The 72,089-nt window shown below is 46.9% G+C and overlaps 1 protein-coding gene across 2 annotated transcripts; it reads right to left on the minus strand.

Moving 5' to 3' along the window:
- Positions 1–243: 243 nt before the first annotated feature.
- Positions 244–50,162, minus strand: LOC124041849 (zinc finger SWIM domain-containing protein 5-like). Of its 2 annotated transcripts, none has more exons than XM_046359917.1 (13): positions 49,669–50,162; positions 16,383–16,739; positions 14,913–15,061; positions 13,270–13,420; positions 10,894–11,019; positions 10,405–10,581; positions 9,861–10,007; positions 9,540–9,677; positions 8,061–8,318; positions 7,256–7,391; positions 6,040–6,197; positions 5,707–5,870; positions 244–5,560 (listed from the first exon to the last, which is right to left on the minus strand). In XM_046359917.1, the coding sequence occupies exons 1-13, from the start codon at positions 50,156–50,158 to the stop codon at positions 4,616–4,618; spliced, it is 3,396 nt and encodes a 1,131-aa protein (XP_046215873.1). In that variant the 5' UTR covers positions 50,159–50,162; the 3' UTR covers positions 244–4,615. The 2 variants fall into 2 exon arrangements, with proteins under 2 accessions (XP_046215873.1, XP_046215872.1); XM_046359916.1 differs by having other exon boundaries at positions 10,843–11,019.
- Between the last annotated feature and the right edge of the window lie 21,927 nt (positions 50,163–72,089).

The raw sequence follows: 72,089 nt of genomic DNA on the forward strand, positions 1-72,089 counted from the left end.
CCCTAACGATTGAGAATTGCAATGAGCTGAGAAAGTGTCTTAGAGAAATCAGAGCGACACATAAACAGTGATAATTGTATCTGATCCCTTCTCAGAACAGTGTTGTTGTGAAGTCTGGTAAACTACATGCGTGGCATTACTAATTGGATAACCTACCTGAAGTGATCCCTTCTTATGCATTATTGATATACTAATTGAGCAACATCTAAGAGAAGCCAGTTCTCAACAGAGCAGGAGTCAATATACGTGTTTCACACTTTATTCATAGAAAAGCACTGAGATTCCAACACAAATGATATAAAATGGTAGTAGCGTTACATAAATAGTCATACATTTTTGTTTGAAAGACATTTGCTCAAGAGGTTGCACAAACAAAAAGTGTTGATGAACTATACTTTTGTGGCAACAAATACTGGATACCTTTTATATAAATCAGTAGCACAAAGAGGCAACAAACACTTTCCCTTAAATCAAAATCAAACAGTAGATGAACTAGCGAACAAGCTCTACCAGCGATTATTATTTCCTTCTAAATTCTAGGGACAGGTGAAAACACTGGTACAGTTAACACATATAGACAACGAGTATGGGAAAGAAAGAAATTAAGCCAGAGGAGTTTTTTCTCCATTTTTTTTCTTATTTTTTTTTGCAATGCCGTAGGACCAACTACTTCAGCGATAGGAAAATGCTTGTTGTTTGAAGTGTGTATATAAACAGGCAGCTTTACATTAACCTGCAATAGTCTGTAAAAATGCAAGCATCTCCATCACATTTGAAAAACAAATGCTTGTTTTGTCCTCTCCTGTCCTCTCAGGTTCAAGTAGTGTGGTAGCTAGTGAATGAAAAAACAGGATGCTGCAAAAGCGAGAGAAAAATATATTTTAAAAAGGAATTAAGACCAGAAATGGAAGCAAGGATGGAGCAGAATAACTCGACTGCTCAATAGGCTTAAAATCATGAAGAAATATAAGAGGATGTTGGGGGGGGGGGGGGGGCACACAGACACCCATTCATATTATCTGCCAGTTCCTTCCTTGGTGTAGGGCATGCAGGGTTTTTATTTTCATTTCTTTTGGACTGTTGTTCTCCCTAAACTCTCATTGCCGTGTCAGGCCCTGACACAGGTACTGTGAGAAGACACTAAAGGCTTAAGTCCAAAGAAAGTCATCGTACATTGATCGGTCAAAGGCAAAGTCTGTCCCAAATTGCAGCATGTGCAGGCTCGGTACAAATACAAACATGCCGTGTCGTGCCTTGTCTGTCCCCTCGAGGATAGTGGCTAGCCCCCCTCAGACATTCGTCTGGGTGACTCCGGAGAAGGGGACCAAACCATCAAGTGGTTTCTGCATAGTCAGGTTGCTTTCTGTACACAATGGTATGCCTTCTTTTCCCCCCAAATTTAGAAATGACGTGCTTCCTCTTAGAAAACACGTTGCAAAAACTAAACCAAACATACAAATAAAACATTGAAACAAAAATTCTGAAAAATGTACACAGGAGCACCTGAGAAATGTCTTGAAGTCTTTTAGTCTTACTGTCATCACATTCCCAGCCCACAACAAATTCAAGTATCCCAAAAAACTAAAACATACAGTTATCATAAATAATTATAACTTTACAATTTTCTGAATTGACACTTTTATATTTACAATATCTTAAATGCTTTATGCTACTACTTTTTTGTTTTTGTTTCTTGAAGTGATTCCCTGAGAACTGAGTTTAGCATCTCGTCTCTTTTATTTTGTTTTTCCTCATCCTTTCTTGACCATATTACTTCCAACCCCAGCTCCAGACAGACAGTGCATCTGCGGCCCCAGACCACCTGCCGAGCTTGGTAGAGGTGGCAACAATGGAATGTGGAAGCTGACATGGAACGGCTTTCATAGTCTCAAAATGTGTCTTCTGTCTAATATTCCTATTTTTGTATATTAAATATAATTATATGCTGTCTATGTCTGTATTAATAGTATTCATTCACACACAGATTATTTGAATGATCGATAAATAATTGCTCAAGCAGACAGAATGGTGTTGAGTACATGAAATGTGTCAATTGCTTGTATAACAATAGTACTACTGCTAAATGTCAAGCGGTCACTGCCATATCAAAAACACTTTCCCACAGGGTCTGAGAGGTTGACACGTATAGTTAAGGTTGTATGTGGAATACTAAACACCAACTGTCTACACCAACGCATGTTGTTGAAAGGTACGCGTTCATACACACTTTGCTATGAAAGATACAGGATGTTTTTCACCAATGGTATTTCAACATGTATGTTACAACCCCAAATCCCGACAACACCAGGCACTCCACCTCACAGTCTAAGATCCACGGTGGCAGTATCGTTCTCAGGCAACAAGGCCAGTCAATCAATCTCGCCATGATCTAATACCAATCTGAAGCAACACGGCTCTCCCTCTCGCTCTCTCTGTACGCTTCGCTCTTTTTGAAAGGTACCTTCGCTAGAAATAACACAAGATACCAGACAAATCGATCAGGCTACACCCAAGGAAGGAGGAGAATACATGTGGGGGAGGGTGAGAGGCTTGGTCAAGTCTGAGGACTCTGTATGTGCCTGATGAATCTGGTAGATTTAGACTTAGGGCACTGAGCCATGGGATACACATTCCACCTCCTCCAAACATAGTGCCTTGAAACGAGGCCTTTTAACAGGGAAAGTTTAAAGCTGGTCCTTGGAATACGATCGAGGTATGACAGTAAGTTAACACTGTGATTAAGTGTTTCTGGCAGAGATGGGACCAAGTCACAAGTCCTAAGCAAGTCTCAAGTCTTAACCTTAGAGTCAAGTCTCTTAACCTTAAGAGTCAAGTCACAAATAATAATGGGCAAGTTCCACAGCTCAGGTCCCTAATTTTGGGTTTTGAGTCTTTTAATCAATTATTAAGTGGTTTATCCCAATTTCATTGCAACTGCATCAGTGAGATTGGACCCACATGCAATGATGTTGGTGACCTATTAGGCCCTGATGCAGAGGCGCACCACAGGTCCCAGAGTGGTGGGGCAGATTATTTTCCCTGGGGCTTGGAGTTTTTCCTAATCTGGTCATCTAACCAGGTATAAATCAGGACCCTGACAGTGGCTGAAAGTGATTCATTAGTACTTGTAAAAAGGGTATTCATATGGAAGTGGGACCATTTCTGTCATTTAGCAGACCATCTTATACAGAGCAATTAGGGTTAAGTGCCTTGTTGAAGGGCACATCAACAGATTTTTCACCTAGTCAGCTCAGGGATTCAAACCAATGACCTTTCAGTTTATGGCCCAACGCTCCTTAACCACTAGGCTACCTGCCACCTAGGTATACAGATATGTTCTAAACAGGCCACAGGGTTTGAACATTTCTGGAAAAACACCTGGCCCTAGGGAGGATGAAAACCCTGTCAAACTGCAGCAACCTTGTACTTGTTAATATTAATTCGATTTGACAACGTTCCTTTACACAGACACAACCACTGCGATTGGACACTAGAACTCACAGGGCTGAGCTTGCTTTATGCAGGTTTGCATCGTATAGGCCTAAGCAACTGTAATTCAAAAGTAACTCAAGCAGTATATTTATGTCATCAGTATTGTGTTTGATTCATTTCAGGTAATCATTTTGGATTGAAAACTGTCAAGGTAGCCTAGCCAGCCAACCCAAGTTTGAATAGAGCCTAAACCAAATTTGATCACATTCACATTTTCTTTTAACATAAATAAGCAGGCTATACATAGGCTACATAACTTAACCACTTTGTTTACCCTGGCCAGAGGGCAAAGGGGTAGAGGGCACATTGGCTGTAGCCGATGCAGCTGCGCTTGTTATCAGTAGCCTAGTTGATCAGGCTCATTTTCATCCCATACAGTTTAGGTGTAGGCTGCAGCAACATTCCTGTCAAGAGTTCTTGTTTGTGTATGTCAGGAGTGATGCGTTGTCACGTTTGCTAAATAAATATCGGAGGACAGCGGAGCGGCGCGAGCTTTGCTAGAGGAAGTGCTTTGTGCCCGGCCTGCGCAACCTGTGATTTCCGTGAATCTGATTGGTCAAGACACAGAACCTGCAGCACTCCGATATAAAGGACAGAGAGCCTAACATAGTGGGTGAGATGACAAATCTAGTCTCTCGAGTCATACGGTTGAAGTCCAAGTTAAGTCACGAGTCATAGACGTTCCAGTCGAAGTCGAGTGGCAAGTATTTTTTCTTTTTGTCAAGTCTCAAGTCGCAAAATGTGTGACTAGAGTAGTACAACAGTCCCAAGTCCCGTGACTCAAGTCCACATCTCTGGTTTTTGGAATGACAAGTTCTCTCTCCTTCAAACCCCACTAGTAACTCCCCACAGCAGACAGCAGACATTCCCTGGCTCAAAACACCCCGTAAATCATTTGGTTTTTCATTATGTGCCACCTCAACGATTTTATCATCATCATCACAATCTTTTTCATACTAAAAACAAACAGTGGTTGCTGCTCACGAGAAAATCAAAAGATATAAACAAAAACAGACATAGAATTTGCCACAAGAATGACAACAAAAGAGAAAATGTATGAAAACTTAAATAAATGAGTAAGTAGTGCTAAAAGTAGATCCTATATTGCCCGTCCTGTTGGGGTTCAGCCGAAGCGTTCCCGTACCAACATCATGAGTTTCTTCTTGCCCTTGTAGATCTGTTTGAGGTTGTCTATAAACTGGGCAAACTGGATGTGTCCATCCTGGGCCAGTAGGAAGGTTTCTCTGGCCTTACTGAGGAACTCTATGAACTCTCCGTAGTGTCTGGGGCTGATGTGAGTGAGCCGGGAGTGGGTTGTGTTGATGTAGGCGCTGATAGTGGCGTCCAGCAGCTGCCGGAGCGGAGCCTTGTCCGTGGACATGAGCTTCCCAGAGTTCCGTCGCCCGGGGATACCGGCCAGGCCCGGGGCCGTCATGGTGCAGCGACGCAGGATGTCCGAGAGCACGGTGGCGCAGTGCACGCTCTTCACCACCAGGGGGATGATGGCAGCCAGCTCATTCTTGCCCAGCGAGTGGGACAGGGCGCAGGCCCAGAGCACGTCGTTAATGGCCGGGTGGGTGTCCTGGTTGTAAGCCAGGTTGAGGTGGGTCATGGCCAGTGAGGCCAGCTTGAAGGCTCGGAGTGGGTAGCCGCGGTGCTCCATGTAGCGGGCGATGGTGAACAGCTGAGAGTACGTCATGCCTGTGGAGGCGGCGTCGATGACGATCTGGTAGGCCGTCTCGAAGGCGATGTGGTCCTTCTCGCAGAGCGTGAGGGCCGAGAGGGCACAGTTCTGGGGGTCCTTCATGGAACACTGCAGGGCCAGGGTCCGGGCGCAGCTTGCCAGCTCCTCTCTCTGGGGGTAGTCCAGGCTGAGGCGCAGGATGGTGTTGTGGGACATGACGGTGGCTGCTACGATGCTGGTGGCCTCAGTGGGAGTGAACAGGGTGTACCAGCTCTGGAGGATGCTCACCAGCGCTCGCAGACCCACCTCTGTAGCACAGGTGACCAGCCAGCGCACCATCTCCCTGCGTCTCCAGTTCAGAGTGGAGAGGGTCATCCTCATCACCTGCAGAGAGAGAGAGCATGTTAGAAAAGGCAGACCGCACAGCAATTCAACACGTACCCACCAGCACATTTCATCCAAGACATCCCTGCGCACATGCACCCCCCCCACGCCCCACACCCCAGACCCTACTAGCTATCCCTCAGTACCTGCAAGCCCAGCTCCAGAGCTACATTGAGCAGGGTGATGTCTGGGGGGTTGTCAGCCGGAGTGGCGATCTTGAAGGCATCCTGGGCCAGTTTGAAGATGAGGGAGGAGGAGTGGATGTTCTTCTGGATGGCCTCCAGCACCGTCCGCAATCTCAACATATCTCCTGGAGGTACAAACAACACAACATTAGGTTCAAAAACATTTCTAATCCAACAGTTTGTATGTGGTGTTCTGTAGTGGTGGAGAAGGGCATAGGGGTGTTTCTCTGATAGTGGTGTGGTTGTGCGTTTCGGCTGATGGGGTGTGTCTGTGTTTATGTAAGTAGAGCTGACCTTTGGCTGCGGTGAGCATGGTAGAGGCCAGTTCACACTGCTGAGACTCCAGGTGGCCCAGGGTGAACCAGCGGGGATATCGGCTGGGCACGATGCTGATGCCATGGTGGGGGTGACCCAAGTCTCCCGAGGGCGCCATCGACTCTAACACAGGGAGCCTAGAGGGTACAGACAGACAACGAGAGAAGAGAGACAGTGATTAGATGAGTTATGACTAGTAAGAAAATGTTTTCTATTCAAAATGGGCAACTGGTGGCCCGCACCCCTTTCGTAGGCCCACGGATCAACCCCACCCCTTTCGTAGGCCCACGGATCAACCCCACCCCTTTCGTAGGCCCACGGATCAACCCCACCCCTTTCGTAGGCCCACGGATCAACCCCACCCCTTTCGTAGGCCCACGGATCAACCCCACCCCTTTCGTAGGCCCACGGATCAACCGTGACTGAACTCAGTCAGAGTCTCAACTTACCGCTGAGTTAGAATAGTAGAATACACAATTGGATTGTGCATCAGCAGTTTTTCTCTTGCTATCTCAGTCACTGACAGTCATTAATTAGCCCATGCCAGATTGCATTTTTTTGTTTGTTATTATTGAATAAATGAGGCTAGCCAGCTATCAACGTTTCAATTGATGCCCCCCAAAAGGCTAGAGCTGGCTCTGACTGCACGTGTGTGTATGGATGTGGGTACCCGCGAAGCACTGCATCCCCCGCCCCCATGACGACTTCAGTTTTGTTGTGGCCCCCACCCTCGTCACAGTTGCCCATCCCTGGTCTACAGCATGATTATAGGTATCATCCTCCGATTAACGCTGGCTCATCCAATCTCAAGGCTGTATAGCTGCATTAGTTCTCCGCTCACGAAGTCTACATGTGCACCGTGTGTGTGCAGCTCCGAGCCGTGTTATTGATTGTGTATTAGCCGGGACCCTGAGGAGCCTCAGTGGGATAATGACTCTGCAAGGCAAATGGGGATTATGCAGTCATAGGGATTCATCCTTCAAAACAAGGTACAAATAGAGCCTTTTCTCAGACACACACTGTTGCAGCAAGATAGGAGGATCACACCATTTTGATCATAAAATGTGATAAAAGCCTGAATGTTGTAAAATGATATTCAATTCAATATTATTTTACAACTTACAGTACGTTCAACCTTCAGGATTCATATGTTCTGTTTTTGGAATACATGCTAGAAGGTTTTATGGGATCTCACCTCATGGCCTTCAATGCTAGTTTGTAGGCCAGGTCTGCGTCGTGGGGCAGCAAGGCTGAGAACAGGTACTTGGCAAAGGTGTGCATGGGAACACTCTCCCTGTGGATGACATCACCAAGGCCACTGAAGGGACCTCCTGAACAGAGACGGGCGGACAGACACGATACATCAGAATTGTCCAGCTCCATACACACACCGGAACAGGGAATCTTCCCTTTCTGATTTGGCTCCATTCCTTGGTGAATAGTCAAAGTCTACCGGTTTCAACAAACCAAGCCTCAAAGTAACAGCAATATATACCTCTCTCAACCTGATGGGGGCGAGAGCAAACCGGAAACCACACACTCACTGCCCATTGGGCATTAACCAAATCTCTCGTCCCTAGCAGCGAGACAGATGTCTGCTCTAGGGTTACACAGCTAACGTTCCCCAAAGCCCAAGATGGGGGTGGGCTATAGCATAGCTACCATGGGGAAAGGGACGGAAGGGGATAGACATGGTAAAGGCCAGGGTTGAGATCCATTTTCAGCCGAGTGTTGCGAGGCAGGATCTGTGGAAGGGAGAGAGGTGGGAGAGAGGGATGGGAGAGCTAAAGAGATAGGGTGAGAGGAAAAGGGGAAGGGAGAAGGGGAGGCAGCAAGCAGGGCAGATAGAGAGAGGGAGACGGAAGGTGAAAGAAGAGAACAGGAGAGTGAGGGAGGATAAGTGAGACAAAGAGGGGGGGCGATTGAAGGGAACAGAAAGGGGATAGAGGATGAAATGAGATGAGCAGAGGACAATAATAAAATGAAACTAGTCTTCATACCTTCCAGTAGGAGGATAGCCTGTTTCCTCAGTGTCTGGACCAGCAGATCATCCAGCTCCATCTCCTGCAGCTTGGCCACGATCTGCTCCTCATTCCGACACACCTTGTCCTGGGCATAGAGGCCTTCAGGCATCACCCTCTGCTGTCCCATGCCCATCAGGGCCACCTCCAGGGCCAGCGCCAGGTAGGACTCCCCACCATCTGGGCAACCCCACACAGGCACGTGGTGGTATACCGGGGGCTTGTGCTCTCCAGAGTCTGATGAAGAGAGGTTTTTAGTTTACAGGGATGGTCATGGAAGTGAGATTCCATTCCATTTTATTAAACCTTATTAAACCTTTATTCAAACGGTTTGCAATGGCGGTCGAGCAGGATTATGAGATATTGCTAGATGCTAACAATAATCCAAAATGGCTGCCTAGTTTATTTTTATTGGGGGTGGGGCTGAAAGGTGCTGGTTATGGAGAGCAGCTGACACAGACAGGAGCCTCTCTCTCTAGCTCCCAGTCTCCCACACAGGCAGCTGTGGATGCCAGGCAGCACCAGAGAGAGAGAAGTGTCCCTGAGGTCCCGGAAAAACACTAACATCTGCTGATAAGGACTCAGACCCAACCCACGGGAGGCTCACACTTAAATCCCCCTAGCAAATTATTCCTCCCTCTCTACAACAATCCTGTTTATTACGGGGGGGGGGGTTCAGGATTCTCCAATCGTGCCGCTGGATCAAACAACATCTCTTCTCCAATGGAACGTCCATTGGATGTAAGCGTTGGGCCTCTAGGCTTTTTGGCATGTGTGAGATCAGCTCCAAGGTGGATTTAACCATGTGGAATCCCTTTACTGCCCGGGTTAGTTCTCATACTGTAACCATGATAGCCTCCATGTTTTCCTCTTTCCACTGTTATGACTCTGGCTCTTCTGACCAGCTGCAGCTGCTGCTGTTGGTTCTGATGTGGAAAGACCCCTGATTGGTCAGAATTCAAGTCAAACCCTGCCCCCTACCAGATGTTTCCAGCTGCTCACCAGAGTCAAACAAAGGACTGTGAGGATGACCCTATAAATTATAATCCACACACACTCTCCCTCTCTCTCTGTGTCTCTCTAACACACCCTCTCTCTCTGTCTCTCTCTCTCTCGCCCCCTCACCATACCACTCGCCAGTATTGTTTCGGCACACAATGCCTCCCTGTAGGTTTGTAAGTATAGGCGGTACCAAATTCCTGATCTGTGTTTGGCTGGGCTGTTGGACGTATGGGATGCAAATGGTGATTGATTTTAGTCATGTTAAGAGTGAAAGAGTGATATCGGTGCTAGTTGCCGTGGCCTCTACCAAATTGTATGGGACTGTTCTATATGGGTGACTTTGCCAGGGGACGGCCTTGATCAGCGGTGGTTGTTGGAATGACCTCATTTTTACCAGTTTGATTGACGAGGACTGTAAATGTTGCCTAGACAGGGCATGGCCAGATGCGTACGTACCTCCAGTGTCCATAGCGTTGTCGTCCTCCACCCGGCAGGTCTCAGTGAGGGTGGTGAAGAGACAGCCGATGGGATCCAGGGGGTGTCCCACCCAGCCCTCCAGGTTAGTTGTGCTGGTTGTCCCCCTCTGAAGCAGCTCTGACACACACAGGAACACAGCAGGGTTACAACAAGATCAAACACTGTATTAAACAATTGAACGTATTCGTTCTGTTACGTAGGGCTCAGAGTTTTTCCCTCATCAGGTCACATAACCAGGAAAAACACTGGGCCCTACTAATGAGAACAGTGAACTGCCTCCAGGCAGACAGGGGGCGCTACCTTTCTTCTGGTGCTTGTAGATGTCCAGCTGGCGGTGCTGCTGCAGCCGGAGGGTGTTGATGATGGCCACGCCCAACCGCAGCGCCTCGCGGGGGTAACCATGGGAACGCAGGGCATCGACCCGCGCACACGCTGTGGGGACGTGATCTACGACACAAGTCACATGACAGTGGCTCAGCAACACCACACCCATGCCGGCAGCCTCAACAGAAGACACCCACTCCCTCTATCCGGGATTAAGTTGTGCAGAATGAGGACAAATCTTCCCCCAGAAGATGTTTACTCCAGCTCCAGGGTTCAGTGGAAGTGGAATTAAAGGAGGCTTATGACACAAATAATGTGGTGGTGTTACAGATAGGAAAACACACCAGCATCATGGCTTTAACTCCTGCCAGGAGCTGGGCCAGCGTGTGTGCGTGCGTCCGTATATGCGTCTGTGTACGTGGTGTTAATAAATATACTGAGATGGCCTCCCGATATCATCTTGAATTAATATAATATCTAGTGCTGAGAGTGTGTACTGAGCAGGCCATTTCATTCTCACCTAGCCATAGAGGCAGGCCCTGGGGGTTGAAGAGCAGACTCTCTCCCTCTCTCTGGTAGGCTGGGGACATGTAGTAGTCACAGCTGATGATCCTCTGCAGGTGGCTGTCCTGCCAGTGGAGATCACAGGCCTCCATGGCCCGCGTGAACACTGTCCGTCTGGGCCGGGCCAGGGAGTCTGGAGGGGACACACAGGGAGGGACAGAAGGGGAAGTTAGACCTCAGCCCGTTGGACATACTGTATAGTATCACTCAGCAATGGAGATCTATCGATGAGTACTTTGAGTACAATATACTCAGGATTACTACGATAACTACAGTCAACTTTCACCACTGTATCAGAATCATGGTTTGGGAAATAACATTTTACAGGCCCAGTGTGTGTATATAACATATACATGTGTATTCTATATGTATGTGACTCCAGACTGCGACTGACCCTGGGCGAAGTTGCTCTGTGGCAGAGCGTTGGTAATGTTGGGCAACTCACTGCCGTAGTTGCCGTCCTCCAGGGGACAGATGTCCATGTCGCCCCACTTCTTCAGCTGCTTCAGCCAGCCGCTCTTCTCCTCGCTCTTACAGTGCGGGTTCAGCACGATGCACACCCACAGGGCACCTGGGGAAGGATAAAGGTCCAGGGGTAAAGGTCAATGGGTGGAATAACCAATAACGTTTGACTATTTAGGTGTGGAGGAGAGGGTCCATAGAAAGATCATGTCCTTCTATGGTAATATTGTGAACGGGTCATAAAAGTTAACCGTGTATGTTGTGGTCCGGGTTGGACTGTATCAAAGTCACATCTTTAAAACAAAGGCACTGGGACATTAGACAGATCCTTAGTAGTAAAGACTCAGGGAACTGAACTAGTTTACCCCTCACATCCCTTCCTATCATAAAGGTAACAAATGACCAGTATTCACCCCCTGCTTCTCACTACCTTTTAAACCCTCATTTCAGAGCACTTTGTTAGCTCACTGCTGACCACACGGACAGCTTCTGGTACTAACAGCCTACGGGAGTGCAGCACGGTTGCTTTAAAGCACCCCCCCCCCCCCAACAATAGCACATTTGATTGGCCGCTTTGGTGATCATCCTGTGGCAGTCCTAGCCAATCAGTGAGCCCTGTCCTGTCGCTCCCCGGTAACTAAACATTACCCCTGAGCCAGGGTTCTGCTGTTCTGTTGTGTGTCCCTGAAGAGGGAGAGAGGCACAGCAAACCTCTCGCTGCTCTGCTGTTGCTCTCCAATGAACCTCCTCAGGATCTGCAGTCATCGACCCCTTTTAAATGCTCCGATCAATACCGGGGAGGTTGAAAACCCCATTGATCCCGGGCCCATTTCATGCAATCCCAATAGAGGTGAGTGCCTGACCCTAATGTATGCACTGCTGGACTGCTGCACAATCACACCCACTGGCTCCAGCACTGACTGATCCACTGCTATGGCAGTATGCATGGGGCGAGAGAGATCCCTCACACCACGCGTATCATGGTGGCTTTCCAGTTAGATAACAGTTACATAGCTGTGCTGACTGAAGTGGTGAGGCCACATTCCATTTGGAATTGCTCTTTGAGCCGAAAGGTTTTTCAGATGTACCTTTACTACCTGCTACCTAAACGATTGACCAACTGTGAACGACATACACTGCTTTGGACAAGGACATATTTTTTTTCAACTGAACCAAATCAATAACATCCAAGCAGCAATGAGACAGTTGGTCAGAAACACTTCCTATCAATACCCTCTTCATAATGCATTATGTATGCATTTATAGCCTTCTGCAATGCATTATAATCCACAACATACAATCTAATAGCAACTCACAATCAACAGTGTTACCTCATATTACCTCGACTAACCGTTGCCCCCACACATTAACTCTGTACTGGTACCCCCTGTATATAGTCTCCACATTGACTGTACAGGTACCCCCAGTATATAGTCTCCACATTGACTGTACAGGTACCCCCTGTATATAGTCTCCACATAGACTGTACCGGTACCCCCTGTATATAGTCTCCACATTGACTGTACAGGTACCCCCTGTATATAGTCTCCACATTGACTGTACAGGTACCCCCTGTATATAGTCTCCACATTGACTGTACATGTACCCCCAGTATATAGTCTCCACATTGACTGTACAGGTACCCCCTGTATATAGTCTCCACATAGACTGTACCGGTACCCCCTGTATATAGTCTCCACATTGACTGTACCGGTACCCCCTGTATATAGTCTCCACATTGACTGTACAGGTACCCCCTGTATATAGTCTCCACATTGACTGTACAGGTACCCCCTGTATATAGTCTCCACATTGACTGTACCGGTACCCCCTGTAATATAGTCTCCACATTGACTGTACCCCCTGTATATAGTCTCCACATTGACTGTACCCCCTGTATATAGTCTCCACATTGACTGTACAGGTACCCCCTGTATATAGTCTCCACATTGACTGTACAGGTACCCCCTGTATATAGTCTCCACATTGACTGTACAGGTACCCCCTGTATATAGTCTCCACATTAACTGTACAGGTACCCCCTGTATATAGTCTCCACATTGACTGTACAGGTACCCCCTGTATATAGTCTCCACATTGACTGTACAGGTACCCCCTGTATATAGTCTCCGCTATTGTTATTTTACTGCTGCTCTTTAATTATTTAGTTTACTTTGTTTGTTACTTTTATTTCTTATTTTTACACATATTTTTCTTAAAACTGCATTGTTGGTTAAGGGCTTGTAAGTAAGCATTTTACTGTAAGGTTGTATTCGGCGCATGGGATAAATCGAATTTGATTTGTTTTGTGCAAATTGGTGCTCTACGCTGTATATTTAAGGAAGTGAGAGGGACTTACCCAGTTCGTCCCATAGCTGCCGACACTTGTCCGTCATGCCAGTCCCCTGCTGCCGCCACAGAGAGAGGCGAGGGTCGGCCATGAACTGTTCCGTGATCAGTGTCAACATCCTGGCACCGTTAGAGTCACGCATCCGCAGCATTTCTCGCACCTACAGAAAACATTCATTAACTTCTTCCCGGATAGGGGGCGCTCTTTTAATTTTTGGATAAAAAAACGTTCCCGTTTTAAACAAGATATTTGGTCACGAAAAGATGCTCGACTATGCATGGAATTGACAGCTTTGGAAAGAAAAAACTCGTGACGTTTCCAAAACTGAAAGATATTATCTGTGAGTGCCCCAGAACTAATGCTACAGGTGAAACCAATATGAAATTTCATACAGGAAATGGTCCAGATTTTTAATGCGCTGTGTTCCAATGTCGCCTTATATGGCTGTGAATGCGCCAGGAATGAGCCTGCACTTTCTGTCGTTTCCCCAAGGTGTCTGCAGCATTGTGACTTATTTGTAGGCATATCATTGGAAGATTGACCATAAGAGACTACATTTACCAGGTGTCCGCCCGGTGTCCTCCGTCAAAATTATTCCGTAATCTCCAGCTCCATGCGCGTTTCCATTTTCTTCAGAGGAGAAAGTCAACTGCCACGAATGATTTATCATCGATAGATGTGAAAAACACCTTGAGGATTGATTCTAAACAACGTTTGCCATGTTTCTGTCGATATTATGGAGTTAATTTGGAAAAAAGTAAGCGTTGTAATGACTTAATTTTCGGGGTTTTTCTTATCCAAACGTGATGAACAAAACGGAGCGATTTGTCCTGACGTCACTAGACAATTCATTGTCCAGCGCTTCCAGTCTGACGATAAGGTTCATCCTTGCGCTTATTTTCACAAATAATATTTTTGGAAAAACTGAACATTTGCTATCTAACTGAGAGTCTCCTCATTGAAAGCATCTGAAGTTCTTCAAAGGTAAATGATTTTATTTGAATGCTTTTCTTGTTTTTGTGAAAATGTTGCATGCTGAATGCTAGGCTTAATGCTATGCTAGCTATCAATACTCTTACACAAATGCTTGTTTAGCTATGGTTCAAAAGCATATTTTGAAAATCTGAGATGACAGTGTTGTTAACAAAAGGCTAAGCTTGAGAGCAAATATATTTATTTCATTTCATTTGCGATTTTCATGAATAGTTAACGGTGCGTTATGGTAATGAGCTTGAGGCTATAAATAGGATCCCGGATACGGGATTGCTCGTCGCAACAGGTTAATATACAGTAAGTCATCCGGGATGGATTTTGATACTGAACATTCATGTATGCAGAGACAGACAGACAGACAGACAGAGACAGACAGACAGGCAGACAGGGCAGACAAGGCAGACAGAGACAGACAGACAGGCAGACAGGGCAGACAAGGCAGACAGAGACAGACAGACAGACAGACAGACAGACAGACAGACAGACAGACAGACAGACAGACAGACAGACAGACAGACAGACAGACAGACAGACAGACAGGGCAGACAGGGCAGACAGGACAGACAGGCAGACAGGGCAGACAGAGAAACAGACAGACAGGCAGACAGGACAGACAGGACAGACAGGGCAGACAGGGCAGACAGGGCAGACGTATGTACCTTGGCAAACATGGAGTTGAGCTGCTTCCCGGAGCCGTAGTACCCTCCCTGGGACAGGAACAGTTTGACCTGCTCCCTGACCTGCTCCTCATCCAGGTGCCAGCAGTTGTCGTCATCAATGCTGGCCCCTGCCGTGGGGTCCGGGGCCCCTGGGAACACAAACAGAAAGAGACTATGTCAGACCAAGGATGAATTAAAAACCACAACTAAAGCTAGCAGGCCCCAAAACATGCATTATATCAATAATCACTGCCAGACACACCTCGAATCTAACCTCATAATACGTTTGTTCCTTAAATATTTTTCTAATTAAGCAAACAGCTAAAAAAACTTAAACAATGTGTGACCCCAGGTATGTAAACCCAGGTATGTAAACCCAGGTAGATGTCCTTTAGGAATCACCAACACCCAGTAGAACCAACTGAAGTCCTGCCAAGTCACTGTTGTATCCGAACGTTCACATTCCACAATCAAACCCTCAATCAAATCCTGCTTCTTCATTGTCAAGAGGGCTCCCACTTCAACACACCGACAGCAAACCCAGGAGACTGGGCGATGGACTTCCTTGTCAAGAGGGCTCCCACTTCAACACACCGACAGCAAACACCAGGAGACTGGGCGATGGACTTCCTTGTTAAGGGGGCCCCCACTTCAACACACCGACAGCAAACACCAGGAGACTGGGCGATGGACTTCCTTGTCAAGGGGGCTCCCACTTCAACACACCGACAGCAAACACCAGGAGACTGGGCGATGGACTTCCTTGTTAAGGGGGCTCCCACTTCAACACACCGACAGCAAACACCAGGAGACTGGGCGATGGACTTCCTTGTTAAGCGGCTGGGGTGGATAAATATTTTGATAGTGATGTGGACAGATAAGAAGCTGCAGAGTTCCCCTGTATTCATCCAAAACTGCACCTATTTCTTATATAGTGTACTACTTTTGCCCAGATTATGGGCCCTGGTCAAAAGTAGTGCACTATATAGGGAATAGGGTGCCATTTAAGACTCTGTTTTCCAGACTAGAGGGATAACTGCCTGCTCGGGTGCCGAGCAGTTAGAAACGTTTGAACGCTGACATCTGACTTTCTTTTTTACTTTCAGAAATGGAAAGCACCAACAGGCCGGGAGACTGGCATCAAACGAGTTGTTTAATGCCTCCGAGTCCTGGCTGCTGCTTTGGTACTGCAATCAGTACTCTGTCAGGACTCAACATCACACCTTGCTCTTCAAGCCCACCAAAGGAAGATTGGGGTAGAAACTAAGGAATGTAAGGGACTGGCAGAGGCTCTGGGTAAAGCACAATACCTGGTCATCTGGTGGAAGGTATAGAATGTAAAAGCTTGTTTTGTCTAAATTCCTGTGCTAAACATGAATCAACTGTTCACCAAATGCAAACTTTATGTGAACATGGGGACCTTACGTTATGTCCAGCAACTGAAGTCTTGGTGTTGTGTGTCTTTCTTACCATGGACCTGGTTGATCTCAGAATTGGACGAAAGGATCTCGTCGGCTAGTTTCTGGGCTGTGGGCAGCACCTCTGTGTGGTGGGCTGTGATGAGGTACTGGACCAGCTTCTGTAGCTGGTCTCTGTTCATCTGGAACAGGGTCTCTGAGATGGGCAGCCGCAGCTTGACCTGCTCCGGCTTCCTGATGCGGTACAGGGACAGTGCCACCACGTGGGCGCAGTAGAAGATGTCTCGGTTGCCGCAGCCGCAGGTGACCGAGGTGATCTTGCAGCGGTCGAAGCTGATGGCCACCTTGTGGGTGACCTCGGGCTCCGACTGGGAGGCGGGCTCCGTGACTGTGCCACTGAGGTGGAAACCTGGAGAGACAGAGAGGGAGAGAAGACCGGTGTCAGCAGACTTAATCAACATTGAAATTACTGCTGTGATTTCACATCTTCCCCTTTAGCAGTACATTCAGCTGAAGAATAGTTGGGACTCAGCACTATAAAAGTCACAAGTCACACAACTAATGAAGGGGCTGTCAAAACATACTGGCAATGTACACACAAAGAATCCTGCAAACTAACATGTGATTAAGTTAACCTTTACAAAGAGAGCACCAGTTTGCAAAAGAAAAAAGGTAATCTACCCCCAAAGCACTCTGGGATTGAGCTAGCAGTATCATAATCAGTTCAAGGGAAGCTATAAGTTCGAGCCACGTAGTACACGGTCTTAAAATAATAAAACTGAGGGCAGGCTACAGCTCATATAAACCACGTTTGTAGATTAGTTAGCTGATAAGATGTGTAATACAAAAGGAGTAGATAAGATAGTGAAGGAAAAAGTGGATACTGGTTTAAATACGTCTGGACCAGATGAAACTGTTTCTTCACAGGAAATGCTCCTGCCTGCTTGCGAGGTTCCGGCATATTTGAGGTTTTGGAAGTCAGTCAGTCGGTTGTTGAGGGGCAAAGGGTGTGGGGAGAGGAGAGAGCGCATGCAGCAAGAGGGATGGTAAAGGGGTGTGTGTGTGTCTGATAGAAAGTCTGGCAGCTCACTTTGACTGGTAAATTATTAATGCTGGAGGGAGGCTCAGAGAGGGGGCTGGGAGAACAGAACTAAATGACTATATCACAGTACCCCACCAAACCATAGCAACCAGGCCTGCTCCCTGAACTTAAACACATTCTATTTATTTCATTTCTATGCTTCCTGGCTGCCAGGTGACCCATGATAGCAGATTGAATGTGAATAAAGAGTTGTAGGACCTGACCCCTGCCTACCCATAGTACACAATGAACATAGGTACACTACACCCCATAGAGTGGTATATAAAAAGCCCAACCTACAAACCTTCAATGTAGAAAGCTGAGCTAACCAAGGCTAACCTAATAAACACCAACCTGTCTGGTGAACTGTAATAGACCTGGAATGCCTAACACGCACACGCAAGCTCACTCCCACACGCAAGCTCACAAGCAAGTTCACTCTCACACACAAGATCACAAATACACAATTAATTCTAGGGTTAGACTAGTGAGACAGGGGAGTAAAAGCCTGCCGTTCTCTTGCCAAATCCCACAAAAGCCTTTTCCAGATGAGCTCTTCTGAGAAACAAGCCCCCTTCTTCCCCAGTTCCCTTTTTCTTGGGGGGGTGGTCAATGTCCAATTTACTGCCAAACCCTTTCAGGCTGAGACAAAACCACAGACCCATCTGATTAAGGAGAGTTTATGGTGATGTCTGTTTTCCTTTTGATAAAAGAAACAGAGAGGGGCTAGCCCTATGTGTTGCAAATGACTTGCAGCACAACACAGAGTTCAAAGTGAATTTGGTGAAAGACAAAGTGCATGGAAACCTTGTGGAGAAAATGGCAGACTTGTGTGTTTACTGCGCCCATTTTTCTTCCCTTCAGTCATCAAATCTTGTACTGTACAGGTACGGTCTTGGTCTATTTCCAAGGCAGTCTTGTAAAACGGGTATAGCAATATGACAGAAACAAGGGAACAAACTAGAAAACTAGTAAGATGTGGGATAAGGGTCATTACACAGTAACAGAGTTATGCTGAGACTCAGAATCTTCACTTTAAAATGTGTCGAACAAAAAACAATGACTGCAAAATTAATCTAGAAAACTCTACGCACAAGGCTTACTTGGTAACAATTTCCACAGATGAATAATAATACAAATCCAATTAAATGGTTGAAGAACAGTCAGTAGACGCAAATGGAGAATTATAGTTTCAGGAATAATCCTTATCCTATATATGTAATATGTTATCAGATTGTTGTTCACGTCAGCTCGTGTCATTTGATGTATTTAGCCAGGATAGTCCACTCACCCTACCAAATAAATGTAGAAATGTATCAAACAAACTGTTGCTGCTCACCACCATGTTCGTCTATGGCAGCTTGCTCTGTGTGATGTGACAGTGAGCCAATAAAGTGGACGACACAGAGGAGATAGAGGTGACTACCGCGTTCTAAAATCAGAGAGAGGTGGTAGTAACACAGGCACACGACTGTAGATGACGATACCATCCTTACTCGAACTCCACAATGGAAAGAGAAGAAGTGCACTGTACATGATGCCGCTCATACTACCTCCATCCTTACCGTTCCACTAATCCGATGACAGAGTACATGTACACTCAGTACCAGGGAGAAGCCTTCTGCCATACACCTCTGAGGTTATCTCAAAGGGATCTAGCCCCCAGTCTACAGAGAGGGAAGAACCGCTGCACTGAAAGGTTGTTTACAGAATTTAAAAAAAGTGATCTTGTAAATTGAAACACATATGTAGAGTGCTGCTGCGTCTTTTCTGTATGGTAATAATAATAATTGTATTTCATAAAGTGATTTCTTGCATCGTACAACACAATACAATGCAATTTACAGTCACCTATTTAGCCCCTGATGTTACAGACCAAGTAAAAAAAATAATGAACGTAAAAACGATTTTAAAAGTCTCATGCAATGTAGGCCTGTACTGAACACCACATATAGGTTACTGTAGGCTATATCATAGAAATCAAAAGCTATTTCCATGTGATGATTTTATGAGATTTGCTCCATTGGTTTTGTTGGTAGGTCTACTTTATGCTCAAATAGCCACAATAGCCTATTGGCAACCATCTAAAACTGTAAGTTGCACAAAATTCTCACAATGTTCAAGTGTCCGCTCACAAGACCTAAAAATTTGCTCGGGGCCCCCAAAAAATCTGACGGAACATTGCCACAACAATGTGCTACCTATGGATATGTAGTCAGACCGAGGAGCCTCGCTCACCTCTGCGGTCGGTCACAGTATGTAGAGTGGCTGCAGACTGCAGTATGGGACGTGTGCTCGGTGTAAGGGTGACTATGAGGCCCTATCTCCGTGCTGCAGCGTGGTGTGGGTCTGAATCTGACAGTTGCTGCAATGCCACAGCCTGCTGCTGGTTAAAGAGGGGAAGGCTGGGTAAGGTGGCTCCTCATCTCCTTTCACAGTGTTCCCTACAGTAGAGAGCCAGGCATCTGCCGCTGATGGACATGAAGGGCCCTCCTCGTCTTTCAACCAGGGGCTCCCGTTTCCCCCCAGTCACCCCAACCCCCGCCCCGTCTTTTGTTGGCCGGCCGTGTCGCTGAATGTGATCCTGCAGTCTCTTTCTGCTGCTCTTTTCTTTTCGGTCTTTCTCTAGAAGCTCAAGGCAATACAATCCCCCCTCTTCGTTGAACCCTGCTTCCTTCCGCATAGTGTGTGTGTCCTTTCTGGGCCTGGTCTAGAACCTGCAAACGGTGATGCTCTTCTAGATGAGGGAGGGGTGTCTGGCTGTCCCGAGGAGGGTCTGGGTGTCGTCATCAGGTGGTATGGAGGTGTCAGTTCAGTCACAATGCAAGATGCTGCTGCTGTTGCTGGGAGGGATGGTGGGAGGGACGGTGGGAGGGATGTGGGAGGGACGGTGGGAGGGATGTGGGTGGGATGGAAGGAGGGGTGTGGGAGGGATGGAAGGAGGGATATTGGGAGGGGTGGTGAGATGGCTGGAGGGAGGGAGGGAGGAATAATCAACACAACACTCTGCCACAGCTAATATGGGTCAGGCCAGCACTCCACACACTCTGTGGCAACTCTCAATTGTCTCCAGGAAGAGTCTAAGAAGGTTGCCATGGCCAGCCAGGCATAGAGGAGGAGAGGACAGCTGATTGGGGAGGGGGCGGACGGACCATGTGGCAAACACGGCTGGCTTATTTATTGTACACAAGCCTGCGGCGATACAAAACGCTGTGCGTCAGAGACCGGGTCAGGGGTAGCGGACGCCAGAGACCGGGTCAGGGGTAGCGGACGTCAGACACCGGGTCAGGGGTAGCGGACGTCAGACACCGGGTCAGAGGTAGCGGACGTCAGACACCGGGTCAGGGGTAGCGGACGCCAGAGACCGGGTCAGGGGTAGCGGACGTCAGACACCGGGTCAGGGGTAGCGGACGCCAGACACCGGGTCAGGGGTAGCGGACGCCAGAGACCGGGTCAGGGGTAGCGGACGCCAGAGACCGGGTCAGGGGTAGCGGACGTCAGAGACCGGGTCAGGGGTAGCGGACGTCAGACACCGGGTCAGAGGTAGCGGGCGCCAGAGACCGGGTCAGAGGTAGCGGGGGCCAGAGACCGGGTCAGGGGTAGCGGACGCCAGAGACCGGGTCAGGGGTAGCGGGGGCCAGAGACCGGGTCAGGGGTAGCGGGGGCCAGAGACCGGGTCAGGGGTAGCGGGCGCCAGAGACCGGGTCAGAGGTAGCGGGCGCCAGAGACCGGGTCAGGGGTAGCGGACGCCAGTGACCGGGTCAGGGGTAGCGGACGCCAGAGACCGGGTCAGGGGTAGCGTGCGCCAGAGACCGGGTCAGAGGTAGCAGAGTGAAGATTAATCAGTGTGTCGCCAGTTCTAGTCACAGCAGCACTAACCACAGTAGGTGGCTCTTGACACTGCAGCATACATCACTTCCCATCGGGTGGCCAGCTCTGAAGGAGACCAGCTCTGAAGGAGGCCAGCTCTGAAGGAGACTAGCTCTGATGGAGGCCAGCTCTGAAGGAGGCCAGCTCTGAAGGAGGCCAGCTCTGAAGGAGGCTAGCTCTGATGGAGGCCAGCTCTGATGGAGGCCAGCTCTGAAGGAGGCCAGCTCTGAAGGAGGCCAGTTCTGAAGGAGCCCAGCTATCAGCTATAGGGGTCAGATCTAAAAGCAGCAGCTGAAGCTCCCTTGTCTCTTCTCCAGACCACTCCTTAACACTCTGGGGCTGTGATGTCACACATTAAGAGGTCTCTATCCTTCTCACAGCGCTGGCTTTGTTCACTCTTACAGAGATATGCAAAACCATCATCACAACCATTAGATATAGCATTTTCCCCCAGTTATTCCCCATACTGTTGTAATCAAGGGGCCAGGGTAAAGCCCCTAAACAGATGAATTTCTAACAAAGGTGAAATTAATGTTTGGTTCTGGGAGCCCTGCCAGCCCCACAAAGCTGATTTGATCCTGAGCAGAAGCACATGGCCGTCTGTCTCTGGGGAAGAGCTGTGCAGTGGGGGAGGAGCCTGGATGGATGCAGCATGCATGGATGCTACATGAACAATATGACTGAGCCAGGGGAGGGGGGGGTTGTTTCAGTAGGCTTACTCTTACTCTACACCATCCTGTCCGTCCGTCCTCCATCCATCCATAGCACCAAGTGACTGGGTTTATGCCAACAGTGTATAGGTATAAGTAGGCGTTAGGAGGAGAGAGGCAGTAAGACATTGAGACATTTGAGTCCAGCTCATTGATCCGTCTGCTGCAGTGTCTAATAGTCATAATAATTCATCTGGGGTTGATGCTTCTAATGCAGCTCCTCCAGCCTGGACCAATTTACTCTGCTGAGGCTGAGGCTGAGTCCACCAACCATCTGTCTACTGCAGCAATGGCTTGCTGTATGCAGTGGTGAGGTTGGGGTTATATGTGTAGGCCTTCCATAGCCGGTGAGTGGGAAGAGCTGAGCATAGGAGAGACAACCTCTTCATTCATTTGCTCCCTCCTCTCCTCCCTCCCTCCCTCGTTCACCGCTCCACTCCCTCACTGGGCCTGCACCATCTGCCACTCCGCCGGCCCACCCACATGGGCCCACCAGCCAATCAGAAGGAAGTCCCTCCCCGCTTCTAAACCATTAACCTCTAATCAGCCATGGAGGCTGAGCTGGAGATCTGTATGCAAAGGAAGGCAGGGAGCTGGGCCAACACAGCACGCACAGTACAGCCTCCACAGCCTAGGACCCCCCGACCCCCCCCCTCTCTCTCTGCCCATTCCACCCAAACTACAGCCACATACCAGCCCACCTTCAATCTGTTCCAGTAGCATGGAGGTTAACACAGCACCCCAGTCCACCTTCAATCTGTTCTAGCAGCATGGAGGTTAACACAGCACCCCAGTCCCCATTCCATCTTTTCTAGCAGCATGGAGGTTAACACAGCACCCCAGTCCACCTTCCATCTGTTCCAGCAGCATGGAGGTTAACACAGCACCCCAGTCCACCTTCCATCTGTTCCAGCAGCATGGAGGTGAACACAGCACCCCAGTCCACCTTCAATCTGTTCTAGCAGCATGGAGGTTAACACAGCACCCCAGTCCACCTTCAATCTGTTCTAGCAGCATGGAGGTTAACACAGCACCCCAGTCCACCTTCAATCTGTTCTAGCAGCATGGAGGTTAACACAGCACCCCAGTCCACCTTCCATCTGTTCCAGCAGCATGGAGGTTAACACAGCACCCCAGTCAACCTCCATGCTGCTAGAACAGATTGAAGGTGGACTGGGGTGCTGTGTTAACCTCCATGCTGCTGGAACAGATTGAAGGTGAACACAGCACCCCAGTCCCCCTTCCATCTGTTCTAGCAGCATGGAGGTTAACACAGCACCCCAGTCCACCTTCCATCTGTTCCAGCAGCATGGAGGTTAACACAGCACCCCAGTCCCCCTTCCATCTGTTCTAGCAGCATGGAGGTTAACACAGCACCCCAGTCCCCCTTCCATCTGTTCCAGCAGCATGGAGGTGTACACAGCACCCCAGTCCCCCTTCCATCTGTTCTAGCAGCATGGAGGTTAACACAGCACCCCAGTCCCCCTTCCATCTGTTCTAGCAGCATGGAGGTTAACACAGCACCCCAGTCCCCCTTCCATCTGTTCTAGCAGCATGGAGATTAGCACAGCACCCCAGTCCCCCTTCCATCTGTTCTAGCAGCATGGAGGTTAACACAGCACCCCAGGCCACCTTCCATCTGTTCTAGCAGCATGGAGGTTAACACAGCACCCCAGTCCCCCTTCCATCTGTTCTAGCAGCATGGAGATTAGCACAGCACCCCAGTCCCCCTTCCATCTGTTCTAGCAGCTTGGAGGTTAACACAGCACCCCAGTCCCCCTTCCATCTGTTCTAGCAGCTTGGAGGTTAACACAGCACCCCAGCCTACCACCCATCTATCTCTACACAACAGACATGCATATGCACAGACACAGCAGTGCATTCAGCATCACACAAGGCCCAGGGACCTCTGATCCGATAAAGGCCTGATTGATTCATTTGTGATTTCCTAATGGCGCCATCATGGCCCCAGCACTGGGAGCCATTTGTCACGATCACATTCAATTGATTTCTGATTCGCTTGAATTCTATGCGACGGCATAGAGGGGGGAAAAGCTTTAATCAACTCCCTTTCACTGGGCCTCCCTTAAAACACAGGCACGGACGTCTACGGAACTGTAAGATGTGTCGTTGAGTTGGGGGGTGGGGGGGGGGGGGGGTTGAGCTTGTAGGCCTGTCGTTGAGTTGGGGAGGTGATACAAATCTGAGCTATAGCTAGCAACGCCGCACTGGGGGAGATCAAAACAATCATTTAGCACCCGGTGCAAACCAGACGTGGCTGAAGTGCCTTTATTCTGCTGCTGATCATTCATGGATTCAGGCGGGAGAGCAGTCTTAGTGGAAGAGATAAATATGAACGAGAGAGTGAGAGAGAGCAGGCTGAAAGGAGAAGATGAATCGTAGCACGTTGGGACGGGCCGTAATCACATACAGATGTCCTGCTTGAGATAAAAGAACGCCAGCTCTTCAAATGGAGGCTGACAGAATGGGAGGGGGATATCCCCTCATTGTTATTTGGGCTCAAGGTCTTCATGGCTGCCATACTAAAAGCAGAGCTGAGAAAGCATATTCCGTTTCCCTGATCAATTCAAGACATTGTAGGAGGCAACAGTGAATGCTCCGTGTGCGTGGAAGGTACACTTAAATTCCCCTTGAATGGCGCTGTGCAATGTGTAGCAAGAGAAAACAAATGCAGAATCTCCAATGTTCCTCACAAACAAAACACCTGGGCTGTTCCAGTCAGTACACAGTACTGCAGTCAAAGGGCCTTGGTTGATGTGTAGAGAAAACTGGCCAGCCTTCTCCTCCTCTCCTGTGTGCGAGCAAACCTCTTACCCAAGGCTAAACAAAAAGATTGAGATCTGGGGTTTCGCTGCTCTTGTTTGCTGTGTTTGCGTGCCTTGCATTGTTCCTTGGCCTTGTGTGTCGAGGGAGGAGCTGCAGGTAGAGGGGGAGGAGCTGCAGGTAGAGGGTTAGCTGCTAGCTGAGGGGCAGCCAGGGTGCATAAGAGAAGCTGACAGATCAGGTCAGCTCCTCAATGCCTAGCGATGCTCTTATCAACCCCCTCTAGTCTCTCTACAGCCATGGCCTCTAATGCACCCATCTAACACTGGTCTTTCATTATGTGTGCCCTTAAAATGTACAGATTCCTGTTTAATATGCAAGCAACCATCTGCCACCGTCTTGTTGCGATTGACAAGGAGCAGTCAGGGCAGCAAAATGCCTCGTGAGGTGTTTGTTCTTGAAGCACAGTCGGCGGTGCTTGATAAGTGCGCATTAAGAGGCTTATATTTCATAAAACTCACAAAAGCAAAAAATGCTGCCGTCGACGATGAGAAAATATATAAATATAAAGACAGAAACAGGCTCTGAAGTTAGCATTTGTTCTGTTGACAAAGAGAAAAATGTGTAGCGCAAATCTAATCGCCACTTTTGGCATAACTTATTAACCCCTTCAGTTGTAAACCAGTCTCAGATGGAAAGAAACAAAAACAGTGAATCTTCAAGGAAGAAAAATCAGCTTTTAAAGTCTGAAGACACTGTGAACGTGTCAGACACAAACCTCCTCCTCCCCCACAAACCAAACCATTGCCATAATGCGGAAGCTATGAGTAAATGTACAGCTGAGGCGAGATGAACTGACATCTCCACTGGTCCATTAACAAGATAGCAATCCCTGATCTGCAATTGGGCTTCTGGTTGATTTCATTAAATGCTCATCAAGCCAAGCTAAGCATCTGGACCAGAAAAAAACAGAGGTCCTGACACAAAGGATGGGCCTGACGTGAAGCCTCGTCTTGCATGCATTTTGATGCTGCTTGGGACCCTGAAAGTGTGTTGTATTCTGTAAAGACAGGCTTCAGATCAGCTGATGCAAAGGCAATGTAATGGCGGCAACTGAAATGACCCCTCCTCCCCTCCCCTCTTCCAACTCCCAAACTCCTCATTATCTAGGCCTATCCCCCCTCCTCCCTCCCAAACTCCTCATTATCTAGGCCTATCCCCCCCTCCTCCCTCCCAAACTCCTCATTATCTAGGCCTATCCCCCTCCTCCCAAACTCCTCCCTCCCAAACTCCTCATTATCTAGGCTTATCCCCCTCCTCCTCCTCCTCCTCCCTCCCAAACTCCTCATTATCTAGGCCTATCCCCCCTCCTCCCTCCCAAACTCCTCATTATCTAGGCCTATCCCCCCTCCTCCCTCCCAAACTCCTCATTATCTAGGCCTATCCCCCCTCCTCCCTCCCAAACTCCTCATTATCTAGGCCTATCCCCCTCCTCCCAAACTCCTCCCTCCCAAACTCCTCATTATCTAGGCTTATCCCCCTCCTCCCCTCCTCTTCCCTCCCAAACTCCTCATGATCTAGGCCTATCCCCCTCCTCCCTCCCAAACTCCTCATTATCTAGGCCTATCCCCTCCTCCTCCCTTCCTCCTCCTCCCTCCCAAACTCCTCATTATCTAGGCCTATCCCCCCCCCTCCTCCTCCTCCAACTCCCAAACTCCTCCTTCTCAAGGACTATCCCCTCTACTTTTGTTTGCCTTGTGAGCTGGTATGCACCCTGAAAAAGCCCAATGATTCGCCAGCGCCCCACTCCCTTCCGCATGCACACAGTACAGTCTTAATCTCGCCGTGACCTGCTTTATTCACCCTGAACCGGCTGCCCACTGGGCCCAGGATTCACAGGAGCTCTTTGTTCTCGCCGGGTCTGTCTAGGCCTCAGGCAAGGGCCTGGCTCACCACAAAGCTTAAACAGCGGTTAGCAGGCGTCAGCTTGGAAGCAGGGTCCTGGACACCACTGCCGCTGCCACTGAGATGCTGCATGTAGAAGAAAGATGAGGAGAAAGAGAAGGAGGAGAAAGAGAGCGGAGGAGAAAGAGAAGGAGGAGAAAGAGAGCGGAGGAGAAAGAGAGAGGAGGAGACAACAGGGGGTGCCAAAAGGCATTGATGGCGCTCGGAACACACTCGCTCCCGGTTACCTAGCACTGCGGTGAAACAGGATGTTATTTAGTCAGAGGGTGAGACAGGCTTTCTCAGTGCTGGCTCTGGCTGGGACCTTTGAATGGGTAATGTGTGCTGGGGAGTGTTAGGATTGGAATAGGCTCCTCCAAAAGACAGACAGAATCCCAAGTCCCTGGTTAGATTACATCACCCATGTTATTCCTTTCTTTCAATCACTGAACCACAGGAGCATTGCAATGAAGGAGAAATGCTATAACTGTGGCCGTGGTAAAGTAGCCATTTCAACAATGCAATGGTAATTTCACAGTCCCTTTGTGATATTTGCCACCGGATTCAGTAAGTGAAATATCAGTCTCTCTCTCCAGCAGAAAACCCCAACATGTGGCGTTCATATTATAAAGATTATAACAGGGGATTTGTCTTTGCTGTCAGTTTATTTCAGAGCACAAAAACAAGTGAACTCAATAACCTGGGGGACAGGATAAAACTGACACCAGCCCATTCAGGCCCGCACCAAATAACGTCACGCGTTCACACATGCGCATGCAGACAGAATAAAAGGCTCAGTAAACAATACCACACAATGCACTTTGGCTCTGTTCTGTTTACAAAGAAAAGGCCTTATCGCTCGAGCGCCGTTCATTCACATGGCCCTGACACTCTGAAAAAGAGCAGCTCACCAGTGACAGCCCCTCTAAGGGAAGCACTGATGGACGCAAAGCTAGCCCGCTCAATGGACCCAAGGCTAGCCCACTCAATGGACCCAAGGCTAGCCCACTCAATGGACCCAAAGCTAGCCCGCTCAATGGACCCAAGGCTAGCCCACTCAATGGACCCAAGGCTAGCCCACTCAATGGACCCAAAGCTAGCCCGCTCAAAGGACCCAAGGCTAGCCCACTCAATGGACCCAAAGCTAGCCCGCTCAATGGACCCAAAGCTAGCCCGCTCAATGGACCCAAAGCTAGCCCGCTCAATGGACCCAAGGCTAGCCCACTCAATGGACCCAAAGCTAGCCCGCTCAATGGACCCAAAGCTAGCCCGCTCAATGGACCCAAGGCTAGCCCACTCAATGGACCCAAAGCTAGCCCGCTCAATGGACCCAAAGCTAGCCCGCTCAAAGGACCCAAGGCTAGCCCACTCAATGGACCCAAAGCTAGCCCGCTCAATGGACCCAAAGCTAGCCCGCTCAATGAACCCAAGGATAGCCCGCTCAATGGACCCAAAGCTAGCCCGCTCAATGGACCCAAAGCTAGCCCGCTCAATGGACCCAAAGCTAGCCCGCTCAATGGACCCAAGGCTAGCCCACTCAATGGACCCAAAGCTAGCCCGCTCAATGGACCCAAAGCTAGCCCGCTCAATGGACCCAAGGCTAGCCCACTCAATGGACCCAAAGCTAGCCCGCTCAATGGACCCAAAGCTAGCCCGCTCAATGGACCCAAGGCTAGCCCACTCAATGGACCCAAAGCTAGCCCGCTCAATGGACCCAAAGCTAGCCCGCTCAATGAACCCAAGGCTAGCCCGCTCAATAGACCCATAGCTAGCCCGCTCAATGGACCCAAAGCTAGCCCGCTCAATGGACCCAAGGCTAGCCCACTCAATGGACCCAAAGCTAGCCCGCTCAATGGACCCAAGGCTAGCCCACTCAATGGACCCAAAGCTAGCCCGCTCAATGGACCCAAAGCTAGCCCGCTCAATGGACCCAAAGCTAGCCCGCTCAATGGACCCACTGGGCCACCATTCTATAGTACCAGATTCCACACAGACAGAAGGAACATCATTAGTAGAAACTAGCCTGCATGGAGACGACGTAGTTCTCGGTCTCACAATAAGCTACCAGGCACATGAGCCTGAGCCGTAATAGGAGTGTTGTATGAACCCAGGGTGGTATGTTCCCTTGTTCTGCTTACTACTTCTTTCTCTTCCTCTCGTTCCACATAGATGGCTCTGCATTGTATGCCATGTCTATGGGTAAATACAAGCTTTCCATGGCGCTCCATTCAGGGCAGACAGAGGCCATGTCATCGGGGTGGCAGATCAGAGAGTCGGGGGAGCGGTATATGCATTCAGTGCCCTTTAGGCTGCGATGCCTGTATTGATAGACACACCCCCCAAAAACAATCAAAACAATAAGCCAGATAAATTGTCTTTCTCCACTGGCCTGAGACTAAACCAACAATGATGCAACCTTCACACTTCTGGATGTGTAGACAATGGGTTCTAGTAAAAACAAGCATGGCCCGTGTGGAAATCCAAGAGCTGATCTGTGGGTGTCATGCTGCAGTGCCGGAGAGAACCGGAAACACCAACTATCATTAGACAAGCTAGAACTCTTACATGTGAGTCATTCAAATATACACTCCACTACATACACCTATTACCTATCATTCGCTCCACAGCTTCCCCCCTGTACTCCAATGCTTCTCATTTAAGCTCTACTTGAAGAGAATGGACATTGATACAAGTGCTTTAAAAATGACCTGTGCCTTCATTCCAGCAGGAGCGTTTGAGTAGCTTTTGGACCAGCCGTAGCGTTCTCTCACAAAGAGAGCTTGATTAATAAGCATGGCTCCTTTTCTGGAGAGCGACAGAAAGGAAAAGGCCATCTGAAAGGCACTTAAAGACAAATTATGTAGATTTAAACACTGCTTTGGTCACCTGGGATGCTGTGGTGAATATTCATAAAGCAGCACTCCAGACTGGTTAAAGAGCCTCACCTATGAGAGGTCACCACAGAGAGACAGCCAGCAAATCAACTTCTCTGATTTGGCTTGAACCCGCCTCCTCTCCACCGATTAATGAAACGGAGAAACTTTTCTCGACATTTGGTCTCTTTAGCATGTAATAACCTTCTGTCGCCCAAAGACCCATGACTATCCTACTGCAGTGAATGGAGATGTTTTCCATGCAGAGTCACACAGACCCAGACTTAGACCCAATGGTAAAAGGGCAGTGACAACGGCTGAGGACTAGCTCTTTTTTTTTTTTTTTACAGAGATCCGATAAATGAGCTACTTTCTGATTGGATACTACATGTCATTCTATGCTAGTAATAACCTGAACTAGCTTCAGACGGTGGCAACTTGGTTTTCTTTCAGGTTCCATTAACCACAGTGGCACAGTCATCTCAACTACATGGCTTAGTTATAACACAGGGCTGTTCTCTTCACCTCCTCCCAGTCCCTCCCTCTTCACATTAAGGTCGCTGCCATCACAAAAAGACACCAAGCCCTAACAACAACGTTCGCTGTGGACTGGGCAAGCGCCAGTTGGACTCGTCTGACTTGGCACACGCCGGTGATCGTCCTTGGGGGAGTTAGCTGTTAGCTGGGGGATACAGCGAAGCAGAAAAGCCTGATTTCAACAGGGTCCATACTCAAACTACTTTCTCTTCCTTCCTTGTGAGAAGTGGGGATGTTTTTCAAATTTTGTTTTCTTTCTTCTTTTTTTCTTCACCAAAGTGGATAAATGGGAGGAATGGGCAAAAGAAAAGCTCTAGGCTGGCTAGCTGCCCTCTCCCACCTTGTTATTAAAACGTTGTTTTTTACCTGATTACAGACCTGACTAGGACCGGGCAGGCTGTTAGACAAACACTGGCCACTCCAGTAACAACAAACACCTCTATTAGTACTACAGTACACTACCAGCACCAGGCAATTAAATGCACGTACACACAGACACACACACACACAGACACACACACAGACAGGCACACACATTTAGTTGAGGGCCGGGCACCCTTCTACTAGGTATCTCTCTCTCAAATCTCAGCTTAGAGCTTGTTCCTGTATCGGCAGGCAGCGACCGGCCGCGCTACACTGCTCAGCCTAAACCCACACATGGAAGGGGATCATACACCACTATGCTCAGGAATGTGGATGTGAATGTGGATTGTGAAACCCCCTTTATGCTGTGGGGTATCGAAAGCCAGGAAGCTCCCCCTTGAATAGTTTCTGTCTGTTCAGACATATCGCCTGGAGAGGAGAGCCAGGGAAGGGGAGGGCTACTATGTGAAATGAGGGGGAGAAAGCCGATCCCACAACTAGATTAAACGTAGGTATTTTGCAAAAATAATTAACTCATGGAGGAGGAAGCAAAAAAATAATTTGCTCAAGGGGGAGGGAGAGACAGTCTTGGAACTCCCACACCACATGGGTGTGGTAATGAAAGTTCCCCCCCATAGCCCTCCAGAATATTAAATCATGGGTATGGTTGTAGAAGTGGGCAGCTGCCTATCAATTTAGCCTGGATACAGACAGAGAGCAGGAGAGAGGCTCTGTTCCTTACTCAGCAGGAGCTGTCTGCCAAGGCACCGTGGAGTCAGGCAGGGGGTAGAGGGGATGCAGGGTGGTGGCACACCCCCTACCCAGGGCCACGTGCCAAACACAATGACCCACAGAGCTGCCAGGGCACTGTGTATGCTGGGCTGGGCTGGGCGCGCGCGCGTGTGTGTGTGTGTGTGTGCGTGCAGGAATGTGCATGTTTGCATTCCAAAGAGACATGCTGCCTCCCTCGCCACAGCAACAGCAAGAGGAGAGGAAGGGCAGGAAGGGAAGGAGGGAAGGAGGGAGCGAGCGAGGAGACAGGGCGGACCGAGGAGGGAGGGGAAAGCGACATCAATAGATGAAACTGGGCACTGAGCCAAGCTCCGGCATTACAATACAAAGAAGAAAAAAACTGAACATTTAAGGAGAGAGAGAAAGATAGAGAAAGAGAGAGAGAAAGAGAAAGAGAGAGAGAAGGAGAGAGAGAAGGAGAGAGAGAAAGAGAGAGAGAAAGAGAGAGAGAAGGAGAGAGAGAAAGAGAGAGAGAAAGAGAGAGAGAAGGAGAGAGAGAAGGAGAGAGACAAGGAGAGAGACAAGGAGAGAGAGAGAGAAAGAGAGAGAGAAAGAGAAGGGCAGGGCAAGGAAGGAGAACGGGACAAGAGACAGTGTGCTAGTCTGTCGTGTATCTGGGTGTGAGGCCAACTCTATTATCACTAGTCGGAGGGTAAAGGAAGGAGCGTCGTCCGGGTTTGGCCGGTGTCGGCCATCATTGTAAATAAGAATTAGTTCTTAACTGACTTGCCTAGTTAAATAAAGGTTAAAACAATCAAATAATAACACAGCCAGGCCACGACTGGAATAGGAACAAGAGAATCACGAGGAGGAAAAGCTGTTGATATTCTGTAAAAGAAGAAAATACTTTCTTCCTTCTAACAGTGCAGAGTGCAACATTCTAAACTTCCTTGCAACACAACATAATGCTTTTCAGTATTTTGAACCAAACTCCCTTGTGAAAGCACAGCGAAGATAATCAGCTCAGCCCATCTCCATGCTCCACCAGGCAGACAGACAGTTAGCCTCATGCTCCAGTAACAAGGTGTTGCAGTAGCTATTAATTGGCTGCTCCTCCCCCGTGCCAGGCATTAGCAGGCAGGGAGCAGGCAGGGAGCAGTGCTAGCCAGACTGGGTTTCATTAGCCTAGCCTCTGCAGTACCTGACATCAAAACAAAGGGGTTGGCTACAGCTGCCTGCCAGGCATGGGCAGCAGCACACAGAACTAGATTAGAGGCAGGTGGGGTTAGTAGATCACGGAGTGGCTCTATCTGCTGCAATCAGGACAACTCTGGCTGACACACTGAAGACACATAGATGCACGAGCATGTGCACACACACGGACGCATTCCACAGACCCAACTAAAACCAGTTTAACTAGTTTAAAACCTCACCGTGTTGTCCCTCTTCCCCTTTCTGGACAGACAGACGGACGGAGGGCGAGTGCTGCTCAGATCACTAGACTCCGACACGTATTGACATATAGATTTGGAGGAGGATTAGCCGACCTACTACTGGGCCCTTCAGCAACTCAGCCCAAACAAAGAGAATCTAAGTAGGCCTTCTTAGAATGGGCCAATGTCTAAGATTAAGCATTATCCTGAGAAGTGCAAAGCACCCGCCAAAAATAGGTGACATTGCATGACTATTTGGGTTTGGCCTTGTGTTGATAACATTATCAGGCCTCACTCTGTCTACTAGGTCGGCCTATTCTTTGACCGTATGGCTAATCAGCCACAAGCAGGGGCTGACGTACTATATCCTGAAATGATATGCATTGGAGCTGGCTAACACAGAGGGCTAGTATCCAAGCCGCGCTAGAAGGATTACACTTGGCCCAATGAGAAAGCTTGTCTCCTCCCACACTCCTAAAGGAAGGAGGAGATCTCGTCTCATGGCTGGCAGCTCAAGTCCCATCTGGCCTGTACACACACCCACACACAGGAGACTCTTCCTTCTCCTATAGCACTGGCCTCATTTAGTAGCCACACACACACACACACACACACAGACTGCAGGAGGGAGCTTCACTGTTACAGTGGTAGGAGGGGAGGGACTCTCTACACATACCCAAATACTAAGAAGACTAATCCTGTTATACACGTCCTAATAAGAAATGAATGAATGAAAAGCCAGCTTCTTCACAGAAGGGGAGCAGGCAGCAGTGGGGCTGGAGTTGGGCTAAGTGGGCCCAGGGGGTTGGGGTACAGTCATTGGTGGCCAGGCTACTTTAGCAACCCAGTGTGCTCTAGGTCTAAGTCTAATTTGTGCAGTTGTTCCTTTAAAGTGGCCCCGGGGCCTCTGGGAAGGTTCTAATCAGTGTGTGAAGGCAGATCCATCAGATATGCTAATCAGAGATCTTACCTGAACAAATACCCTCAAGAGCAGTCTCATCCATCTTAATTGGGAGAGGGCTTGTTAATAATGCAGGCTTAGGCAGGGAGGGAGGGGAGGCTGAGGGGCGCTCTGCAGATATTAATAGAGGGATTTGATGAGAGGGGGATTTTTTTCATCCAATCATCAAGGACAGAACACAAATCAGACAGGGGGAAAAAAGGCCCCCCCCCGGGGACAAATTCCCGGGTGCACTTCAGAGTGGCTGTGACCTAGCGGTCTGTTGAAAGACATTCTAGTTCTGTAACTACCTGAAATCCACAACAGTCATATCATGAAACAACAGTAGCCTATGTCTAAAAATGGAGACTGGAGTTGAATGCTCAGTGGGATGACTAACTGGTGAAGGTGGACAATAGCCAAGCAGCATCAAAAGGCCAGTTAGTAAATCTCCACTGTTATGTTATAAACCATTGACATGACTTTAATAGGTATCCAGTGTTCCATGACTGGAGTGAGACTGTATACTTTGACGTCGGGGCTGTGGCACAAAGGCTGCTTGATATACAAGAGAGGCCTCTAGGTTTGCAAACTGGGGGAACTTGAGAGGCAGGCGACCATTGTAGGAGCTCAATTGACTTCAAAGCTCAGGGAGTGTTTATGACACATGTGCGCCATTTGAGGCGGGTTTAACCCCTATGGCGCGTGAGGACCCGAGGGAGAGCAGGGAGACAGGGAGGGACAACCCCTTTTCCCCAGAAAGACATGACCAGGAGGACTACTGGGAATACGAGAGAGGCTAAGAGATTAACTCACGCATTAGCTTTGTCTTACTTCTACCTCAGGTATAGCGTCCACTGTCAGACAGTGGTACTGAATGGAAATATGAGCTTGTTGTATAGTCTTCTATGTCAAAGACATTCTTTAAAGCTTGAATCACTAACCAAGGCTAGCAGTAGCAGGACAACCCTCTTTTTACTAGTACTGGCCTCAAAGTCACCTAGCAACAGACAAAGACTATTCTACTGTACTTTACTAGGTCAATTCCAGTAGTAATGAGGAGAGATGAGGTTAGTAGCACAATTAGCTAGGTGTTTGGCTGGCCCAATTATGTTGGACTTGACAGAGAGGCAGGGAGTGAGGAAGGGGTGGGACGGGACAATTGAGCAGGTCTGATGGTAGTTCTTGGAGCATGTGTTCCAAAGCACCACTACTGGTCTCCGGACTGCATTACCCGGGGGGGTTCCCAGCATGACTGCTGTGGATAGCATGGCACACTTTCAAAGCGGAGGAAGACTGTTCTGACACACAAAAGGACACCACACTAAAATAGGACGGGATTATCCATAATTAGACAAAACATATGTGTTGTTGTTTTGCTTGTTGAGCGTGTTAATGAGGAGATAAAACAACTTACAATTGAGCATAATAATAGCCTTGTTTCCTCAAGTGCATATGGGTACGTGTGACCAATAGGACAAAAGTAGACAGAAAACAGGTGAAATCACAAGGAAACCACATAGGAAGTCATGCTTAATGGATTCCGTTAATATGGTCAAAATAATGTTTAAAATGCTTTTCACAGAAGACAATTATCGGAAAACCTATCATTCTGAAAGCAGGAAAGCAGTGAAAATACCCCCTCATCAACTCTAACTGACACCATTATGCCCAAGGTGAGGCCCAGCATCACCATCAGGGTGCAAAGGCTCCTGCTACCTCTAATGGCAGAGACCAGCCGTGATGGACAGAATAAAGGAGGTGACTAGGGAAGGAAGATGAGAGGACAAAGGGGCCAGGGAGAGGGCTGTGGTGTGGAGTGGCTCCAAAGAGACAGAGAGAGAGAGAGAGAGAGAGAGAGAGAGAGAGAGAGAGAGAGAGAGAGAGAGAGAGAGAGAGAGAGAGAGAGAGAGAGTCAGGGGCCTTCCTTCTCCTCTCCGTGTTGGGCAGGGTCAGTAATGACAGCCTGAGACTCCAATCAAACTGAATTATCCAGGAAAGGCCTCTTCAATCACTCACTGATTTACTTGACGGTTTTCCTTTTTTCTCTCACTCTCTCCTTTTCACAGCCCCCAGAATCAAGAGATGATGAAAGGTAGCGGTCATGAATATTTCCGTCAATGTTTTTTTTCTCTCTCTTTCAGTGCGAAACCTCGTCTCCTCAGCCCCATGTAGCCATGGTCGGTCAGGGAGGGACACCTGTTTTCAGCCAGGTTCAGTTGTGTGTGTGTGTGATGAGCAAGGGCACAGCCATAGCCTTTCATCAGCCAGCCTTTGTGTGGCTCTAGGATAATGCGGCATTTACAGTTGATGAAAACAAATGGTGTACGGCGCTGCCAGATTGGATCACTTGAGTATACTGAATGTACTGCCATAGAAATCTATCATTCTAAACCTCAATGTACTGCCATAGAAATCTATCCTTCTGCTACGTTCTCTGCATAGATCCAGTTTCCATGAGGACTAAAATCACATTTGAGTCAAAGTAATAGTTTATCATTTGACATAAAGGTAAGAGATTGGTAAGAGTTAAGAGATTGCGGAACAATAGTAAACACACACACACACACACACACACACACACACACACACACACACACACACACACACACACACACACACACACACACACACACACACACACACACACACACACACACACACACACACACACACACACACACACACACACACACACACACACACACACACACACACACCCTTCACGTTGAAAGTTCTTATCTGGCCTTCACAGCATCAGAGGGAGTCGTAAAAAGGGAAATGATTGGTTCAGACATGGTGTCTGAATTGACATTAATGCAGTCTCTTTATCACTGCAATACTATTGTCATCCAGCCAGCATGAAATATGTTCCAGAGCTCACAGCCTGGTCCCTTCATCAAGCCATGTGTCTACCTGTCAGAAACCTTACAGATTACGACCCACCACTACCCCTATGGCTCAAGAGGATATGAAAGACTGTATTAGGAGAGAGGGAACTTCAGAAATAAAGTGGCTTTGAGGGAATCTGATCGCATAATGTTTAATTGCTTCTTTCGCCCGTTGTGCTGTAATCCTATTGGTGCAGCAGGCAGTTCCATCCCCAAGATAACGCACAACACTTTCAACACTGATTTACACCGCTCAGACACACACACACTGGCTGCTTCTGTCTGCTGCCGCAGCACAAAAAGTGCTTAGCGTGCCACGCCCCTCTTTTCTGAGGAAAAATGAAACTAGGTGAAAATGTGAATTTTAAATCTATAGTGGTGGGGGGGGGGGGTCCAATATATGATGCCAGAGAGAAGATATCGCTTCCTTTCTTCACTCAACCCCACCACAGCAACAGTGTCAACAGAACAAGTTGGACTGTATTTAGCTAGCCACTTACACGCCCTGAAAAAAATAAAACTAACATGCCATTCAGTGCTCACGTGGCACCATTGATTCAAATGACCTGCCTGGCCTAATTGTTGAAATGTTTCTACAGCTGTGAGTAACTACTAATGGTAGATATTAACCACAAAAATCCATATTTGAAATTTCAATAAGTGCCTGTTGAGGAGTGCTGATGAATGATTGACCAGTCAGCCGCGCCGGCCTGGCTGCCTCTGCATTACTTACTGCATAAACCTTACCTGTGGGTTACCAGTCAGTCAATAACTGGGCTTTAATGTATATGCAGAATATAATGTAAAGTATAAACTGGATGGTTTGAACCCCGAATGCTGATTGGCTGACCGCCGTGGCATATCAGACGGGTATGACAAAACTTTTATTTCTACTGCTCTAGTTACGCTGGTAACCAGTTTATAATAGCAATAAGGCACCTCGGGGGGTTTGTGGTATATGGCCAATATGCCACAGCTAAGGGCTGTATCCAGGCACTCCACAATGCGTCATGCCTAAGGGCCTAACAGCCCTTAGCCGTGGTATATTGGCTATATACACCACACCTCCTCGGGCCTTATTGCTTAAATGTAGTAACCATGCTTATAAACAGCCTTACTACTGCTTTATAATAATTATGTGCTCAGTAAGAGGAGTTTAGGGATTGGGGTGGTGGTAGTGGGTGTGGGCATTACAGACCTGAGGCTGGGGTGGGTTCCCCCTTTTAGGAGCTTTATCTCTGAAGGGAGTCATGCTCTGGAGATAGTGGGGCCTCTGCCCAGCCCACTGAGGTACAGCAGCCAAGGTCAGGCAGCCATTCCTACTAACAGCTCCACAGTGGCCCAGTATGGGGAAGGCTGGAGCTCTAGGGGCGCTGGGGTGGAGGCCAACTGATCCTGTTACACCATGACAACTATCAGAATCTCCTCCATTGAACCACACACACACACACACACACACACTCACCCGGGTGGAGGAGAGGGAGTATGTTCTCAAGTACCAGTTCGGTATAAATGACAGGGGAATACCAGTACCATTTATAAATGCCCACAGGAGTCACTATAATGTACTTCCTGAGCTGAGCTTATACAGCCAACTTTGTGGTTTGGTTTCATAACGGGAGGGGGGGGGCTGTACTTCATTTGAAATGGTTGGACTGAGCCGAGCCAATGACTCCGTCTGAAACAGCACACTATTCCCTATATAAAGCACTACTTTTGACCAGGACATATAGGCCCTGGTCAAAAGTAGTGTACTACATAGGGAATCAGGTGCTATTTCTGACACATCCAGTAAGTTCCACCACTGTCTCCTTCCACTGCCGGGCATCAGTCAGAGGCCATGTTGGATTACATTTCCAGACTGCGCCGCAGCACCTTTGTTTTGGAGCCGAGTGACCGGGCGAAGCCGGGAAGTTGGAGGGGAAGAGGTGCAACTTGGGGTTAGGGGCTGGTAAAAGAGAGCGAGGGGGCTAGGGGTCCAGACAAAGCCCTGCAGATGTTTCCCACATGAATCATGTTGCGGGGTGGGGAAAGAGGGGCGAGCGGAGAGGGGAGCTGGCTGTCCTGTCCACTCTCTCCCTCTGCATGTTGGCGTGTCTGTCTGCTGCTGCACTTTGCATGGTGTGGTACTTCCTCCCTCCTGTGCAGAGTCTCAGGGTGAACTGGGGGAGCCTAATGAGGCGTCTCTGTTGCCAGCTTCCTTCGCCGGGGCACTTTAGCTGTTTTTGTCATCACTTGTGGGGGAGGTGACAGGTTGCTTATTTACTCTGCCTTTCATATTGGCCTTTTAGTTATTTTCTCTTCCCCTCTCTCCCCACTCCTCCTCTGCCCTCCACCCCTTTTTCTGCAGTCATCTGTTCATTCAGATGTCTGCCTGCGAGAACCAAGTGCCTAATGGGCCAAATCAGCAGAGCCACTGCAGGGAAATACAGGCCTGTCATTAGCCCATATTGAAAAAGAGAGCCGGTAGGCAGAAGAGAGAGTGAGAGAGGCAAGTGTTTAGCTTGAGGAGGCTATTAATATTTAATAGGGAATGCCATTTTTCTAAGCAAAAACAAGAACTGGCTTTAACTACTCTGAATCACCTAGACCTAGATATTCACTCCCCCGTCTCTGGCGTCGACCTAAAAACTGACAACAGAGCGATGCTAGCGTAGAGTTGCTAGCAGACTCTAAAGCTCTACGATAATAGGCTGTTTTCATCTGTAAAACACCTCACTCACATGAACACCTATGAATTCAGAGAGGACACGGTCGGCTTGGACAAATTACCATTAAACTCAAGACCACAGAGGTGGAATCCACACAATTCACATTGCCATTTTATTCTCTTTTCTCTCACTTAACTATCAGCAATTGTAATGCTGAAGCACTTAAGAGACATTTCCTATGACAACTGGAAAAGGCTTTACAGAACAGCATGCTGATGCGCTCCACAATGAATTGCTATGGGCTGCAGTTTCTGTCTTGTTTATAGTAATGGCACTGCATTGTCAAGAACCTCAGTGCACCACATGTGACCATTGCAATAGTAACTGCCTGTTTTGTAAGACAAAATGTTAAAGGGAAACCGTCTGTTTCTAATCAAAATCGGTTCAAATTACTGCAAATAGCATTACTCATTGCCTTTCAGGTCTGGGGGGAAGTTGTTACATTTGAAAGGTTGAAGAGTTCGAACTGTAGCAGCCCCTGGTCTGTGACATTGACATTTGTGTAAATCCGTATGAGTTCAATCACTTTTTGCCAGAATCACTTTAGATTTAAACAAAACTTTCCATACACGTTTGCTCATGGACAGAGTGCTCAGAAAGAGACTTCCTGGACCTGAATGCCAAAACATTCAGGAGATGGCTCAAAGCTGACCCATTTTGCATATCATACCATAAGGCATCCGTGTCTTCATCACTGGAAAAGATCAAACGGTTGAGTGTGATATCATTCAAAAGCTTAAAAACAGTTAGAATTTCAAGATGAAAAAAAAATATATACAAATGTACCTTTTTTACGTTTAACCCGAAATGATCTAAAAAGTGTATTTATTTTTTTCCGTGTGTTAACGAACATGTGCTGGAATTAGAAAGCACAGTTGTGAATGAGAGAACCGGCGGGCCACGATCATCAACGCCATCAAATTGGATTTGTTTAAACATGGCTACGTGAAGCAAATAGACTGCTTGTGCATTGTTACATCTGCATTGTGAAATTTATAGTTTAAAAAAGTGTCTATTTAGTGTAGTTTAGTGCCAATAATACATATTTGAAAACAATAATGATATGCCTACCGGTGTTGATTTCGATCACAGGCATATAGCCTAGGCAGGCTATGGCTGGGAAACTCGATGAAGTCCAATTTCAAGAGAGAATACTGTTATGTAGAAAGAACCAGACTAGTTACATTCTTTATAAACTGCTCGGGTGTATTAGGTGGCTCCTATAGGACATGTATTTTTTTTCACCTTTATTTAACCAGGTAGGCCAGTTGAGAACAAGTTCTCATTAACAACTGCGGCCTGGCCAAGATAAAGCAAATCAGTGCAACACAAACAACACAGAGTTACACATGGAATAAACACACATACAGTCAATAACACAATAGAAAAGTCCATATACAGTGTGTGCAAATGTAGTAAGATTAGGGAGGTAAGGCAATAAATAGGCCATGTAATTACAATTTAGCATTAGCACTGGAGTGGTAGATGTGCAGAAGATGAATGTGTAAGTAGAGATACTGAGGTGCAAAGGAACAAAAAAATAAATAACAATATGGGGATGAGGTAGTTGGGTGGGCTATTTACAGATGGGCTGTATAGAGGTGCAATGATCGGTAAACTGCTCTGACAGCTGATGTTTAAAGTTAGTGGGGGAGATATAAGACTCCAGCTTCAGTGATTTTTGCGATTCGTTCGAGTCACTGGCAGCAGAGAACTGGAAGGAAAGGTGGCCAAAGGAGGAGTTGGCTTTGGGGGTGACCAGTGAAATATACCTGCTGGAGCGCGTGTTACGGGCGAGTCAAAAGGAACACACAACAATAATTCGCAAGGGCTACATAGCGAACATAACAAATACAACTATTTATCACTGGTGGAAAAAGTATCCAATTGTCATACTTAAGTAAAAGTATAGACACTTTTACTTTTATTTACGTAAGTAAAAGTCTAAAAGTCTTTGGTTTTAAATATACTTAAGTATTAAAAGTAAATGTAAACTGCACAAATATAATTAAGTATCAAAAGTAGAAAAAAGTATACATATTTTCAAATTCCTTATATTAAGCAAAGCAGACAGCACCATTTTCTTATTTTGAAAATGTACGGATCGTCAGGGCCATACTCCAACACTCAGACATTATTTACAAAAGATGCATGTGTGTTTGGTGAGTCTGCCAAACCATAGGCCGTAGGGATGACCACGCGTTCTCTTGATATGTGCGTCAATTTCACCATTTCCCTGTCCTGCTAAGCATTCTTTGGGTTGTCGGGGAAAATGTAAAAAGTACAATATTTTCTTCGGGAATGTAGTGAAGTAAAAGTTGTGAAAAATATAAGTAGTAAAGTACAGATACTCCAAAGAACTAGTACTCTAAATGATTTTACTGAAGTACTTTGCACCACTGCTATTTATTATGGATTCTCATGACAGTTACGTTGGCATACGCTAACCAAGTGTATGTAAATTGACCCTGAGGGTATGTAAATTAAGGTCTAAGATGCAACATATTCCCATATGTGGGGGGCAGAGTTCACAGGTTTTTAGATGATTGACGTTTAAGATTACAAAATGACATTTAAAAAAAAAAAAATTTTCTCAATAAATTACCAAACAGCCCTGTTTGTAAGCTATTCAAATATATAAAATCTCAGCTGTTTATCTTTTCCAGTGATGAAGATATGGATTTCTCATGGTATGGTGGGGTATACAAAATTGGTCAACATTGAGCACCTTTATCACATTAATGTTTTGGCATTCAGGCCCGAGAAGACCCTTTCTGAGCACTTCTACAATGTCAATAGGTACGGAAGGTTTGGTTCCAATCAAAAGGGGTGCTGTCAAAAAGTGATTGAATTCAAATGGATTTACCCATTCGCTCTTCCTCACAGAACAAACAATGGTGACTGAACACAGCTCTAATGGACAGAGTTAAAAGGTCAAATCTAATTGGCTGAGAAAATCCTTGATGCTCATCTTGCAATCTGTACCTCATCCCAGGCATGCGCCCCAAATGGCACCCTATACCCTACATGATGCAGTACTTTCGACCAGGGGCCATAATCAAAAGTAGTGCACTATATAGAGTATAGGGCACCACTGAGGCAAATACCTCAGTCTCTAGAGCAATCAAACTACAGAGACAGGGCCATAGTTTATCATTTATATGGACAGCCATTAGTAGAGATATCCTTGAACCGTACCTTCAGCTTCCAGTAAAGACAACTAATTCAATCAATGAGGGGGATTTCAATAAGAAGCAATGAGGGGAATACTGACATTAAACTCAGACGGAATCTAATAAAAAAAAGCCCAGACAGACAAATGGGCATCAAGTGGCTTTGGAAAACAAAATGTGTGCAAATGTGACCACTACTTTGTGGCCATACCATGCATGGAATCTGTTCGTTTTGATCAATATTCAGTAGAAACAGATGTAGCACATTCATTCAGTGAAACACTGGGAATGGATTGAGTCAATAAAATTAAGCAAGGATCTTAAAGTGCACCAAAAGCTAAAACATCTTAGCAACAATCTCTGTCTCCCCATCAGAAATGTGCTAAGTGGCGGCAGGTAGCCTAGTGGTTAGAGCGTTGGGCCAGTAACCGAAAGGTTGCTGGGTCAAATCCCTGAGCTGACAAGGTAAAATATGTTAATCTGCCCCTGAACAAGGCAGTTAAACCATTGTTCACCTGTAGGCTGTCATTGTAAATAAGAATTTGTTCTTAACTGGGAGCACAAGCTTCTTAACTGACTTAAATAAAGTTTTTTTTAAAGTGTTTCACACATAGCTGACTGCACAGAGGCCTGTGTGGCTCCTTTTTCTTTGTGTCTTCTACCCTTTGGCAGGGGTGTTGACCCTTTCTTCAATACATTATCCTTCCCTGCAGTCCAGACAGAGAAAATTAAGTTTCCATGTGAACTGGCCACAAAACCCCCCAGCAAAACAAAAACTCAGCTGGATAAAAGGCTTGTATGGGAGAGGCTGGTTGCTCTGTGGCTGCATTTCCTCCTCTCCCAGTTTTATGCTACATTCCCAGCTCAGATGCCACACTCTACGGCAAAATGTGAAGACTGGGACAGAAAGGAAGGCATTGGGATTTTCTTTGCTTGGCTACGCACAATCTTATAGCAGCCCAGGATATAAGTTGATAATGTCTCCCTACTCTCTATTCAATTTAAGTGTGTATCCCAACTGCTTTTTCCATTCCTTGACTTTTTGTTACCCCTGGTGTTCTTTTGCATTTGTTAGGCAATTACAACCAAATGAGGCCACAATAGACCTGTCTGAGGGCTTACTCTTTCAAGTCTAGCAGCTTTCCCTGTATGCTCATCTTACAATGACAGCGATACGCCACAGCCAAACGTGAATACAAAATAAAAATCCATAATCAAACATTATTACACATTTGTCTCTCGTCCAGGAACGGGCAGGAAACCTTTTGGCTCCATGTAGACAAAATAAAACGTGGCCGCCGGTTGAGGTTGAATGTAGCTCAATAATAATCTCTAAACTGGTCACAATGAGTCACATTGCAGCAGCAGTCACCTTGTGATAACTGTACAATACATACCTGCTGGTGTGAGAACAAACAGCTCGCCATAGAGGCATGACGACTTCAATAGGAACTTTTACAGTTATTTTCTCGAGCCTGTGTTTTGTATTTGATCAGGGAACAGTGCATGTGTGCGCTACGGCAAGCTGTTAGCTCCAATAAAACACATAAAGGTGGAATGTTTAGTGACTGACACACGACACATCAGCAGTTATGTGCATGGGGCCCGGCCACGGCAGCCAGAGAGGAGTGGAGAAGAGGTGATATCTAAACCTTACCCCTGGCTAGGAGGTAGAGCCAGCCTAGCAATGTGGTGGAAGCTACAAATCAGTGACAGACAGTGGAATGAATAACCCCATTGCTCCCTGTAGCTCCATGTTCTACCACGCTTACACAAGTCAGGCCCGTAAAGCCTATAACAGCTCCTACCCCCAAGCCATTAGACTGCTAAACAATTAATAAAATGGCTACCTAGACTATTTGCATTGACCCCTTTTTTACGCTGCTGCTACTCACTGTTTATTATCTATGCGTAGTCACTTTATCCCTACCTACATACACATTACCTCGACTAACCTATACCCCCTGTACATAGTCTGATTGTTGGTATTTTAGGTAAGGTCTACCTGTTGTATTCAGCGCACGTGACAAATAAAATGTGATTTGATTTGAAGACACGTGGGATCTGTGCTGAGCAGTGTGTATTACTGATAAAGTCAATCAGAGGGTATCGCCAGGCAGGCGGTGGGCATCAACAGCAAAGGCAAGGTCGCTTATTATTGATTTTTAGTATGTGAGAATGTACAGAGCCCAAGGTAAATCGTTGCTATGAAACCACTACAGATAACACGTGTTAGATGAGAGGGGTGGAATGTGGATGGTGCTGTAGCTGGTTATCATTTAGTTCCACTGTAACACATGGAAACAAGAAGCAGTGCTGGGGCCCCTGGGGGAGAATATATGTGGCATGTAAGAGGATAGCTATAGTCAACATGGTCCCTCTTCTACATGGTCTGTACTCCGTGTCAGACACTACAGCTCACATAACACATTCCTACAACTTCATAACAACATTGTGTAGGCCTAGCTACTATAGAGTCTGTGTGTGTGTTCACCTTTCTCTATCAGAATGAACATGTTGTGCTCTCTCCTGATTAAAGCATTTACATACTTAAGCCCCACCCCCCAACCCCCCTCCCCAGACCAAATTAATTTCCTCCTTTGACAGAGACAGAAAAGGCTTTTAATGACTGTGTCCTTCAAACCTGAGACTGCTAATAACTGTAAAGAGCAGATTTGTTTTACTGATTTTCTTTGAAACTTGCATGCATGGAATTAATTGTCTTGATTAAATATTGTCTGTCTGGGCGTTGAGAGACGGCTCAGAATTAGTGGTCCCTTGTTAAACTTGTATAGGTTCTGAGTAAGATTTGGCCCAGAATACAAAGATGACAGTTTTCACGCTGGGAAGACAAAGGGCTTCAGATATATGGGGCTAACTATGAGTAGTGACATCACTGTGGAGCAACAAATTAATATCTGCCTCAAAACCGGCAAGAACTAGAGAAATATTGGGGCACTATAGAATAGGTGTCTGCATCTAAAACAAATAATGGATACTATACTAAGTAATAGCTAAGTAACGTCCAATATGACAGGCACCGATTTACAAACTTGGCTGTAAGATAAGCATGTCCATCAAACAACGCAGGCACTATGGGCTCATCATTAGTAAAATGGGTAGAGTTTCCATTTTGTAGAAGGGAAGTAGAAGTGCCAAAATGTAACAGAACGGGACAGAGAAAAAAAGACAGACTGCTGTCTCCCCACAGCATTTAACATGGAATCGACTTATTCAAAACAAATTATTTTGCAATGTCTCATTTCTAAAGAAGTCACAAACCACCCAAAAATGCACGATCAAATTTGACCTGCACCCTGCCACACAAAAACCCAAGAGGGGGAGTGACTCCTGTTTGAGTCATGGCCGAGGTGCATCATCAATGACTAGGAATGGACCTGGCTACGTTCAGTCACCTCCTTTTACTGAAACCCTCTCTACAGACCAGAAGCCACACACGGATTCGCAGGAATCTCAAGAGCTAAATTGTTGAAGCATAATCCTGCAGAAACTTTGCTTTGCCTCGTTCCCTCCCCCTTTTTGTGATATCCATTTGTGATCTTGTCTCATCACTGCAACTCCCCAACGAGCTCGGAAGGTGAAGGTCGAGTCATGCGTCCTCCAAAACATGACCCTTCGGTGCATCTTAACACCTGCCCACTTAAAGCGGAAGCCAGCTGCGCCAACGTGTCGGTGGAAACACTGTTCAGCTGACGACTGAAGTCCCACCACAAGGAGTCACTAGAGCACGATGAGCCAAGTAAAGCCCCCGCGACAAACCCTCCCCTAACCTGGACGACGCTGGGCCAATTGTGCGCCGCCCTAAGGGACTCCCGGTCACGGCCAGTTGTGTCACAGCCTGGGATCAAACCCAGGTCCGTAGTGATGCCTCAAGCACTGCGATGCAGTGCCTTAGACCTACGCGCCACCCGGGATGCCCAGCGTCTCTAGTCTTCAGTTTTGTACTGTCTCCATGGACACCCAAAGGACTCTACACACTCACGCACACTGACACTCCAACACACACATAACATGCACACACATTTATACTGATTCTACACACATGCACTCACATACAATCTTCATTTACGCTGCTTCTCTGCTTTTCCATGCATCCCGATGCCTAGCCACCTCACCCATACACATACAGTATCTACCACTCGGTATCCCTGCACATTGTAAATATGGTATTGAAACTGAACCTGTATATAGCTTTACTTTCTTGTGTACTTATTTGTATTTCCCGTGTGTTTATTGTTCTACCTTGTGTTATTTTTAGTACTACACTGATATTGATTACTGTATTGTGGGGTTTAGAGTTTGCAACAAAGGCATTTCACGGTACTTGTGCGCGTGACATTAAAACTTGAAGTCAGTGAAGCTTCAAAGGGGACCTATTAGGGCTTTATGCAACAACATGGTGAGGTAGAGAGAGGACCGTGCTTATAGCATTCACCACCCCACCACACACCCTCCCTCCTCCCCCTTCTGTGAACAAGTGCTTTTTCTACAGCTGGGTAACAAAGCATGACCCAATAATCCTGAAGCCTGACTCAAAGCTGGAACCTCCTCTCTGAGGACTTTATCAGACTGCCTGGCGTGGGGGGGGGGGGGCGATGAGGAGGCTGCTTAGGCATGTGCGGGGGATGGGGGGGGAATTACACACACACAACTATCTGTGATTATTCTAATTATGACTAAAGCCCTGACTGAGTAGATTATGAGCACAGGCCAGTATATGCAATATGATGAGTTTACATGCAATAATGGACTTTACCATGAACCATACAAAGGCATGTATCTGGGCCAAACTGTTATTCTTGTCATCAGCTAAACACACCTATACTAACTCATTTCTCAAATACAAACACTGATCATTTATTTTGTGAGCCTTTGCATGCAAACTATCCTGACTGCAGAGGAGTTTGTGCCCATTAACACAAATAAAAACATGAAATGCACTGAGTAAGGACTTTGGGGCTTACTGTTGCAGCATGCAAATAACAATTCTGGGGAGAAAGAGTGGTGGGCCAGCCAGACATGAGGCATCGCAGAGAGCTTGCAACAGGTCTGCTCCTGTCCTTGACAGTTGGCTAAACGTCTCAAGGCAGGTAACAAGGTTTTGGATTACTATGAGTTGCGTGTTCTGTCTGAGACATCAAACAAGCAAGGAAGAAGTCAGAAGGAATCCCAGTCGTCAAAGACTAACCGAGGATACTAAAAGGCAAAACAGAAATGGTCTGTGTTCCACGGAAGACATGTTTCTCCAAAGCTTCATATAAGCAGTTAGTATATAAACAGCCAACATGCCCCGCAAGTCGAGGCCTGGAGAACCAGGAACACTAGGAAAAATCTAAGTAAGTTTAGGTTTATACAGGGAACTGGTTAGGTCTGGCAGTCACATAGAGCAAGTAGAAAACTATCCTAAATATTTTGTAGACATAAGCAACCCACATCTGTAGCTGGTTATTACCATAGAAATGCATGCACTTCGTAGAAAGATTCGGTGCTGTAAACACTGTTAAAGTTAAGGTACCCCAAATGTTTTGGGCACAAGTTAGAAACAAATAGATCATGTTAGAGATACAAAAAGCACACAAAAACCAAGTGAGAAAATAATCTGTCATAGAAATCACATTTACCTGCATTCCATTTGGTTAATAAAAAGGTAAACACAGGCCTGTATTGACCTTGAGGGGAAAAGAATGATTTACTGCTATCTCTGTTAAGTGTCTCACATTATAGTTTATTTTAAAATGCCAAATCAGACTCCACCGTGCTGATATTGGTTGTGTTTTCACACTCTGCCACACATTTCCTTAGAGAAATCCCCTGAGTTCACAAATTGTCAGTCTCTTGTTGGACCTACATTGTCGGCATAATTTAAGTGATTATTTATTTCTATAGGCTATCATATTTCCTTATACCTGGATGAACATTAGGCTTTATTATAATTATTAGAATGGAATATTAATATGTTGTGTTTTTATTATTGTCAAGTAATACTGTACATAAACAATATTAAATCAAATAATTTCCACATTGATGATCTGCTAAAAACTATTGGCCAATAAAAACGTGGTTTTATTATTTTTCCAGTCCTCAGGATGTGTAAACCCACATGTTTATTGGGCTTAGTCCCTAAAACACATTTCAATCAAATCCTCCATTGGTTTAGATTATAATGATCAATTCTTCATCATTTACATGTTATAGTGGCAGACACATGAATTAAACAATATTTCGTTGGAGAGAGGAGCCTCTGGAGTGTACCTTTGTCTAAAATAACCAGTGGTTGCCATTCTGCAGTGATCTCCTTGGAAATGCGAGACGGATATCGATCATCTCAACTGGAAAGCTATTGTGTAGTAGTGAGACTACAAATTTCCCGCTTCCCAGCACAAATATTATTTTGTGAAATTACAAATTGTACAATTTTAATGAATACTTCCAAACTTGGGTCCAATGCGTGGTTTACACTGCGTACATATTTTCCGTAGACCTACTATTGGCTCTGAGTCCTTTGTCCTGTCCAACGAGCAAATAAACAAAAGATATAGGATTTGAATCGAGTCGGCTTACGTTGGTTTAATTATAATAACATATCCAATACGCGTATTTGTCTTTCACATAAACTACCCTCTATCACAAATAAAGACATATAATCGAGTTGTAACATATGGAGTGTAAAACTACCGCTAACAGAGATACGTTATGACCCCCCCACCAGCGCAAGGAAAGGGTATCCTTCCATAGCCCTTGACAAGGGAGGGAGAAAAAAAAGTGCTGAAATGTTGCCAGCACATAGCTGGGTCGGCTCAATCGACTCAACAACGTAATGTGAAGCGAGTCAATGCTATATCGAGGCTATGGATATGCTACTTCGTTTTAAATCATGTGCGTAAAACCACAAAAATAGTTACAACTTAACGAACGGCTATAATATCTATCAACTGACAGCCCTTTAATTTTTTAACAGCTGAGCTGATACAGATCAACGTATCCGGCTTCCTAATGAAACAGAGTAGCCTAGCCAGCCATCTGAATTTAATGTAGGCTAGATCACTCCGTTCACTTAATTCGATCCGAACCAAATGAATGTCGGCTTATGCTAAAATTGCTTCAACATAGACCAGTTTTTCCATACTTTTGTTTTCATGGAAAAACTTATACCATTACTAAATGCCAGCCTACCCTTCCTTGATCGAGTTAGGGCTTAGGGGCACAGGCTAATTTGAAAAGCCTTGTAAGAGGAGAAGAGGGACAGGGGCAAAGTGCTGTGATTGTTCCACTTACCGACTTGTAAGACATTTTCCACACAACCAGTCTCTAAAAGCCGAATGCCCCGACGGAAAGGCAGTCCATCTCCGGTGCCCGCTGCCCCCGTCGTACTGGTAACCCCTCCAGGGACAGCCCCGGATCCAGCGGGAGCCCCTGTTCCTACCGCCGGACCCTCTTCGCCGGCGACGCGGCACTGAAACGACGAATACATACATATTTCCCTTTCGTTCCTCGGAAAAGACCAGTACACTATACGGCGCTGTACTGGCTCTGGGATCCGCTCGAAGCGCTCCTCCACCCTCTCAAAGGCCCATTTCTCCGCTACAGCCTTTGCCGCACAGTCCAATAGAGATTCCGGGCAGCGAAACCGAGAGTTCGGAAAACCTGGACCAGGCCCTGGACCAGGCCCTCGGGGAGCCGGGCGCAAGCACAGTCGCTTGCTGGCCGGGGGTAAAGATAGATGAAGCGGCGGCTGAGGCAGTAGCTCTGCACGTCCCTCCGCCATGACGACCAGATAAACACTGAGGACCAGCGACCTGCTTCAGAATCGAGAGGAGGTCGTCACAAGTTACCACAGCCACAAAGTTATAAACCCCGCCCATTTATACAATTTATCTTCTTAAATGTAATTTTAAACCTAACCCTAACATTAACCACACTGCTAACCATATGCCGAACCCTAACCTTTAATTAAGGCCAAAAAAAGTCATGTTTGTTTTTCAGATTTTTCACGATAGCCAATTTTTACTTTGTGGCTGTGATATCTAGTGGAAACTGGAGAAGGGGTCTGGGTGTTGAGGGGTTTAACGTCACCACCAATAACAAACACTCCCCAATCACATGGCAATACCGCACTGACAACGCACCACTGCTACCCCCGTCTTTATATATATGTGTGTGTGTGTGTGTGTGTGTGTGTGTGTGTGTGTGTGTGTGTGTGTGTGTGTGTGTGTGTGTGTGTGTGTGTGTGTGTGTGTGTGTGTGTGTGTGTGTGTGTGTGTGTGTGTGTGTGTGTGTGTGTGTGGTTGTTGTCCTACATTATGTGGACCCTAATGTTACATTTACATTACATTTAAGTCATTTAGCAGACGCTCTTATCCAGAGCGACTTACAAATTGGATGTTCTAACAATTCACCCAAATGTCCTGAAAAGGTAGGAAAACAGTAACTTTTTTGAATGGCAGGACTTGTTTCAGGTCTTGAATTGGTTCAAATGCTATATTAAGCTTAAGGGTTAGCTTTAGGGTTTTGGGGTTAAGGTTAGGGTTTTTGGGGTGAAGGTTAGGTTAAAAGTTAGGAGTAGGTTTAGAGGTTAGGGAAAATATTATTTGTAATGCTCAAGTGTATGTGTGTGTGTGTATGTATCTACTCTGCAACTCTTAAGACAGACACACACATCTTTACTCACCTCAACTTTAACCTTGACATATAAAGTGGAAAAGATGACAATATGTTTTCAAATTTGTCTTAAATAAAGCATTTAAAAAAAATCTGAAATAAACATGACATGGAAATAAAATGAACACATCCAAGTAGTGAAAACCCTTCCCTCCATTAAAATCCATACCTTTACTGACTGAGATTAATTACAAAGACACTAACTGGAAAATTCAATCCACACCATTTACTTCAATGTTTCCAATCCAGCAAATATATATCCTCAGAATTCTCATTCATTATCAGATTTTGTATCAAATTGACACATTATAAGTCATACAGTACGTGTTGTGAGTAATGTAAAAAATAACATATGTAGTCTAATAAATAACTCTTTAGCAGACTATCACCATTTTTGTCATGTTTGTCATTTATTATAATGTCTTGTCCCTGTGCTCCCCATTCTATTCGTTTCCCTCTGCTGGTCTTATTAGGTTCTTTCCCTCTTTCTATCCCTCTCTCTCCCCCTCCCTCTCTCACTCTCTCGCTCTCTCTTCTCTCTATCGTTCCGTTCCTGCTCCCAGCTGTTCCTATTCCCCTAATCAATCATTTAGTCTTCCCACACCTGTTCCCGATCCTTTCCCCTGATTAGAGTCCCTATTTCTTCCTTTGTGTTCCGTTCCTGTCCTGTCGGTTCCTTGTTTAGAATTCACCGTGCTGTGATTGTGTATCGCCCTGTCGTGTCGTGTTTTCCTCAGATGCTGCGTGGTGAGCAGGTGTCTGAGTCTGTCTGGTTCGAGTGCCTTCCCGAGGCAACCTGCTGTTCACCTGCTGTTCAAGATCGAGTCTCCAGTTTGTCCTCATCATTTCGAGTGAAAGTTGTGTTTTTTTGTTTGTATTCACTTTACTGGATTAAAGACTCTGTTTTCGCCAAGTCGCTTTTGGGTCCTCTTTCACCAGCATGACAGAAGGAACCGACCAAGGAATGGACCCAGCGACTTCAGACGCTCGTTACACTGCCGTCGAGATCCAAGGAGCCATGCTCGGCAGACACGAGCAGGAATTGTCTGCTGCTCGCCATGCCGTGGAGAACCTGGCCGCTCAGGTTTCCGACCTCTCTGGACAGTTCCAGAGTCTACGTCTCGTGCCACCTGTTACTTCCTGGCCTGCCGAGCCTCCAGAACCTAGGGTTAATAACCCACCTTGCTACTCCGGGCAGCCCACTGAGTGCCGCTCCTTTCTCACGCAGTGTGAGATTGTGTTCTCTCTCCAACCCAACACATACTCTAGAGAGAGAGCTCGGGTTGCTTACGTCATTTCACTCCTTACTGGCCGGGCTCGAGAATGGGGCACAGCTATCTGGGAGGCAAGGGCTGATTGCTCTAACAAGTTCCAGAACTTTAAAGAGGAGATGATTCGGGTTTTTGATCGTTCAGTTTTTGGTAGGGAGGCTTCTAGGGCCCTGGCTTCCTTATGCCAAGGTGAACGGTCCATAACGGATTATTCTATTGAGTTTCGCACTCTTGCTGCCTCTAGTGAGTGGAACGAGCCGGCGCTGCTCGCTCGTTTTCTGGAGGGACTCCACGCAGTGGTTAAGGATGAGATTCTCTCCCGGGAGGTTCCTTCAGATGTGGACTCTTTGATTGCTCTCGCCATCCGCATAGAACGACGGGTAGATCTTCGTCACCGGGCTCGTGGAAGAGAGCTCGCATCAACGGTGTTTCCCTGCTCCGCATCGCAACCATCTCCCTCCTCTGGCTCAGAGACTGAGCCCATGCAGCTGGGAGGGATTCGCATCTCGACTAAGGAGAGGGAACGGAGGATCACCAACCGCCTGTGCCTCTATTGCGGAGTTGCTGGACATTTTGTTAATTCATGTCCAGTAAAAGCCAGAGCTCATCTGTAAGCGGAGGGCTACAGGTGAGCGCAACTACTCAAGTCTCTCCATCAAAATCCTGTACTACTTTGTCGGTCCATCTACGCTGGACCGGTTCGGGTGCTACATGTAGTGCCTTGATAGACTCTGGGGCTGAGGGTTGTTTCATGGACGAAGCATGGGTTCGGAAACATGACATTCCTTTCAGAGAGTTAGAGAAGCCTACGCCCATGTTCGCCTTAGATGGTAGTCATCTTCCCAGTATCAGATTTGAGACACTACCTTTAACCCTCACAGTATCTGGTAACCACAGTGAGACTATTTCTTTTTGATTTTCCGTTCACCGTTTACACCTGTTGTTTTGGGTCATCCCTGGCTAGTATGTCATAATCCTTCTATTAATTGGTCTAGTAATTCTATCCTATCCTGGAACGTTTCTTGTCATGTGAAGTGTTTAATGTCTGCCATCCCTCCCGTTTCTTCTGTCCCTACTTCTCAGGAGGAACCTGGCGATTTGACAGGAGTGCCGGAGGAATATCATGATCTGCGCACGGTCTTCAGTCGGTCCCGAGCCAACTCCCTTCCTCCTCACCGGTCGTATGATTGTAGTATTGATCTCCTTCCGGGGACCACTCCTCCTCGGGGTAGACTATACTCTCTGTCGGCTCCCGAACGTAAGGCTCTCGAGGATTATTTGTCTGTGTCTCTTGACGCCGGTACCATAGTGCCTTCTTCCTCTCCGGCCGGGGCGGGGTTCTTTTTGTTAAGAAGAAGGACGGTACTCTGCGCCCCTGCGTGGATTATCGAGGGCTGAATGACATAACGGTTAAGAATCGTTATCCGCTTCCCCTTATGTCATCAGCCTTCGAGATTCTGCAGGGAGCCAGGTGCTTTACTAAGTTGGACCTTCGTAACGCTTACCATCTCGTGCGCATCAGAGAGGGGGACGAGTGGAAAACGGCGTTTAACACTCCGTTAGGGCATTTTGAGTACCGGGTTCTGCCGTTCGGTCTCGCCAATGCGCCAGCTGTTTTTCAGGCATTAGTTAATGATGTTCTGAGAGACATGCTGAACATCTTTGTTTTTGTCTATCTTGACGATATCCTGATTTTTCTCCGTCACTCGAGATTCATGTTCAGCACGTTCGACGTGTTCTACAGCGCCTTTTAGAGAATTGTCTCTACGTAAAGGCTGAGAAGTGCTCTTTTCATGTCTCCTCCGTTACTTTTCTCGGTTCCGTTATTTCCGCTGAAGGCATTCAGATGGATTCCGCTAAGGTCCAAGCTGTCAGTGATTGGCCCGTTCCAAGGTCACGTGTCGAGTTGCAGCGCTTTTTAGGTTTCGCTAATTTCTATCGGCGTTTCATTCGTAATTTCGGTCAAGTTGCTGCCCCTCTCACAGCTCTTACTTCTGTCAAGACGTGTTTTAAGTGGTCCGGTTCCGCCCAGGGAGCTTTTGATCTTCTAAAAGAACGTTTTACGTCCGCTCCTATCCTCGTTACTCCTGACGTCACTAGACAATTCATTGTCGAGGTTGACGCTTCAGAGGTAGGCGTGGGAGCCATTCTATCCCAGCGCTTCCAGTCTGACGATAAGGTTCATCCTTGCGCTTATTTTTCTCATCGCCTGTCGCCATCTGAGCGCAACTATGATGTGGGTAACCGTGAACTGCTCGCCATCCGCTTAGCTCTAGGCGAATGGCGACAGTGGTTGGAGGGGGCGACCGTTCCTTTTGTCGTTTGGACAGACCATAAGAACCTTGAGTACATCCGTTCTGCCAAACGACTTAATGCCCGTCAAGCTCGTTGGGCGTTGTTTTTCGCTCGTTTCGAGTTTGTGATTTCTTACCGTCCGGGTAGCAAGAACACCAAGCCTGATGCCTTATCCCGTCTGTTTAGTTCTTCTGTGGCTTCTACTGATCCCGAGGGGATTCTTCCTTATGGGCGTGTTGTCGGGTTAACAGTCTGGGGAATTGAGAGACAGGTTAAGCAAGCACTCACGCACACTGCGTCGCCGCGCGCTTGTCCTAGTAACCTCCTTTTCGTTCCTGTTTCCACTCGTCTGGCTGTTCTTCAGTGGGCTCACTCTGCCAAGTTAGCTGGTCATCCCGGTGTTCGAGGCACTCTTGCGTCTATTCGCCAGCGCTTTTGGTGGCCGACTCAGGAGCGTGACACGCGCCGTTTCGTGGCTGCTTGTTCGGACTGCGCGCAGACTAAGTCGGGTAACTCTCCTCCTGCCGGTCGTCTCAGACCGCTCCCCATTCCTTCTCGACCATGGTCTCACATCGCCCTAGACTTCATTACCGGTCTGCCTTTGTCTGCGGGGAAGACTGTGATTCTTACGGTTGTCGATAGGTTCTCTAAGGCGGCACATTTCATTCCCCTCGCTAAACTTCCTTCCGCTAAGGAGACGGCACAAATCATTATCGAGAATGTATTCAGAATTCATGGCCTCCCGTTAGACGCCGTTTCAGACAGAGGCCCGCAATTCACGTCACAGTTTTGGAGGGAGTTCTGTCGTTTGATTGGTGCGTCCGTCAGTCTCTCTTCCGGGTTTCATCCCCAGTCTAACGGTCAAGCAGAGAGGGCCAATCAGACGATTGGTCGCATACTACGCAGCCTTTCTTTCAGAAACCCTGCGTCTTGGGCAGAACAGCTCCCCTGGGCAGAATACGCTCACAATTCGCTTCCTTCGTCTGCTACCGGGTTATCTCCGTTTCAGAGTAGTCTGGGTTACCAGCCTCCTCTGTTCTCATCCCAGCTTGCCGAGTCCAGCGTTCCCTCCGCTCAAGCGTTTGTCCAACGTTGTGAGCGCACCTGGAGGAGGGTGAGGTCTGCACTTTGCCGTTACAGGGCACAGACTGTGAGAGCCGCCAATAAACGCAGGATTAAGAGTCCAAGGTATTGTTGCGGCCAGAGAGTGTGGCTTTCCACTCGCAACCTTCCTCTTACGACAGCTTCTCGTAAGTTGACTCCGCGGTTCATTGGTCCGTTCCGTGTTTCCCAGGTCGTCAATCCTGTCGCTGTGCGACTGCTTCTTCCGCGACATCTTCGTCGCGTCCATCCTGTCTTCCATGTCTCCTGTGTTAAGCCCTTTCTTCGCACCCCCGTTCGTCTTCCCTCCCCCCTCCCGTCCTTGTCGAGAGCGCACCTATTTACAAGGTACATAAGATCATGGACATGCGTTCTCGGGGACGGGGTCACCAATACTTAGTGGATTGGGAGGGTTACGGTCCTGAGGAGAGGAGTTGGGTTCCGTCTCGGGACGTGCTGGACCGTTCACTCATTGATGATTTCCTCCGTTGCCGCCAGGATTCCTCCTCGAGTGCGCCAGGAGGCGCTCGGTGAGTGGGGGGTACTGTCATGTTTGTCATTTATTATCATGTCTTGTCCCTGTGCTCCCCATTCTATTCGTTTCCCTCTGCTGGTCTTATTAGGTTCTTTCCCTCTTTCTATCCCTCTCTCTCCCCCTCCCTCTCTCACTCTCTCGCTCTCTCTTCTCTCTATCGTTCCGTTCCTGCTCCCAGCTGTTCCTATTCCCCTAATCAATCATTTAGTCTTCCCACACCTGTTCCCGATCCTTTCCCCTGATTAGAGTCCCTATTTCTTCCTTTGTGTTCCGTTCCTGTCCTGTCGGTTCCTTGTTTAGAATTCACCGTGCTGTGATTGTGTATCGCACTGTCGTGTCGTGTTTTCCTCAGATGCTGCGTGGTGAGCAGGTGTCTGAGTCTGTCTGGTTCGAGTGCCTTCCCGAGGCAACCTGCTGTTCACCTGCTGTTCAAGATCGAGTCTCCAGTTTGTCCTCATCATTTCGAGTGAAAGTTGTGTTTTTTTGTTTGTATTCACTTTACTGGATTAAAGACTCTGTTTTCGCCAAGTCGCTTTTGGGTCCTCTTTCACCAGCATGACAATTTTAGCACTTGAATCCTTTTTAGCACTATTTTCTTTGAAAATTGAAAAACCTGGGGTCGTTCCACTTCAAAAAGCACAAGAAAGAGGATTTCGACACACTGAAATCGTTTATGTATTTAGGAAAAGATATGATTAGTATTCCTAAAATATTATTTTGTTGAAATATAATTTGATCTCTGAGAAATTAAGCTAACTGATAGTACCCAAAGTGGCCATTTATATTTATAGAATTCAGATCATATTAAATACATATTCTACCCAACATCCAATTTGGACCAAACGTATTCCTACCAATGAGTCAAACATGAGGAATCCCTTCCATAATAGTTTTAAAAACACCTGGACCCTACACCCAATGCCAATCCCATCCCAACAACCATTATACAGTATTAGTTCTCTATGTTTGACAAGTAGTATGAAGCTCTGACTTGGAATATTGCTTCTTCATACTATGTAATGTATTGCCTGTGATGCTGGTGTTTTTCCCCCCACTGTTCTGAAAAATTAGTCATTGAAGTCACTTGCATTATTTACTATGAAGTAGTGTTGAAGTACCAGGTTTTGACCACTAGTTGCCTGTGTTCCTGCTATACTGTCACGCTGTTTTATTTATTTTGCTGGTCTCTTCTGTTTAAATAGATCAAACATTTCCTTTGCAACTTTGGATAGAAAACCAATAGATTTGCCTCATTATGAAAATTCATTGTGTGGTCATCGTCACAACTCAAGCCAGTTCTCCACGACAGCAATTAATTTTGTCCTAACAGCAACCTAATGCGTCAACCCAACTATCATTGAATAGACCAACAAGTGGCCGCTCTCTGAGAGTGCTATCCCAATGCAATTCTCAAATGAAGACTTTTCCTACAAGCCCAAAAGTTGAATGGAGAAATGGGCTACGGATGAAAATGTCGTGACAACCCTAATAAAATAATTAATGGCATGGCAGTCTTGTGTTTTTCAATAAAATGATCAGGAAACAGCTCTATATGTATTGTGAATAGTGACACTAAACCCTTTACCATGAAGACCATTAGAGACCATAACATTGAAACCATTAGAACTGCTGTGGCCTAATGGTTTGCTTGTTCAGCAGGAATGGTCTAACCGTACTCCAGACCTTTCTCAAGGGAATAAACCACACACAAAGGGGCCATTTCTTGGACACAGACTAAGTGTTAAAGAAGGACAAAATGATTTGCTTTCATGGAGGACTTGCTTGAATTGTGAGGATGATCACACAATTTATTTTCGTCATGAGCCAAATATATTGGTTTTTCTATCCAAAGTTGCAAATAAAATGTTGTGATCTATTTGATAAGCATAAGAGACCGGCAACATTGATAAAATAGTGTGGCAGTATAGCAGGAACAGTGGCATCTAGTGGTCAAAACCTGGTACTTTCACACTACTTTATGGCAAATATTGTAAGAAACCTCAATTACTAATTTCTCGGAATAGGGAGGGAAAAAAACAGTACTAGATCCACATGGAATACATTACATAATATGGAAAAGCAATACTTCAAGCCACAGCTTCATACTACTTGTCAAGCAAAGAACTTGTACATTCAATTTGGGTTCAAATTGAATGTTGGGTACTATATTTATTGAATATTATCTGAACCCTATAAATTAAAATGCCCAATTTGGGTGTAATCAATTAGCTTAATTTATCAGAGATAAAATTCAAATTCAACAAAATAATTTAAGGAATGCCAATAATGCATGTTTCTAAATACAGAGAGGCTTGCTGAAATGACATAGAACAAATCCCTGGTCCGAATAAACATGTATATAATAAGCATGTCCTGAATAAGTAAGCACATTTTCTTCAGTAACAAAGCTTAAATCAGCTAGTGTCTCTGATCAATCATGCAGTCCTCATTTAGAGACAGTGACAAACGTTGTCGATGCTCGATTACACCCAGACTGAGTGACTGAATGGTATTTGCTCCAATTAACATTGTTATGAATAATTAATACTAGGGGGATTCACAAACTTTACACACAGACTGAGGCTGTGTGCATTTGGGAGATTCACCTTTCTGGTTTGTGTTATGCAGGTGAAGGAGGACCCAAACGCGACTTAACAGAAACAGAGTTTATTAATGCTCAAAACCGAATAACTGAAATCCTCTAGATAGTAGAGGGGAAAACAACTGGAGAAGCGGCCACAGACTGCAGGTCGCTTCGGGTAGGCGCAGGCCGTAGTCAACTGAGACACCTGCTCACACGCAGCGTCTGAAGAAGGCACAAAACACGACAGGACAGGGTGATACACAATCACGGCAAAAAACACGACAGGACAGGGCGAAACGCAATAACAGCATGGAATACAAAACAAGGAACCGACGGAACAGGAACGGATCACAAAGGAATAAATAGGGAGTCTAATCAGGGGAAAGGATCGGGAACAGGTGTGGAAAGACTAAATGGTGATTAGGGGAATAGGAACAGCTGGGAGCAGGAACGGAACGACAGAGAGAAGAGAGAGCGAGAGAGTGAGAGAGGGAGGGGAGAGAGAAGGATAGAACCAAACAAGACCAGCAGAGGGAAACGAATAGCATGGGGAGCACAGGGACAAGACATGACAATGAATGACAAACATGACAGTACCCCCCACTCACCGGCGCCTCCTGGCGCACTCGAGGAGGAATCCTGGCGGCAACGGAGGAAATCATCGATGAGCGAACGGTCCAGCACGTCCCGAGACGGAACCCAACTCCTCTCCTCAGGACCGTAACCCTCCCAATCCACTAGGTATTGGTGACCCCGTCCCCGAGAACGCATGTCCATAATTTTATGTACCTTGTAAATAGGTGCGCTCTCGACAAGGACGGGAGGGGGGAGGGAAGACGAACGGGGGTGCGAAGAAAGGGCTTAACACAGGAGACATGGAAGACAGGATGGACGCGACGAAGATGTCGCGGAAGAAGCAGTCGCACAGCGACAGGATTGACGACCTGGGAGACACGGAACGGACCAATGAACCGCGGAGTCAACTTACGAAAGCTGTCGTAAGAGGAAGGTTGCGAGTGGAAAGCCACACTCTCTGGCCGCAACAATACCTTGGACTCTTAATCCTGCGTTTATTGGCGGCTCTCACCGTCTGTGCCCTGTAACGGCAAAGTGCAGACCTCACCCTCCTCCAGGTGCGCTCACAACGTTGGACAAACGCTTGAGCGGAGGGAACGCTGGACTCGGCAAGCTGGGATGAGAACAGAGGAGGCTGGTAACCCAGACTACTCTGAAACGGAGATAACCCGGTAGCAGACGAAGGAAGCGAATGTGAGCGTATTCTGCCCAGGGGAGCTGTTCTGCCCAAGACGCAGGGTTCCTGAAAGAAAGGCTGCGTAGTATGCGACCAATCGTCTGATTGGCCCTCTCTGCTTGACCGTTAGACTGGGGATGAAACCCGGAAGAGAGACTGACGGACGCACCAATCAAACGACAGAACTCCCTCCAAAACTGTGACGTGAATTGCGGACCTCTGTCTGAAACGGCGTCTAACGGGAGGCCATGAATTCTGAATACATTCTCAATAATGATTTGTGCCGTCTCCTTAGCGGAAGGAAGTTTAGCGAGGGAATGAAATGTGCCGCCTTAGAGAACCTATCGACAACCGTCAGAATCACAGTCTTCCCCGCAGACAAAGGCAGACCGGTAATGAAGTCTAAGGCAATGTGAGACCATGGTCGAGAAGGAATGGGGAGCGGTCTGAGACGACCGGCAGGAGGAGAGTTACCCGACTTAGTCTGCGCGCAGTCCGAACAGGCAGCCACGAAACGGCGCGTGTCACGCTCCTGAGTCGGCCACCAAAAGCGCTGGCGAATAGACGCAAGAGTGCCTCGAACACCGGGATGACCCGCTAACTTGGCAGAGTGAGCCCACTGAAGAACAGCCAGACGAGTGGAAACAGGAACGAAAAGGAGGTTACTAGGACAAGCGCGCGGCGACGCAGTGTGCGTGAGTGCTTGCTTAACCTGTCTTTCAATTCCCCAGACTGTTAACCCGACAACACGCCCATAAGGAAGAATCCCCTCGGGATCAGTAGAAGCCACAGAAGAACTAAACAGACGGGATAAGGCATCAGGCTTGGTGTTCTTGCTACCCGGACGGTAAGAAATCACAAACTCGAAACGAGCGAAAAACAACGCCCAACGAGCTTGACGGGCATTAAGTCGTTTGGCAGAACGGATGTACTCAAGGTTCTTATGGTCTGTCCAAACGACAAAAGGAACGGTCGCCCCCTCCAACCACTGTCGCCATTCGCCTAGGGCTAAGCGGATGGCGAGCAGTTCACGGTTACCCACATCATAGTTGCGCTCAGATGGCGACAGGCGATGAGAAAAATAAGCGCAAGGATGAACCTTATCGTCAGACTGGGAGCGCTGGGATAGAATGGCTCCCACGCCTACCTCTGAAGCGTCAACCTCGACAATGAATTGTCTAGTGACGTCAGGAGTAACGAGGATAGGAGCGGACGTAAAACGTTCTTTTAGAAGATCAAAAGCTCCCTGGGCGGAACCGGACCACTTAAAACACGTCTTGACAGAAGTAAGAGCTGTGAGAGGGGCAGCAACTTGACCGAAATTACGAATGAAACGCCGATAGAAATTAGCGAAACCTAAGAAGCGCTGCAACTCGACACGTGACCTTGGAACGGGCCAATCACTGACAGCTTGGACCTTAGCGGAATCCATCTGAATGCCTTCAGCGGAAATAACGGAACCGAGAAAAGTAACGGAGGAGACATGAAAAGAGCACTTCTCAGCCTTTACGTAGAGACAATTCTCTAAAGGCGCTGTAGAACACGTCGAACGTGCTGAACATGAATCTCGAGTGACGGAGAAAAAATCAGGATATCGTCAAGATAGACAAAAACAAAAATGTTCAGCATGTCTCTCAGAACATCATTAACTAATGCCTGAAAAACAGCTGGCGCATTGGCGAGACCGAACGGCAGAACCCGGTACTCAAAATGCCCTAACGGAGTTTAAACGCCGTTTTCCACTCGTCCCCCTCTCTGATGCGCACGAGATGGTAAGCGTTACGAAGGTCCAACTTAGTAAAGCACCTGGCTCCCTGCAGAATCTCGAAGGCTGATGACATAAGGGAAGCGGATAACGATTCTTAACCGTTATGTCATTCAGCCCTCGATAATCCACGCAGGGGCGCAGAGTACCGTCCTTCTTCTTAACAAAAAGAACCCCGCCCGGCCGGAGAGGAAGAAGGCACTATGGTACCGAATCCTCGAGAGCCTTACGTTCGGGAGCCGACAGAGAGTATAGTCTACCTCGAGGAGGAGTGGTCCCCGGAAGGAGATCAATACTACAATCATACGACCGGTGAGGAGGAAGGGAGTTGGCTCGGGACCGACTGAAGACCGTGCGCAGATCATGATATTCCTCCGGCACTCCTGTCAAATCGCCAGGTTCCTCCTGAGAAGTAGGGACAGAAGAAATGGGAGGGATGGCAGACATTAAACACTTCACATGACAAGAAACGTTCCAGGATAGGATAGAATTACTAGACCAATTAATAGAAGGATTATGACATACAAGCCAGGGGTGACCCAAAACAACAGGTGTAAACGGTGAACGGAAAATCAAAAAAGACATAGTCTCACTGTGGTTACCAGATACTGTGAGAGTTAAAGGTAGTGTCTCAAATTTGATACTGGGAAGATGACTACCATCTAAGGCAAACATGGGCGTAGGCCTGTCTAACGGTCTGAAAGGAATGTTATGTTTCCGAGCCCATGCTTCGTCCATGAAACAACCCTCAGCCCCAGAGTCAATCAAAGCACTGCATGTAGCACCGAACCGGTCCAGCGTAGATGGACCGACATAGTAGTACAAGATCTAGATGAAGGGACCTGAGTAGTAGCGCTCACCAGTAGCCCTCCGCTTACTGATGGGCTCTGGCCTCTTACTGGACATGAAATAACAAAATGTCCAGCAACTCCGCAATAGAGGCACAGGCGGTTGGTGATCCTCTGTTCCCTCTCCTTATTCGAGATGCGAATCCCTCCCAGCTGCATGGGCTCAGTCTCAAAGCCAGAGGGAGATGGTTGCGATGCGGAGCAGGGAAACACCGTTGATGCGAGCTCTCTTCCACGAGCCCGGTGACGAAGATCTACCCGTCGTTCTATGCGGATGGCGAGAGCAATCAAGGAGTCCACATCTGAAGGAACCTCCCGGGAGAGAATCTCATCCTTAACCACTGCGTGGAGTCCCTCCAGAAAACGAGCGAGCAGCGCCGGCTCGTTCCACTCACTAGAGGCAGCAAGAGTGCGAAACTCAATGGAATAATCCGTTATGGACCGTTCACCTTGGCATAAGGAAGCCAGGGCCCTAGAAGCCTCCTTACCAAAAACTGAACGGTCAAAAACCCGAATCATCTCCTCTTTAAAGTTCTGGAAACTGTTAGAGCAATCAGCCCTTGCCTCCCAGATAGCTGTGCCCCATTCTCGAGCCCGGCCAGTAAGGAGTGAAATGACGAAAGCAACCCGAGCTCTCTCTCTAGAGTATGTGTGGGGTTGGAGAGAGAACACAATCTCACACTGCGTGAGAAAGGAGCGGCACTCAGTGGGCTGCCCGGAGTAGCAAGGTGGGTTATTAACCCTAGGTTCTGGAGGCTCGGCAGGCCAGGAAGTAACAGGTGGCACGAGACGTAGACTCTGGAACTGTCCAGAGAGGTCGGAAACCTGAGCAGCCAGGTTTTCCACGGCCTGGCGAGCAGCGGACAATTCCTGCTCGTGTCTGCCGAGCATGGCTCCTTGGATCTCGACGGCAGTGTAACGAGCGTCAGAAGTCGCTGGGTCCATTCTTTGGTCGGTTCCTTCTGTTATGCAGGTGAAGGAGGACCCAAACGCGACTTAACAGAAACAGAGTTTATTAATGCTCAAAACCGAATAACTGAAATCCTCTAGATAGTAGAGGGGAAAACAACTGGAGAAGCGGCCACAGACTGCAGGTCGCCCCACCTGCTCACACGCAGCGTCTGAAGAAGGCACAAAACACGACAGGACAGGGTGATACACAATCACGGCAAAAAACACGACAGGACAGGGCGAAACGCAATAACAGCATGGAATACAAAACAAGGAACCGACGGAACAGGAACGGATCACAAAGGAATAAATAGGGAGTCTAATCAGGGGAAAGGATCGGGAACAGGTGTGGAAAGACTAAATGGTGATTAGGGGAATAGGAACAGCTGGGAGCAGGAACGGAACGACAGAGAGAAGAGAGAGCGAGAGAGTGAGAGAGGGAGGGGGAGAGAGAAGGATAGAACCAAACAAGACCAGCAGAGGGAAACGAATAGCATGGGGAGCACAGGGACAAGACATGACAATGAATGACAAACATGACAGTTTGTTTCTCTTTTAGCTTGGCATAATTATATACTTTTTTCTTTACAATCTTCATGCTAGTCAGGACTATCCCAGGATGGCTAGGAGAATAGGGAACAGGGAATCATGAATTTACAGTTCGGTTATTATCGATCAACCACCCATTTTGTCATTCTGTCTACGTGAAAAATAACTCACCTATTTTGGTTCACACATATTTGAAGTCACTCTAATACTATTTTCAACCATTTTCTTGTTCAGCCTGCCTTTACGAAAATGTTTTTACGTAAAACTGTGAAAGTCGTAATGTTATTATTCATCAGTGTCAGTGATGAAAAGCACAGTGTAGATGTCCTTGGGTCCTTTTCAGTTCCCTCTTTTTCCAGACCTTGAATAATGTAAAAATATAAAACTTATCACAGGGTTGCGAGAGATCAGTCAGGCCTCTCTGTGAAAAGGGAGGGACAATTATTTTATTTTGAAGAAGATATTGTCTTTAGGACTCTTTTAGCCAGCAACTCAATGTCTGTCGCCAGGTAAAAGCAACTGCTCTCCTCCCTGCATGCTACCCCCCTGACTGGTTGTGATGAAATCTAATAAAGTTTCTGAAAGCATTTCTATAGCTGACAATGTGAAAGAGAAGGACATTTAAATACAGGCTTTTTTTAAATGTGCGCACGCACACATGTACACACATAAAGGGCAGAAGCTGCAGTTGTGTGTTGAGGCCCCGGCACCTTGTTCCCCCGCAGAGAGAGTGAGGGACACTCCTGGAGGCTTCTGTTGTCATCCCTTCTCTCTCTCTCCTCTTTTCTATTTGAGGAGGTCGTGTCTCTTTGAGGCTCCCAGCCAAGGAGCTGTTTTGTCAGTCAGTGGAGATGAGATTGCCTGGCCTCATTGTCCTTCAGAGCTCACAGGGATCTATAAAGCCTCGTTCTATCTTAAAGACTGCCAGTTCTGGAGTCCAGCTGAGAGCTGTGTGAAGGGTGTGAAAAGGGAATCAGAAAGCTTTTCCCATCATGGGTGGCCCCCAGCAGTCTGCCCAGCCTGCTGCCACTCTCACCAGCTCGTTGACTGACGCACTGGTGTTGCTCCTCACATGTTTCACAAGGGCAAACACCACAGATAGTGCATACGGGCCATTGGCCACCATTATATAGGGAAGATAATGTTTTAGCACAGGCTTACCTGGCTGGATCGTGATAGTTCACGAGGAAGATCAGACATTCTGTGGCATTTGGGGAAAACGGTGACAGCTCTTTCCACTGCAATGCTAATTGAGGTGACAGTGATGCGGGATGTTGTTTTGGGTAAACACAGTGTTTGTTTGTTTGTCGGTGTGCTCTGAGACAGAGCAAACAGCAGGTATGAGAGTAAGTAATGACAGGACTCCCAGCATGCGTGCTACAGTCCAGTCGAGTGCATATAGGGTGAATATGACAGGATGACAGCCCACAACAGAGGACACCAGCCATGTCTGTCTGTGTGTGTGTGTGTGTCTCCCAATTCCTTTCATCTTGTTTTTTTCAACGGGATACTTTCACTGTTGTATGACAACGGAAAATAAATGCAACAAATGTGTGTTAATGTAAAAAAGGACTTGGCACCCCCCTGCTTCTTATTGTCCTCCACTACATCCCTGCTATCTTTGTCAACTTCTCTGTCCCCCTTTTGGTGCATAATTACATCAAACAATGGATCAAAACCAATGGTGGATGCAACCTGTTACCAAGGCAACTATTATAGATTTAAGGGAGATAAGACAGGTAATTGTAAAAAGATTGATAGGGGACAAGGGACTGGGAAAAGCCTATCAAAGAATATCTCAGAGGGAATTACAATTACATAATGGCAGGGCTTCTCTTCTACCAAGCCGATAGGCCCTCGTTCGTCTGTCACAAGATAAAGGCCACGACTGCTCTCTTTGTCATTCTCCTGCTATATTGACTTGCACAGATATAGGCTTAGGGTTGTTTGATGGTTCAATGGCAAACAATGAATATTCTATCAGTATTTGAGATATAAGTGATCTCTCAGGCAGGTGAATGTGTTTTAATGATCTGGGTAGTGTGTAATGCACTAACCAAACCATTGTCTTGTATTCTACAGATGAATCGACAAAACATGACATCTGTAGTGATGCAAGAGTCTGATTCAACCCCCTTTTTATTCTTCCATTCCTTTTTTCTGACCACCATTTCCTATTATTTAATACGTGCAAGAGAGGGAGAGTTCTCCTGCATTCATATACTGGTTTCATCTTCCTCTTGACAGGTTCAGTTTAGACTTGGTCTCCACAACATAGACGGGGGTGTTGTTCACTCTCTTCTCTCTGACTCTCGGTCTAAGAATGCACTTTATGTGGCTCGGGTGGTGTCAGCGGAAGTTCCTGTCAGTCTACCTGTCTCAGTGTATAGCTGCAAGGGCGTAGCTTGGATCTAGGCTTGGAGAGATATATGGAAAGAAACATCAGAAAATTCCCCTGGGACGTTGGGGTGGAGGACGGTGGAGGCCGTACGTATCCCTTCCCGACAGCCCCTCGGCCTCAGGCCCTCAACCTGGTGACGCCAGCCGTTTGTGGGCAGGTTGTGGCATTGCACACCGGCGGTTGGCGTACAGTGAACAATGGGTGTGTTGATAGAGGAGCCAGCACTACCTGTAGGGCCTGATTTTGATCACAAAGGCCTCCAACCCCCTCCACAGGCCCGGAGCTGTCAGCAGGCCCAGACATCCATTAATACAACCATGTGACTCAGAGTTAAATGGACACTGAGCAGCACAACACAACACTACTCACCCGGTGTGAATAGGGAATTACCCACGCAACCTTTTGTTTCACAATGCCTCGACGAGAAGGGAAGGTAGCTGTGGAATGGGCTAGTGTTGCCATAAAATACCTTTTTTGTCACTGGGAAGGAACAGCACTTGTTTGCTGTCTACTATTCAAATAATCCATGTTTATTTGAACTGTGTCTTGAGTGTATCTGGGTGTGCCCTGGCCCCAAACTAAGCATTTGTTGGGCTGACAGTGTGATGATTAAGGCTGAGGTGTCAATTTAATTAGGTGTTTGTGTATTGGCCAGACACTGCTCCATAAAGGCACAAGACATGGGGGTGATTTTTTATAACAGATAGCTCCTCTCAAGGGCGCCTCTCATCTTGGAGGACTTCCTCCCTTTGCCCCCCACCTCCAACTAGCCACACTCCCCAAATCCTGGTTGGCTGATGAGAAGGTTATTAGTGGATGTAAGCTACCCCTTCCTCCATGGCAGTGTGCCTCTGAGCAAAGGTGGTAGAAACTCTTCATAAGTCTCCGCCCCCCTGGTCTGCACCCTCACTACTGCAAGCAATGGCTGTGTGCCCACTACTGGAATGTCCATGTCTACTTTACTCCAAATACTCTTCTCTGTTCACTTTTTACTCTGTATTGCACTCCTCCTCTCTTCTCTCCCCACCCGTCTGTCTCTTGTTTCTCCCTCTCGTTGCCTCTCCTTTCTCTCCCTCTCATTCTCTCTCATCTCTTTTCTTTCTCTATTGTTGGTGCCCAAATGGTATTTCTTCCAGCTAGGAGGAGGAGAATGACTGTTGGTCTCTGGAGAGGCCTAAACACAAACACAGGGAGTGACCGTCCACTGATCTGGCTTGAGTGATGGGTTTTATCTAAAAGACAGTGGTTTTATTGGCTCTGTTAATGCAGCATTTACTGTGGCAGGACTGATGTGTCCTCTGGGGCAGTCAGTGGTGCAGCTGCAGTTTAGGCCTCCAACGCTGGCTTGTGAGTGACCGCCCAGCCCCGGACCAAAACCAGGATTCCTGTCAGATGACCAAGAGGCTCTATGGTTACTGCAGCAGAATCCTCAGTGGTAATTTAAGAAGGATGAGGAAATTTGTCCAAATGGAGTCCATTTACTTGAATTCTCTCTCCAGTAATATCTCTCCCTGCAATCCATCTGTTATTAGATGCTCTCAATGTGTCTCTCTGTTCCTCCTCTCTCTCTGATCTGAACTGAAGAAGCAGGAAATGACCAGTCCCCCCTCTGTTCTTGTCTACAATGCAGCACTCCACATCGTCTCGGCTGAATTGGATGAAAATGGCATGTGTTGAAATGGCTGTTGTCTGTCTCCGGCCTATGGTGTCTGATTGGTGGGATGTCTCTAATGGTGTTAGGGGGTGATTTCACGCCCAGCAGGCCTCCGGGCCCCATCAGCCTCCATGCTGGCCAAGTGGCCTGTGTGAATACTGGGGCTGGGGACGAGGAGCCCCCCTTTATGGTGATAGGCAAGATGTGTGTATTTGATCAAGGGAGAGCCCAGGTCCTGATTTGCATGTCAACGGAAATAAATACGTCTTTTAAAGTAGACAAATAGAAGAGATTAGCAATGTAGATAAGCCATCATCGTGCAGAACATCCCACCCTATTTGCCTTAGCAAAGACAGAGAAATAATTGAATATGTGGCATTTATGTTGGAAAAGGTTTATTTTAAAAGGCTTATTTTACGTGATTGCAACCATACTGGTTTTATTATATTATTATTATTTTATTATGTTTTAGCCTTGCTGCTCATTTTAGTATAAAGCTCAGTGTTGTGTCAGTCATTGGAACATTGTATGGAAATTTGAGTTCTGAATTGACCCTGCCTTCACCCCCCCCTCGAAAAAAAAAACTGATAACATTCGGACACGAGTGAACCAGAGGAGAACAACTGTTCCCTCTAATTGTGACAATGGAAGGCCTATCGCGGTACTGCAGGCATTGTTAGCAGAAAACAGGATCTTCATGGTCAATCTCTGTGTGAATAAAAAATACTTTTTGAAGATAATCATAGTACCAAAAATGTCTTCTAATAGACCATTTGTATGTCCTTGAATCAATTATTTTAAAATCACACACAGAAGAAATTATGAGGATAATTGAATTGCTAATGGCAGCCTGCAGTAAGCTGGTCGGCCTTCAACTTGAGTTACTCAATGAGAGGGGGCAGCACTGCGCTAGCCTGCAACGTCACTTCCTGAAGGAGCTTAAACTGACTTCATTTGGCTCCAATGTGCTATTGAGTCTTCACATCGGAATGAAAGGTTTCACATGATCAATGGCTTTGTCCATTCATAGATAAAGTCATTGGTGTGAATCAGTGGAGGCTGCTGAGGGGAGGACGGCTCATGATATTGTCTGGAAGGGAGTAAAATGGGGTGAATGGATTGGTATAAAACATGAAAACCATGTGTTTCACTTTGTTTATGCACAGTTTGTTTATAATTACTTTGTTTTACAAACATTTGAGTAAATGTGGAGTTTTCTTACATGTGAAATGGTAAAGGGTTTCATACCATTCCTTTCCACTTACTCCATTTTGGCCATTATTCTGAGCCGTCCTCCCCTCAGCAGCCTCCACTGCTGTGGACACGTGAGCACATTTTTATATGTGAAATGTTCTCATGAGTCAGACATGTGGTTTTTGGACATATGTGAAGTTTCACATGTACATTTTCACATTCTAATTTCTAACTACTTCCAGCTACATCTAGTACCCCATCTAGGGACCTACCCTGCTTAGCTTCAATGGCAAACCAGCAGTGAGATACAGGGTGCTATGTTGCTGGAATCAATGTGCCAAAAATTGCAACAGGTTAAAAAAAAAAGCAGCGAAAGCAAAGGCCAGGGTATCATAACCAAATAATGGGAAAATTGCAGGAAAGAGTGAGACTTTTTATTTAATTGAGTTATCATATATATATATTTTGTAAAACAAATTTATGTGCATCCGTTTACGATTAATTTGCTCTTACATTTAAAAATATCCTTGCAAAATCAATGTTTGGCTTTCAATATTATTATTTTTGTTTGCAGTACTAATAATTTGGATCTCGACTTCAGTAGTTTTGCTTGATATTAATGGCACAAAAGTAACTCACTCACGACAGTAGAGACCAGTCAGTCAGTCCAGTTAAAGTCAACAGCCTCCAACAGTAGAGACCAGTCAGTCAGTCCAGTTAAAGTCAACAGCCTCCAACAGTAGAGACCAGTCAGTCAGTCCAGTTAAAGTCAACAGCCTCCAACAGTAGAGACCAGTCAGTCAGTCCAGTTAAAGTCAACAGCCTCCTACAGTAGAGACCAATCAGTCAGTCCAGTTAAAGTCAACAGCCTCCAACAGTAGAGACCAGTCAGTCAGTCCAGTTAAAGTCAACAGCCTCCTACAGTAGAGACCAATCAGTCAGTCCAGTTAAAGTCAACAGCCTCCAACAGTAGAAACCAGTCAGTCAGTCCAGTTAAAATCAACAGCCTCCTACAGTAGAGACCAGTCAGACAGTCCAGTTAAAGTCAACAGCCTCCAACAGTAGAGACCAGTCAGTCAGTCCAGTTAAAGTCAACAGCCTCCAACAGTAGAGACGAGTCAGTCAGTCCAGTTAAAGTCAACAGCCTCCAACAGTAGAGACCAATCAGTCAGTCCAGTTAAAGTCAACAGCCTCCAACAGTAGAGACCAGTCAGTCAGTCCAGTTAAAGTCAACAGCCTCCAACAGTAGAGACCAATCAGTCAGTCCAGTTAAAGTCAACAGCCTCCAACAGTAGAGACCAATCAGTCAGTCCAGTTAAAGTCAACAGCCTCCAACAGTAGAGACCAATCAGTCAGTCCAATTAAAGTCAACAGCCTCCTACAGTAGAGTCCAGTCAGTCAGTCCAGTTAAAGTCAACAGCCTCCTACAGTAGAGTCCAGTCAGTCAGTCCAGTTAAAGTCAATAGCCACCTACAGTAGAGACCAATCAGTCAGTCCAGTTAAAGTCCAGTCAGTCAGTCCAGTTAAAGTCAACAGCCTCCAACAGTAGAGACCAGTCAGTCAGTCCAGTTAAAGTCAACAGCCTCCAACAGTAGAGACCAGTCAGTCAGTCCAGTTAAAGTCAACAGCCTCCTACAGTAGAGACCAGTCAGTCAGTCCAGTTAAAGTCAACAGCCTCCAACAGTAGAGACCAGTCAGTCAGTCCAGTTAAAGTCAACAGCCTCCTACAGTAGAGACCAGTCAGTCCAGTTAAAGTCAACAGCCTCCAACAGTAGAGACCAGTCAGTCCAGTTAAAGTCAACAGCCTCCTACAGTAGAGACCAGTTAGTCAGTCCAGTTAAGGTCAACAGCCTCCTACAGTAGAGACCAGTCAGTCAGTCCAGTTAAAGTCAACAGCCTCCTACAGTAGAGACCAGTCAGTCAGTCCAGTTAAAGTCAACAGCCTCCAACAGTAGAGACCAGTCAGTCAGTCCAGTTAAAGTCAACAGCCTCCTACAGTAGAGACCAGTCAGTCCAGTTAAAGTCAACAGCCTCCAACAGTAGAGACCAGTCAGTCAGTCCAGTTAAAGTCAACAGCCTCCTACAGTAGATGTGGAGTTTTATTACATGTGAAAATGCAATTCCACATGTGAAATTGAGATTGTGGAGTTTTCACATGTGAAACGAACAAAGTGATTTTCACATGTGAATGTTTTTCACGTGTGAAAATGCATAACCAGTTCTCTCATGTGAAAGTTCTAACATGTGAAACCACAATTCACGTGAGGTGAATGTGTCGTATTATCCTCACATGCAAAAGGGTGGTGTTAACATGTGAAAATATGGTTTCACATGTGAAATTTAAGTGCAACATGTGAAAACAGCTACAGCAAAAAATATATAAGGGTGACGTGTACTACAAAACGTGATGTCTTTTAGCAGCTCTGTTTGTCCCTCAGTAACTATGCCATAGCCATTGATATGTGTAGACATTACACAAGCGGACTGCAGCTTCCTCGGCCCTTCCCACTGCTACCATATCATGATTGAGACACATTTCAGATGTTGCAAATTTAACACACTATAAGAGAACTTGTCCAAATACGTATGACTCCTTCAAATAGGGGGACTAGCGACGTAGTGTTTTAATTTCATATGG

Source organism: Oncorhynchus gorbuscha, linkage group LG08 (assembly GCF_021184085.1).
Source record: "Oncorhynchus gorbuscha isolate QuinsamMale2020 ecotype Even-year linkage group LG08, OgorEven_v1.0, whole genome shotgun sequence".
Classification (NCBI taxonomy): Eukaryota; Metazoa; Chordata; class Actinopteri; order Salmoniformes; family Salmonidae; genus Oncorhynchus; species Oncorhynchus gorbuscha.

Bases quoted from the DNA above. Each gene is read 5' to 3' on its own strand.
- LOC124041849 (XM_046359916.1), bottom strand. From the start codon at position 50,158: ATGGCGGAGGGACGTGCAGAGCTACTGCCTCAGCCGCCGCTTCATCTA. The intron at 16,740-49,668 runs GTAAGTGGAACA...CTGTCTCTCCAG, and splicing joins GGAAAATGTCTTACAAGTCG to GTTTCCACCTCAGTGGCACA. The intron at 8,319-9,539 runs GTACGTACGCAT...TCTCTTCATCAG, and splicing joins CAACGCTATGGACACTGGAG to ACTCTGGAGAGCACAAGCCC.